The sequence below is a fragment of the Olea europaea genome, chromosome 3 (assembly GCF_002742605.1).
Source record: "Olea europaea var. sylvestris chromosome 3, O_europaea_v1, whole genome shotgun sequence".
Classification (NCBI taxonomy): domain Eukaryota; kingdom Viridiplantae; phylum Streptophyta; class Magnoliopsida; order Lamiales; family Oleaceae; genus Olea; species Olea europaea.
The window spans coordinates 9,418,096-9,490,184 of record NC_036239.1 but is presented as its reverse complement, the minus strand read 5'-3'; the positions used below and the strand labels follow the sequence as shown (position 1 = coordinate 9,490,184).

Here is a 72,089-nt window from a genome sequence, read left to right as displayed (position 1 = left end):
AATTTTTGATCCCAAGACTTGACATGATCACCAACCAAAACAATGCAGCAAATCACCTAAGGAACGGTTCACAACCTCCGTTTGACCATCTGTCTGGGGATGATATGCACTGCTGAAATCCAACCGTGTATTGACCAAATGCCATAAGCTGCACCAAAAGTGACTAAGGAAGTGAGTATCCCGATCAGACACAATAGAAACAGGAAGACCATGTAGACGATAGACCTCACGAAAATACAGTAGTGCCACATTGACAGCATCCGTAGTCTTCTTGCAGGGAATGAAATGGACCATCTTGGAAAAACGATCAACCACTACAAAAATAGAATCACATCCATGCTGAGTCCTGGGAAGTCCCAAGACGAAATTCATACTGATGTCTATCCAAGGTTGGGTCGGAATAGGTAGGGCATATACAAACCAGCATTCGTCACTTTCCTTTTAGTAAGATGACATGTTCGACAACGCTCTACGAACTTACCAACATCTTTGCGCAATGAAGGCCAAAAATAAGAAGCCATAACAAGCTGTAATGTTCGATCACGACCCACGTGGCCCTCATTATGCAACTCTTGAATTATCTTAAGCCGCAAACTGCCATCAAGAACACGTAATTGATTTCCCCGAAAAAGAAACCCGTCGACCCACACAAAGTCCGACTGCACAACCTCCTGCAACTTTCGAATAATCTGTGAAAAGTAGGGATCAGTATCATATAAATCGCAAATAGAGTCAAAACCTGGGACTTCCACTCGCAATTCTGTCAAAATAGTTTGTCACCTACTCAATGCATCTGCCACCTTGTTAATGGCACCTGCTTTGTGCTTCATTACAAAAGTAAATTGTTGCAAATAGGCAACCCAAGAAGCATGTCGGGCAGACACTTTACCTTGAGTACCAAGGGGTTTAAGGGCATCATGGTCAGTATACAGAATGAACTCCTTCTGGAGCAAATAATGACGCTAATGTCGAACTGCCTGAACTATCGCATAAAACTCCACATCATAAGTACTATATTGAGACTTAGGACCAGAGAGTTTCTCACTGAAATACGCAACAGGACAATTGCTCTGGCTCAGCACACCACCAATTCCCACCTTCGAAGCATCACAATGTAGCTCAAATGGCTGAATAAAATTAGGCAACACCAAAATTGGGGAAGTTGTCAATTTCTGCTTAATCAACTGAAGGGATGCCTCTGCCTCAGGAGTCCACTGAGACTTACCATTTTTCATACAATCTGTAATCGGCGCCATGATACTATTGAAATGTGGTATGAACCTACGATAAAAGGAAACAAGGCCATGAAAACTTCGCACTTCTGTAATGGTCTTATGTTGTGGCTACTGATTGTTTACCTCTACTTTGGATGTATCAACTGCCAACCCCTCCTTCGACACCACATAACCCAGGAATACAACACGGTCAGTTAGAAAAGTACACTTCTTCACTGTAGCATAAAACTCATCCCTGCGAAGGACTGAAAGAACTTCTTGAAGGTCCTGGACGTGATCATCATTGTTAGCACTATAAATCAGAATATCATCAAAGTAAACTAAACAAATTTTTCGATAAATGGATGAAGAGCTTGATTCATAACCCGCGTAAAAGTACTAGGTGCATTGGAAAGACTGAATAGCATGACTAACCACTCGTACAACCCTTCTCTTGTCTTAAAGGCCATTTTCCACTCATCCTCAGGTCTGATACGAATCTGATGGTACCTACTCTTCAAATTGAGCTTACTGAACACACAAGCACCGGTAAACTGATCTAGCAAATCATCCAAGCGAATAGGAAAACGGTAACGGATCATAATCTTATTAATCGCCCTACTTTCCACGCACATACGCCACGTGCCATCCTTTTTTGGCGTAAGGAGAGCACGAACAGCACAAGGACTAAGACTTTCTCTAATGTGCCCCTTTGCTAAAAGCTCCTCCACTTCTCTGCGCAACTCCTCAGGTTCAGTAGGACTCATCCTGTAATGCGCCCGGTTAGGTAGAGTAGCATCAGGTACTAAATCAATCTGATGCTAAATATCCCGCAGTGGTGGCAGTTCCTCTGGAAGCTCTTCTGGGAAAACCTCCTGAAACTCTTCTAACAGTGGACGAATTCTGTGGGGAACCTCCTGTTCAGTATCGACTGACCTGCCTACTAACACATATACTACACCAGATTCTGTCATCTTCGTCTCAAATTTTTCTCTGGTTAACAAGTTGGTACTGTCCCCAACTGCTCTTACTGGGCACTTGTCGGGTAGAAACACAATTTTATTTTCCCCAAATAGAAAACTGTACGTGTTGGTATACCCGTTATGCAGCGAGTGTCAGTCAAATTGCTAAGGCCTCCCTAGTAACAAATGGCATGCATCCATCTCCACCACATCACATAAAACTTGATCTTTGTAGGTAGGCCCAATGGAAAAACTGACTAGAGCACGCTGGGATACCTCAACATCACTACCCCTCTTCAACCAAGCCAACTTATACAATTTGGGATGTTTCTAAGTTTGCAGACCCAGCTTCTTAACGACCTCCTCAGCAACCACATTCTCGCAACTCCCAGAGTAAATAACAAACTTACAGATTCGTCCCCCAACAGTACACGTGGATTGGGAAATGTTATTACGCAACCAGTCGCTCTTGTTGTCTAGGGGAGTTAAAAAACTCCGCCTCACCACCAATGCTTGCCCCACATCACCAACAACTAACTCCTCCTCTTCTACTGCTTCCTCATCATCTCCATTATCAAATACAGGCGCCCCCTCATAATCTCCATACCCATCATCAACAAAGAGCCCTCTACGCGAATTTTTTGGACACTCAGATTGCCTATGACCCACACCTCCGCAAGCGAAGCAACGGATACCTCCCCCAGGACGCGCTGACGGCTGCACAGGATTTGCCTTAAGAGAACTAGCCTAGCTAGGATTATCAGGACGTGTTGCCTGCTGCTGTGAGTTACTGGAAGAACCCCTGTAGTGAAAGTCCCTGTATTCCGTATGGACTACTGTTTCCTTATTTGTATCACCCTTTGATGTGCCTCAAAAACTGTCATATGATCAAACATGTTCAGTGTGTCCTGTATTTGGGGACGAAGACCACCTACATATCGCGACACAAATTGTCCCTTTGTTTCCATCACTTCATTCCTAGTAATCAACATGTAAAATTCCGTCGTATAGTCATCAACCGCCTTTATGCCTTGACACAAATTCTACAATCTCTAATACATGGTCTGAACATAGTTATAGGGCAGAAACTGCTTTTTCATGTGCTTCTTTAGTTTATCCCAAGATGCAATCTTAACATTCCCTAATTGGGATCTTGTCACTTTTGTTTGCTGCCACCACGCCACTGCTCGTCCACAAAATCTCATCGCAATGAGAGGCACTCGTTTTCCAACAGAAACCTCCTTAAATTCCAGAACCTCTTCCACTGCAGTCACCAAATCCAGGAATTCTTTTGGACTTAATCCACCATGGAACTCAGGAATATCAACCTTGAATCCTGATTCCTAGTGCTTGTTCTCCTCCGAGCCACCTTCTCTCTGTCGGACTGGCAGATCTATTGGATGATCAAGAGGCGCAAACGAATTTTGATTCTCGAAATCCTCAAGTGGTTGGGCCTTAGGCACATGTTGCTGTGGTGCGAGTGCAGCGATTTGCTGGGTCAACAACTCCACTTGTTGACGCAGTTGTGCGATTTCATCACGTCTATTCATCTCCTCTACTGGGGCTTCACGGGCTGCTGGATGCCTCCTTGACGGCATGGTGAAGGAACGAACCTGGCTCTGATACCAACTGACGTAGCAGAAGTTATAAGGAAGATGAACAAATCTCACAAAGAAGAAAACTCGCGAAAAGTTTTATTTTATTCAAATCAATCCACGGCCTCAAGAGGCTTACAACGTATTTATAGTAAAAACCTAGAAAATTCGAAAATTAAATAATAATAAAAAAAGATTTTTTTTTCCAAAAATGGAAAAAATCAAGATAATGACGGAAATTAATAGTTCTAATCTTCGGGATTACTCTCCAAGAAACAGAATGTAAATCCGAATTTATTTAATTGAGTTATACTCAAAATAAGAATTACCAAAAAAGGAAAAAAAGGCTTAAACGAGGGCCTAAATAAAGGAATTTGCCCGAAATTGGTCCTACGTCAAACGTGAAGCCTTTGAGTTTAACTTTTCAACCTGTTTCCAACCGAATTAGATTACAAATTCGTAAAAAACGGACAACTCCAAATTTCCTTCAAATTATTTTTTCTTGCGCCCGTCCCACTTTACCATGAAATCCAATTCCTTTTGCACTACATCACTACCCATACCCCATCACACGGACCCACCCTATCCTACCCCACCTGCAGCAGGTGGATTTTTTCAAAAATTAAACACTTTTCTTGGGATTACACCCCACCTCGAGAACCACACCCCATGCACCCTACCCTACTCCACCCCACCTCAACTTGTAAAAAATTTTCTATTGTCAACTTTCAATTTCTATAGTCAAACAAGTCATTTAAAGCTCATTTTTTCGTTCATCAATAAACAATGTGAGCACATAAACTATGATGCTTATCTTATTTTGTCCAACGAACGTTCAAGTATATTGCAAGTCGAGAAAAATAACAAATTCAATGTTTTGAATCATTTATCATAATGAGATAATTCTTACTTGTGAAATAAGCAATTTTGGGAGTTGATAAAAAAATTAAAATAAGGTGTATGATTGAAGATGGTATTGCTTATGGTTTTGAAGCATTTCGTCATTTCCGTTTGTTATACATATTTCACACGCATGGCATATACTTTTGTTCCGTAGCATAAAATCAGATCGAGTCCACGTTGTATCGGTTAAGCCAACAACGTGTGGACTTTAATTAAATGGGCAAAATGTTTCTGGCCATGTTCTTGGATTTTGATTTAGAATCTCAATTAAATCTGCCATTAAATGAATTTATGTAAAATTTTAAGAAACAAAAGTGTTCAGAATAATTAACAATTATTTTATTTCATGAATTAAAAAACACAAAATTAAAAAAAGAAAAAAGAAAAAAAAAGAAATACAGTCTATATTTATTTTCTAAAGCATAAAAGAAATGGAGCATACCAAACCTGAACCAGTCGATAGTTTTTTATTCAAGTTTATCAATGTCCATAGAACGGTTGCTTCAGTTAGTAAAATCTCCATTAATATATTTGACAAATTAAAAAGTACCTACCCCTAATAATTTCTGATTTCGTGAAGAAATAAATATTGTGCAGAGAATGACCTGAAAATTGACAATCGCCATGAATTTTTAACATAAAAGATTTTTTTTTTTAATTCTTAGAGTCCGTTATCCTAATTCGTTTAGTTTCTTGGCAGAGTAAAACTCTCCTCACCAACAAACTTATAAGAAAGGATCCTAACTAACACACAAAAAAATTGATAATCACATTTCATCACATCAAAGGAAAGCAAACCAAATCAAGAATGGCTTCACAAACTTCAAATCCAAGCCCCATCAAGACAATAGTTGTATTAGTTCAAGAAAATCGTTCCTTTGATCACATGTTAGGTTGGATGAAAACTCTAAACCCCGAAATCAATGGTGTAACTGGAGCTGAATCCAATCCTCTATCCACTTCGGACCCGACCGCAAACCGGGTTTTCTTCGGTGACCGGTCTCTCTACGTGGACCTTGACCCTGGCCATTCCATTCAAGCCATCTATGAACAAATATTTGGTGTTCCATGGAGCCAAGACTTGGCTTCCAAGAAACTCCAGCCTACCATGGAAGGATTTGCACAGAATGCTGAAGGACTTCAAGAGGGCATGTCGGATACCGTCATGAACGGTTTCAAGCCTGAGGCCGTCTCCGTTTACAAGGAGCTCGTATCGGAATTCGCAGTGTGCGACCGGTGGTTCGCAGCCGTGCCGGCGTCCACACAGCCTAATAGGCTCTATGTGCATTCAGCCACTTCTCATGGTGCCACTAGTAACGACAGAAAGCTTTTAATTGAAGGGTATCCTCAGAAAACTATATTTGAATCCTTGGATGAGGCTGGATTTGACTTTGGAATATACTACCAATATCCTCCAGCAACACTGTTCTACAGGTAATCATGATTTTCACTTACATTTTCATTTTTTGAATTATATATAAATTGATTCATAATTTTTATGGGGTTCATAAAGATGTCACAAATTTTCACAATAACACGAGTTTGAAAGAGCATTTTCCTTAATTTTCCCCATTTCTACATAGCTAATTCCAAATTTCACAAGTCAGAAGATTATCCGATCTGTTACGTCGATGATATCACATGACCATGAAGTGGGCAGTTACGTTTCTTTCTTAACAGTTAAATCAATATGTCAACAAAATATTACGTAAATGTACCTCAAGACTCAATAAAAAAAATTCTATACCCTGACTTTATTTGCTTATATGTTAGATAACTATGTATCATTTGTCAAACTGTCGCTCTTAGTTTATAAATTGACTAAATCAAATGACAGTGATTGAATGTTAATTCGTTTTCAACGAGATGGTCAAAATTCGATTCTAACATTTCTTTTCAAACATTCTTAATATGTCCAAATTTTTAGACCTGAGTTACTGCTGATTGAAATATTATTATTCCAGGAATCTTAGAAAACTGAAGTACATAAAAAAGTTCCACCAATTTGATCTTAGTTTCAAAAGGCATTGTAAGGAGGGAAAGTTACCAAATTATGTGGTAGTTGAACAAAGATATTTCGACCTAAAAATACTTCCTGGAAATGATGATCATCCTTCCCATGATGTATTTGAAGGCCAAAAGTTTGTGAAAGAAGTTTATGAAGCATTGAGGTCAAGTCCACAGTGGAATGAAATGTTGTTCATAATTATATACGACGAACATGGTGGATTCTTCGACCACGTGCCAACTCCGATGAATGGAGTTCCGAGTCCCGATGGCATAGTTGGTCCGGAGCCTTACAACTTTCAATTTGACCGGTTAGGTGTTAGGGTTCCGGCCATCATGATATCTCCTTGGATTGAAAAAGGAACTGGTAAGCATTTTATTGAAAATATTGCAAACATTTTGTTGTCACTTCGATAGTTCTCTTAAAAAGATTCACTTTTGAGAAGTCTGGACTACTCGAAACAACCAAGCAATGTCATTTTTGTCGTTAAAAGCGATATTTCTTGAAGTGAATAATTAACAAATTAGTGATGATTATGCAGTGTTACATGGGCCATCAGGACCGTATCCTACTTCTGAATTTGAGCATTCCTCAATTCCTGCAACTGTTAAAAAAATATTCAATTTGAATGAGTTTCTAACAAAGCGCGATGCATGGGCGGGCACTTTTGAGGGCGTGATTAGCCGTGAGAGCCCAAGAACTGATTGTCCCGGTAATTCCATCTTGTACTATATCTTCAAAATAATGTTACTTGTACATAATAAAGTTACATAATAGTTTAAATACACATGATATATCAAATAGAGAGGAGAAATTTGTTTTTTATATTTGGTTGAAGAAATTCCGACCTAATTATATCTCACTGTATCATTTTAAGTGAACCTTTCTATACTTATAGCACAACCGATGTTTTCATTCTCAAAATGTTTATATTAGTCGTTAAATAATATTGACTGGATGTAACGTTGACTGCAGAAACTTTGTCGGAACCAGTGAAACTGCGAGAGGCAGAGGCAAAAGACGAGGCAAAATTGAGCGAGTTCCAAGAGGAGTTGGTGCAAATGGCTGCAGTGCTATGTGGAGACTATCGGAAGGAAATATTTCCATACAAATTGGTTGAAAACATGACTGTTGCAGGGGCAGTAGATTATGTCGATAATTCGTTCCAGAAATTCTTGGATGAATGTGAGAAAGCTAAGGAAAATGGGGCACATGAATCCACCATTTGTATACCAAATGAATCCACTGATAGTGCTACATCAAATGGGTCGAAATCATTTGTTTCCAAGTTATTCTCTTGTATAGTTTGTGATTGATGGGACCTTCAAATCCTTGTAATAATTGGTTATTGGAAAAATTATTGGTTCTAGTTTTCATTTCTTGCAAGAATGTGTTTCAGTTTATTAATTATTAATGGATTGAATCTTGAATAATTGATAGTTAGGTTTGGTGTTTCTAGGTCTTTATATTACAAAAGCACGTCATGACATCTGTATTTCTCTGTATCCACTCTGTCCATTTCATTGAAGTCAATTATTTATCATCATTCCATTGACTCAATCAATCAAGTCCTTTAAGTCCAATTTTTATTTTTTATTTATTTATTTTTAAATTCATTCTCAAGTTTTCAACAAAACATTCTCCTATTAAATATTTTTACACGTACATTAAAATTTTTTCATATATTTTAATCACACATTCTCCAAAAAAATCATTGTTTTGAAACATATTTTTCTCTAAAAATGGGGATCAAATATGGGCTCACAACATTTCTAAGAGACTTTCTATTTTTAAAGAACATCTTATACATTATGGGGGCATAATTAAATTTAGAAAGTCAAAATTTTTATGCACTCCAGTAATACTCTCTATTTGGCTCTTCATTTAGATTTTCTCAAGAAACATTTATTGATTTCTTCTCACATTTTATTTAACATAATTTTTTATATATCATGCCAATCAATTTAAATAGTTTAAGATAGCAAAGTATTGAAGTCTGTGATTTACTAAATGTGAATATTATTCATTAAGCCCTTGTTTGAGCTACATTATTTTTATAAAAATGCATTTTTGAATAGTGTAATGATGGAAAATGTGTGGTTAAAAAATAAGGAAAAGTTTGAATTTGAGAGTAATATTATTTTATTGAAGAATGTGATTGAAATTATATAAAACCACTGTTCAAAAATGTATTTTTTTCCAAATGATGTGGATCAAACAAAGCTCTTAATAGAGAGTAGTTGGGACTATATTTAAGCATCATAAAGAGCATTTTGTATTTATAGAGCCTCTTGAAGATTGTCTTAAAATTATTACATATTTCTTGAAATTAAATTTTAGGGAATATTGCAGGTATAGTTCTCAAACTTTGATTTCTGCGACAATGGAGTCTCAAACTTTGTAATTTTTCTCCAATGTAAAGAGGTGAATTTTACATTGTTTGACATGCAGCAAATCAAACACAACAATACTCTCTAATTTTTTCATACTACTCTCTAGTCATTTTATATTATCTTTTTCTATAAATTTTTGCAATTGATAAGTGTTTGTTCTTTCTCTCCCTGTGGTCATACACATAGAAGGAGAATCATCGGCAAGCTATAAAGGTTTTATTTTGGAGCCGCACAGTGTCTAAAGTACTCGCATGAATGAGAGACCACACGATTTTATGACAGCAATTATCGCGATTCTCTTAGGCCAACTTTTCTAAGTATATTATCATATTTATTTTATTTGACTCATACTTATAATTGATAGTTCATTGTACACATCAAGTTATTTTTACAATATGAATTTCACATTCTACATTGTACTGTCTATACATCACAAAACAAGTGCAATTATCATTATCCACAGAGATCCAGGGTCATAATACTCGAAATTTACAAAAAGATGAAGGATGCTAGGTGTACAACATTTTTTACACCTTCTTTAATAATCCTCTCACATGTAGAGGGTGGGCCCACTCATATGAGTGGGTTGTCAAAGTGTACAGCTGATGCTGTACACTTGGCCTATTTGTAAACAAATTGGGATTACCTGTGATGTCAACAATATAAATGGTTGAAGTCTTACTTGTACTGGAGCATAATAAAATCCTTTAAGATGATAGGAAATTTAAATCAACGCACGCCTTCGGTGGCGAACTCAGAAATGGAGAATGATTTTCCAAATTCTGCAAATTTTGTTGATACAATTTACTTTTGATGTTTAATTATGTTCAAAACTAAGCCAAGCTTATTTTTCAATCACTTATTTTGTCCGAATAAGTTGTTTATCTTTTTGTTACTAGCAAATGAATGCTCACCATTTGGCAATACGAAGTCTTTGAACATTAAAGCATCAAAGAGAATGCTCCATCTTAGTTATTCCACCCCATTTGCTCACTTACTCTCTACCAAGGATTATTCTCATTCGTATTTTGCTATGTATGCAAAGGTGCATGCGGGCCTTCAAGTTTTCCGTTATCTACCAAAAACATGTCAATATCTTTATTTAGGGGTTGTTTGATGAAGCTTTATTGAAAGTTTTATCAGATTTGATAAAAATTGATAAAATATGTGTTTGAAACGTGATTATTGACTTTAGTCTGACCTTTTAGCAACTTTATACTAAACAAGCACTTAGTAAGGAAGGAAAGAATCGTAATACCATTTATCTTTTCTATTGAAATCACAAACCCGTTGCATGAATTTTTCAAAATTGACTATGAATTTAGGTTGAAGTTCTCACCAAAAGCTTCTAATTAAGTATAGTTTGGAGGACATAATTGAATATCACAAATTTTGAATCAATTGCTCTTACCTAAGGTTTTTTCACGTCCTAATAAGCTTTTGTAGTCTGTCAAATGAGCTCTAACTCTTTGATAAGTGAAATGAACTCGCACAAAGGTACAAAATAAATCACTAAATTGAATACATTAGGGAATAATACATAACTCCTACATATAAGAATTACATTTCAAAATTAACAAACTAGTCAAATTATTTCAAAATTCAGATGTTAATTTCAATTAATACTATATAATTAATTAGAAATAATAATATCCTACCCATACCCACCCCACGGACCCACCCTATCTTATACCACCCACTCCATCTGTAAAAAAATTCAAAAATTAAAAACTTTTCTTGGGATTACACTCGACCTCGAGAACCACACCCCACGCACGCTACCCTACTCCACCCCACCTCAACTTGTAAAAAAATTTCTATTGTCAACTTTCAATTTCTATAGTCAAACAAGTTATTAATTTCTCATTTTTTCGTTCATCAATAAACAATGTGAGCACATAAACCACCATGTTTATCTTATTTTGTCCAATGAACGTTCAAGTACATCGCAAGTCGAGAAAAATAACAAATTCAATGCTTTGAAATCATTTACCATAATAAGATGATTCTTACTTGTGAAATAAGCAATTTTGGGAGTTGCTAAAAAAAATAAAAAATAAAATAAGGTGTATGATTGAAGATGGTATTGCTTGTGGTTTTGAAGCATTTAGTCATTTCCGTTTGTTATACATATTTCACACGAATGGCATATACTTTTGTTCCGTAGCATAAAATCAGATCGAGTCCATGTTGTATTGGTTAAGCCAACAACGTGTGGACTTTAATTAAATGGACAAAATGTTTCTGGTCATGTTTTTGGATATTGATTTAGTATCCCAATTAAATCTGCCATTAAATGAATTTATGAAAAAATTTTAAGAAACATAAGTGTTCAGAATTGTTGGACATTTTGGTAAGTGATGCCCAAATCCCCCAAACAAAGATGAAAAATCGTGGCCCGATTATTTTCATAGGCTATAAGCCCGAAATTGAAGAATATTAAATACACACCACAATTGATAGTAGCCCAATTATGTTAGGTATTTAGAGGTAATCAGCCCATTGGGCTAGGTGCTCAATACCCAATTTTGGAGGTAATTTGAAAATAACGTGAAAGATAGATAAGCATAATCCTTATCTTTGATAACATTTTCTCTCGTTTTGATTGAACTCTATCTTTCAATTTTGATTGAACTCAATCTTGCAATTTTGATTTTGCAAGAGTCTGGGAAACCCATTTCCTCTTGAAGCCTATAAAGTGGAGTCCATTTCCTTCATTTCATACACACCAAAAACCAAGAAAACTTTCTCTGCTTTGTGAAAAAGAAAGAACCTGCTTCTGCATTAGTGTGAATCTGTCTTTGTGACTCGGAAGGCCTTCAAATTGGAGATACCTTTGTGGTGTTGGATCGAGTTTCTGAGCTTAATCTAGAAGGGGAAAACATCGTTCTTTATTTATTTTTTTTTTATTTTTGATTTCCTTTCACTTGTTTAAATTCCATAAAATAATCGATTGATTTGTTCAATCCGTAGGTGAGATTTGCCAACAAGAATAACAGCTTGTTTAGGAGTGATTTTTCACCTTAAAAAATTGAATTTTTGACCGTTATTTCACTATTCCAACCGTCATATTTGACTTCTTCTCTTATAGGTAGATCCACTTTTCTCCTATCGGTCAAAAAATTAATTCCCAAAATCACTCCCAAATAGGCTCTAATTAAACCTTATTTTATTTCATGAATTAAAAAACACAAAAAAAAAAAAATACAGTTTATATTTATTTTCTAAAGCATAAAAGAAATGGAGCATGCCAAACCAGAACCAGTCTATGGTGCTTGATTCAAGTTTATCACTGTGCATAGAACGTTTGCTTCAGTTAGTAAAATCTCCATTAATATATAGTTGGATTTGACAAATTAAAAAGTACCTATCCCTAATAATTTCTAATCTAAGTTTCGTGATGAAATAAATATTGTGCAGAGAATGAGATGAAAATTGACAATTGCCATGAATTTTTACTATAAAAGAATTTCTTTTTAATTCTTAGAGTCCGCTATCCTAATTCTTTTAGTTTCTTGGCAGAGTAGAACTCTGCTCACCAACAAACTTATAAGAAAGGATTTTAACCAACACACAAAAAAAAATTGACAATCACATTTCATCACATCAAAGGAAAGGAAAGCAAACCAAATCAAGAATGGCTTCACAAACTTCAAATCCAAGCCCCATCAAGACAATAGTTGTATTAGTTCAAGAAAATCGTTCCTTTGATCACATGTTAGGTTGGATGAAAACTCTAAACCCTGAAATCAATGGTGTAACAGGAGCTGAATCCAATCCTCTATCCACTTCGGACCCAAGCGCGAACCGGGTTTTCTTCGGTGACCGGTCTCTCTACGTGGATCTTGACCCTGGCCATTCCATTCAAGCCATTTATGAACAAATATTTGGTGTTCCATGGAGCCAAGACTTGGCTTCCAAGAAACTCCAGCCTACCATGGAAGGATTTGCACAGAATGCTGAAGGAATTCAAGAGGGCATGTCGGATACCGTCATGAACGGTTTCAAGCCGGAGGCCGTCCCCGTTTACAAGGAGCTCGTGTCGGAATTCGCAGTGTGCAACCGGTGGTTCGCAGCCATGCCAGCGTCCACGCAGCCTAATAGGCTCTTTGTGCATTCAGCGACTTCTCATGGTGCCACTAGTAATGACACAAAGCATTTAATTGCAGGGTATCCTCAGAAAACTATATTTGAATCCTTGGATGAGGCTGGATTTGACTTTGGAATATACTACCAATACCCTCCAGCAACACTGTTCTACAGGTAATCAAAATTTTCACTTACATTATCATTTTTTTGAATTATATATAAATTGATTCATAATTTTTATGGGGTTCATAAAAGATGTCAAAATTTCACAAATTTTAAAAACAAGAGTATTTTCCTTAATTTTCCCTACTTTTGCATAGCTAATTCCAAATTTCCCAAGTCAGAAAATTATTTGATCTGTTACGTTGATACCTAGTGGCGAATCCAGGACTTCGACTCAGCTAACGCGGTCATTGATCGTTGGCCATTGTCTGTCAATAGTTAACGGTCATATGGCGAGATCGTTTATTAATATTAAATTAAATAATATTAAAAATTCTTCGATCTATATATAAATATACTAAAACGTAAAAATCGTATATTTATATCATATTATATTTCCATACAATTCGAAATAATATAAATTACATGATACATAAGACTTCTTTGTGTTATCAATGCTGAACAAATCGTTTGCTTGACTAAAAGTAGTTGAGAGATTAGATACACCATTACAAGAATTAGATTAAAATTCCGTTGAAAAAATCATTCTATGATTAGTATGAGAATTGAACGTTAATCAAAGATTAAACGTAATTAAAATTCATTTTAAAATATAATTAAAGTTTCAATTTTCAATTCTCAACACCAATTCATCACAAATTATAAATTCTCCTATTTCTCATTTTTCAATTTTCATGAATCACATATTCACATTTCACGATACTCAAATTAATTTTTTATATAACAATTCACAGTAGACAAATTCTCAAATAACACATAAATTAAAACTCAATACTCATAAGTCATATCTTATAAATTATTAACGCATAAGATATTTAAAAAGAAAAAAAAAAACCTTTTGTAAAGTCTTAACATGTATTATTCTGTTAAATTTAGGTTCAAAATTCAACCATTACCATAATGGTTAAGCTTCCAAACATCCTAACTCTAGAAGTTATAGGTTTGAATCCTTTCCTTAGGGAATTAATTTTGGTAAATATTGCAGAAATAAAAATTTTACACAATGAAATGGAGGGGAAGGAATCGAACCCAAGACTCACAATATATAAAAGGAAGCACTAACCAACTAAGCAGAGGAGAGGTACTACCAATTATATAACCTAAAATTTTTATCTATTACCAACAAAAGAAAGTTCTCCCCGACGAATCTAGCTATGGCGGCCACCCTAGCTGGCCACCTATTAAATCCGCCACTATTGATGCCATGAAGTGGGCGATTACATTGCTTTCTTAACAATTAAATCAATGTGTCAACAAAATATTACATAAATGTACCTCGAGACTCACGAAATACTAGGGAAAAAATGAGACTTCTGTTGGAAAAATGAGTAAATGGCTTAATTTTGGCACAATTTTCAATGGGACCCATTGGTCCAATTTGGAAGATCAAAGTTGATCCGTGATCTCCTCCATGAGAGTATCAAAACCATATATTAACTTGTAAAAAATGAAGTTAGAGTGAATGAGAAATTGGAGCTCAAAGTTGACCATTGGAAGATGATTTATGTGGGAAAATAGGATTTGTCCGGCATACGAAAATGAAGAAAGCACAAACCACTTTATATATGTCTATACTTTGGAAGGATGTAATCATGTATAGCATAGAGGCTCTTTCCACGTTCGCGCGCGCAGGAGCTGCAAATCACATACCGAAATAGCTTCCGGACCTTGAACTTGTGTGGGGGCGCGACTTGCGTACACGAATGTCGGATTGAACGGAGTCCACGTTTTGCAATTTTTTTGCTTTGTCCAACTAACTTTTGAGTGTCTAAAACTGCTAAAACTTCAGTAGAAATTGAAGTGACTCCATTTTTTATTGTCATAAAATTAATGACAGATTTATCTTATATTAAGTCTCAATTTTCAGCAATTTCACACGCACTAGAAAATACACGAAAATATACAGCCTGCATATTATTGTTCTCTGCGTCCGTATGCATACATAATCTCGAGTTCTTTCAGCGTTGTCTTGGTGGTGATATTGTTCAAGTACTAATCATTTCGTCGGAGTAGTATCTGCGGTGCTTAGATCCTACTGGTTTTACCGTTGTATCTTGGGAAATAGTTATATTCTTTTTGTACTTCATATATTATAAAGTTTATTTTATGTTTATATTAAAAATAAAAATATCTAAAAGTTTTACTAACATTCGGTTAGGTAAATGCATATACGATGTTCTGCAATTTCGATATTTGTAAGTGAAAAAAATCGGTATATGAAAATACAGTATCTAAATGGGTAAAAACAATATGTGCAAATACGGTCAAATGCACGGTAAGGTGCAACTACGGTAAGCTTCCTGTAAATACGATAATGTGCAAATATGGTAAGCTGCTTACAAATATGGTAGGTTGCAAATACGGTAAACTGTATATACAGTAAGTTGTTTGCAAATACGATAAGTTACAAATACAGTATGCTTAAAATCGATATCTAAATTATATAAACGGTATGTGTTAATCCGATTTCATCCACTAGTAACACTAATTTCCAATAAACTTAAAACAGATTCAAAGGAAAATTTTGGTTTCTTATACTCTTAATTTTTATAAACTAATTTTTTTAATTTGACTTTCAGAAATGGCAATCGAATCGACTAACATGGATGTGACCCAAACTGTGCCTACTGAAAATCAGACTGTGGGCTCTACAGTAGCTAAAGGGCCAAACTCTATTGTGGTTCAGACTATGGCAAAATTGCCAAGTCAGGTCATGAGTCAAAATGTGGCTCCAACAAATGGCCATACCATTAATGTTTCGGTTAATCATGGAAAAATATCGAAGAAATTCAATGACTTGAATTTCAAAAGGTGGTAATAGAAAATGCTATTTTACCTGACCACTTTGAATTTTACGAGATTTTTGACTGAGATTGATTCAAAACTCAATGAAGGAGAGTGAGATGTTCAAGCAGTCAGTGCACTTGATGCTTGGAAGCATTCATATTTTTTGAACAGTTTAACAGACATGCTATACAATGTGTATAGTAGTATGAAAACTGCTAAAGAGTTGTGGGAGTCTTTGAACCGAAAATATAAAACTGAGGATGTCGGGGCTAAAAAGTTTATTGTCGCAGACTCTTAGACTATAAAATGGAGGACTCCAAAATAGTTATCAGTCAAGTGCAAGGGCTTCAAGTAATTCTTCACGAAATTTATGCCGAATGGATGATTTTGAGTGAAATTTTTCAAGTGTCTGTAAGTATTGAAAAATTGCCCATCGCGTGGAAAGATTTCAAGAATTATTTAAAGCACAAATGAAAGGAAATGAACTTTGAAGAACTAATTGTTAGACTTTGAATTGAAGTAGACAACAAGAATTCTAAAAAGAAGTGGTTCAATCCTGGTGTGGCTAAAGCCAATGTTGTGGAGCTTGGTCAAAGTAGTAAGACCCAGAAAAACAAGTCTGAGTCATCCGGTGGCAAAAAGACTAAGCAAGGATTGAAAGGTGAAATTTTCTAAGAAGAGATTTCAATAAAAAAGCTTCAATAGTGACAAAGTAGGCCATAAGTCTTTGGAGTGCAAATTGCCAAAGAAGAAGAAAGAAGCAAATGTGGTTGACTAAATGGCACAAGATGTGTCGGAGCTAAATCTTTTAGCCGTCATTTCTAAAGTAAACATGGTGGGTTCAAACCCTAAAGAGTAGTGGATTGACATCAGTGCTACGAGTCATGTGTGCTCTAATAAGGAGCTGTTTGCTGCAATCGAAGCAATTGAAAATGTAGAGAAGTTATTTATGAAAAATTCAGCAACTTCTAAAATCAAAGGTCAAGGAAAGGTGGTTTTGAAGATGACTTCAAGAAAGGAGCTAACTCTCAACAACGTGCTATCTGTGTCGAAAATTCGCAAGAACCTAGTGTCCGGATCACTTTTGAATAAGCTTGATTTTCACATTGTATTTAAGTCAGACAAATTTATTTTGTCGAAAAGTAAAATATTTGTCGAAAAAGGTTATGTTTTCGATGATATGTTTAAGCTGAATGTAATAGTTATTAAACTGAAAATGAGTAAAGCAAACTTTCTGTTTCTTTGTTTGAGTCTTGTTCGCGAAATTATTTGTTCCAATTTAAAATCCATCGCAAGTGTACTGTTCGTTAACAAGTAGTAAAATGGACTATGAGTCCAAGTATCGATCCCACAAGGATTAAATTAATTCAATTTAAGCTATTATGACCTTAACCGAAACACGAAAATCAAATTGACGTTTTGCACTTTAACTGAAAAGATGTAAACTTTGATGCAAGTATGAATGAAAAATTATACTAAATGCAAAATAACTTGGTTGCAATTTAACTCGAGTTTATGGAATTAATGAATATACTAACGCACTAGAATCACGAATTCCCAAGCAATACCCGTTCAATTTTCAATTATGCACATTTGACATACGGTTCCACAAAATATGAATCAATATTCCTATTTTAATTTAGCAATCTCTCTCGAGCAATGCCAAACATATCCCAATATATGATTTGTCTATATTTCTATGACGAATACTAATATACCGAAGTGCATTGTAAAGTCATGAATATCCAATGATTCATACAAGGCATAGAGGTATATTTCTATCCCCTATCGGACCCTATGATGATTTATACTATGTCAAACCTATTTTTCTTCTTTCGAATGCATAAAATAGGCCACCACAATCATATAATTACATGCACAATAATCATATGAAAATAAAAGCGTAATAAATCAATCAAATCTGAAAATTGCGTTTAAATACGTCAAAAATCCAAATCAACAATCAAACGTAGTATTACAAGATTCATCGATCTCCTAGCAATAATAAATCTAGTCTAACATGCTAAAAAGAAGAAAACATAAAAATATTTGAAGAAACGTCATCACTCGAATCAATCTTCAATTGAATCTTCACTTGGCACGATGTTATCTTCTAGTTCTCTCCTTGTTTCTCCTTCAAAATCTCCCAAAAACTTGTAAAAACGGCGTTCCTTACTTTTTGCTCGAGATTTTGTTTATATAGGACCCTAAAAATATTGTTTCCATAAGAGTTTCGGCGAAAAAAGGAAACTGTATTTTTGCCCTAATAACTTTATGCGGTCGCATAGAGTAAATTTTTTTTGCCTTTTTGTCTTCAGCATGCCTTTATGCGACTGCATAGTGCTACCAACTGCATTTTGGTCCTCCCACTTGACTCCTTCACTTTTTGGCATCTTCTCTTCATTCTTTTCATTCCATCATCCCAAAATATCGTCAATTGGTAATTGGCTTAATCAATTTCTTGATTTATTCATCGGGTCAACTTTTGGTTAATTGCACATTGGTCTCTGAACTTTCACTTTGCGTCATTTTAGTCCTTTTTCGCGTTTTTCTCTTGAATTTCACCATGTTCATCATTGTTCCCTACAATTCACAAATGTAATGAGATTAAGTCACAATTCAATCATTTTGCTCGTTATTCAGTCATATTTGTGACCTAAATAAGTGTGCAAAAATACACTTATCAAGTCTTCCGATTTGTGGCATGGTAGACTAGGATATGTTAACTATAATACTTTATGAAGACTAGTCAACTTGAATTGCATACCTGAGTTCCATATTAATTCCAAACATAGGTGTGAAACTTGTGTTGAGATAAAATTGACATGATCATCATTTAAATCAATTGAATGGAACACAAAACCACTCGATTTAATTCACAGTGACGTATGTGACTTAAAACTTGTACAAATAAGAGATGACAACAAGTATTTTATTACTTTTGTCGACGATAGCACCAAATGTTGTTATGTGTATTTGCTAAAAAGTAAAGATTAAGCCATAGATAAATTTATTCTCTATAAGAATAATGTTGAAACTCAACTTAATAAAAAAATTAAGGTGTTAAGAAGCGATCGAGGTGGTGAGAATGAAGCACCATTTGTTAAATTCTTTGCAAAAAATGAAATCATATATGAAACCACCGTATCTTATTCACCGCAACAAAACGGTGATATTGAACGGAAAAATCGTACCTTAAAGAAAATGATGAATGCAATGCTAGTAAGTTTCGGGTTACCTTAAAACATGTGGGGGAAGCTGTGTTATCAACAAATTACCTTTTTAAATAAGGTGCCTCGAAAAAAAATGGAAAAGACCCTTTATGAGTTATGAAAATGAAGAAAGTCTTCCTATAAATACTTACGAATGTGGGGGTATCTTGTTAAAGTGGCCATTCCAACACCAAAGAAGGTAAGGAGATGGCCAAAAACAGTAGATTGCATCTTCATTGACTATGAATACAATAGTAGTGCTTATCGAATTCTAGTGTATGATTATAAAATCCTAGATATACACAAAAAAATGATATTGGAATCAAGAAATACTTCATTCTTTGAATATGTATTTCCATACAAGTTCAAAGAGAAAGCAAGCTCCTCCGAACGAACATATGAGACTATAACTGAAAATAATCATGACGAAGAACTAGAAGAGGAGACTGAGGTTAGATGTAGCAAATGAGAAATGACAGAAAAATCGTATGGTCCTTCTTTTCTGATTTATATGCTAAAAAGTAAACCTTAAAGTTATCAAGAAGTTGAATTTGTCAGAATGACCTCAATGGAAGGATGCTATTAAAAGTGAAACAAATCTCATACTAAATCATACATAGGAGCTAGTGGATCTTCCTCTAGAAAGCAAACCACTAGGTTACAAATGGATTTTCAAAAGGAAAATAAAAGTAGATGGAACTATCAAAAAGTACAAGACCAGATTAGTAATAAAAGGTTACAAACAAAGGAAAGACATTGATTACTTTGATATGTATTCTCCAGTGACGAGAATAACATCTATTAGGGTGATACTTGCGACTGCCGCTCTGCGAAATCTTGAAGGATATCAAATGGATGTTAAAACTGTCTTTTTAAATGGAGATTTAGGAGAAGAAATCTATATGGAACAACCCGAAGGGTTTTTGTCATAGGGTAGGAAAAGAAAGTTTGTAAATTGGTAAAGTCACTATATGGATTGAAACAAGCACCCAAACAATAGCATGAAAAATTTGATAATGTCATGATGAAGAGTGGATGTAAAATCAATGAATATGACAAATGTGTTTATGTCAAAGACACTAAAGATGGTTATATTATTTTGTGTATTTACGTTGATGACATGCTTATTATTGGTAATGACAATAAGATGGTTGAATCCACTAAAAATATGTTAAATTCAAGGTTTGACATGAAAGTTACGAGTTTAGCTGATGTTATACTTGGGGTCAAAATCTCAAGAACATCAGATGGACTTGTTTTAAGTCAGTCACATTATGCAGACAAAATTTTAGAAAAGTTCAATAATGATGATACTGGCTTGGCTAGAACACTGATAGATACAAGTTAACATCTATCTAAAAACAAAGGTGAAAGTATCTTTTAAGTAGAATACTCAAGAGTTATTAGAAGACTAATGTACTTGATAAGTTGTACAAGACCAGATATAGTCTACATAGTCAATAAACTGAGTAGATACACGAGTAATCCATGAGCTAATCACTAAAAAAGAATAGTAAGAGTACTAAGTTACTTAAGATATACTCTTAACTATGGACTACATTATGCCAAATATCCAACGGTCATTAAAAGATACAGTAATGCTAATTGAATATCTGATATAAAAGACTCAAAATCCACCAGTGGATTTGTGTTCACATTAGGAGGTGCTGCCCTATCGTGGAAATCTTCTAAGCAAACAGTTATAGCCAGATCTACGATGGAATATGAGTTTATAGCTCTAGATAAATATGGTGAAGAAGCGAAATGGTTGCGCAACTTCTTAGAGGATATTCCAAGATGGTCAAAACTTGTGCCAGCAATTTGCATATATTGTGTTAGTCAATCAGCAATAGGAAGGGCACAGAGTAACATGTACAATGGTGAGTCTAGACATATACGTCGTAGACACGATACCATAAGACAACTACTCTCAACTAGAGTTATCACTATTGACTATGTAAGATCAAAAGATAACATTGCAGATCCGCTAACTAAAGGATTAAATAGAGAGTTAGTTGGGAAATTATCGAAAGGAATGTGACTTAAGCCCTTGAATGGATGTCATTATAAAGGAAACCCAACCTAATTAACTGAAGATTCCAAGATCTAGGTTCAAAGGGACAACCTAATTGTAAAGATTTAATAAAATCACTGTGGGGATGTTACCTCTTGCCCATTCCTATGATGTAACAATGATGCTAGTAAGGATGGAGGATAAGCAATAGATTTTTAATGATTCTTATGCGTAAAAAATTGGACCAAGTAATGCAGATTACTTGTAATAAGAAATTACTTATGTGAGAGAGAAGTGAGGCCGATTCTAAGAGAATTGTGTGGGGCTCAATTCTTAAGAACTTTTATTGAACCAGGCATATGTTCATGGCTAAAACGAACATAACAATGAGAACTGATTGTGTTAGGAAAAATCCTTAGTGGAGTATATCATTGTTTACATAAACGGTGGAACAGTTCAAGGACAACACCTCTACTAGTCAACTAGTAAAGTAAATATGCTTTCACAAGGAAATGTTCAAAGGGTAATACCTATGTTGTTGATTTTATCCCGCAAGTGGACAGATCGTAACAAGTAGTAAAGTGGACATTTTGAGTCCGAATTATCATTCCCACGAGAACTATTTTCTAGCACTTAATTCAATTTTTTCTTTAACTATTATTTGATGGAAACAGATTAAAAGTTGTATGATTTGAATGATTTGAGTTTTAATCTAAATTCTAGAAAATAAATGAATGCTCACACAATTTTTTTGTAAAATCAAATAATTAAAGGACGTTATGGCAGAATAATTTCACCCATTGATCACCTTTACATCTCAAATTAAGACTCAATTCTAATATAATGTTTGGTCAAATTCTCCTATTGTATTCAATTTATCCCTCTCGAGTTCTCATTGAGCCTATTCAACTAATGAAATTCCATATCTCTATGCAAATTTAACTTAGCTAAATGATTTCTTTGTCCTAGGAATTCAATTATGACTGCAATAAATGGCATAGGTATCTCTACTCGTTATACCAATATAATGGCTTTTACTACATGGTCTAAATCCTAAACTCATATATCTATTCGTAAAGAATTTACAAAAGTCATCAAATTATTGATCAGATAATTTAATTCAATCAATTCATAGCAAAAATCAACAAATGGAATAATTAAAAACCAAGAATCTTAATAAGAAAATATAAAATATCTCAAATGGGTTACATTATTCACCCTAACAATGGATTTAGCTATGTATAATAAAAGAAGAGCAATAACAAATTATCTTTGAATACATCACCAAATTTTGAATAAGAGTATGTAGAAGGAAAAGCGGATCTTGCACCAAGAGTTCCTCCTTCCAATTTATGCTTCATACGATGAATTTGGCATTGTCTTCTCCCTTTGAATCTCTCCCTCTTTATCTCGAAAAGCGTTTTTGCCTCTAGAATATGTGGAATCCCTTAAAGTGTGAGAATTTTAGTATTTATAGGTCCCTTGCAGTGTGTGAAGAATAGAGTTTTCATATGGACTCCAAAATGAGCCGAAATTGCCCTTAGGTTACGGATTGGGGACGCCGCGGTGCCTGGAATGCGGCACCACAGCACCACATAAAAAAAAGGTGGTGGCACTACAGCGTCATAGGATGGCGCTGCGGCGCCACCTCTCTGAATCTCCCGGCGCCGTGGCGCCACTTTTCGAACAAATAGCACACACCTGTTCTAGTATTTTTAGTATAACTTTCTCTCTCAATGTCCAATTGAGGAAATTCAAGATGAGTTGGAAAGATAACTCAAAAGAATACAACATTGATTCAGAAATTATTCTCCAATTCGATTGTTTCCCATGTCAAAAACGGTTCTCAATATGAGATTAAATTCAGAGCATAACTTTTCGGTTGGAAATTGATTTTTGATCATGTTTTGCCTAAATTTGATCTCTTTGACCTCTTTCTTCATCCAATTGACTCCGAGCACTCTTAAATCTTCATCATGAGGTCCAACACAACTTTGGATTATTTGCACTTTAGTCCCTGAACTTTGGATCTTTTATAACTTAGCTCTTTTCTCCAATTTTGTCCACTTTTGCTTCTTCCTTCAATTCCTTGTACCGTCATTGAATTTTACATATTCAACACAAAATATAATAATGTAGATCATAATTCATTTGAGAAGCAACTAAATATCATTATTTTAACGCTTTGAATAAGTGCATAAATTATACTTAACAAATACCCCCAAATTCAAATATTTGTTTGTCCTCAAACAAAATCATCATCTAAATAACTACCAATTCACAATCATGCATGGGATAATTAGTTAGACAATCAAGCTTTTAACCTTAGGATTCGAGATTTTGATATTTATTCTACAACATGCTTCAGAGTCATAATACCAGATCGATATCTACTTTTTCAATGCAAAATCGACATGTGTGTGTGTGAGAAATTAAGAAATCAACCATGACTGCACAAGTTGTTTCAATTCTCGACCCTTAATGGTCACATATGTCCTTTCATCACTCGTATGATTCACACACCCCAAACTTGTTCTTTTTTCACTCATTCTCAGTGTGTAATCTAAGGTTGAATATTTCATTACTATCCCTACCCACTCGAGTTTAAATGGACGTTATTAGTTGCAAGTCAACACTTCAGTGAACAGAAATTCTCCAATTATTTAATTGCTTTGACCGCCATAACTCAACTAGCTAATTATCTTGTATCAAAAGTTAAATTCTCTCAAATAAGTGTTAGGGTTTAATCAAGGTATTTAGTGCTTTTACTCTTTTCATGCACTTGCTTTTTCTGTTTTTTACTTTTTTTTTTTGGATTCTCTCCATTAAGCTTTCTAGATGACCCCTGTAACAGGCTTTAGGTCGATGACTCCCAAATCAGATGATTTTAGGGCACCAGGTTTTAAACACACTCACAAACTTACTAACTCGAGTAAAAAAGGCTTCGAAGAGAACCAAGTTTTGTTTCAAGTGCAGCTTCATCTTTTATTGCCTTCTAAATGACTCTTGTAGCGAACTTTAAACCAATGACTCCCAAGTCAGACGACTTTAGGGCACTAGGTTTTATGATACCCTTGCAGGCTTAATTACTTGAGTCATGAAGACTTCAAAGGGAAGTTTTAGATTTCAAATGTATATGCCTTGATTAGTGTAATGCCCATTTTACACACTTATTCAAACAAACTGACCTCCAACTTAAGACTATCACCTCATTTTATCATGTTAGTCTAAGACAATCCACACGTAAATTTTCACACATAGAATCCACATTCATATCCGCATCTTCCTACAACTGTAAAATCATCCACAAACTGTGCTAAATTTGTTCTAACGATAGATAATTTATTATCGTTTAGGTCAAGCATCTATGTCCAATTAAATCAACCTATCTAACAAATGAATCAACTCGTTTCATTACAGTATCATACTCAATTCTAGTGCATGTATAATATCAAGTTTTACAAGGTTAAGCTTCAATTAATCTAGCATGCATCCTATCTACAGTTTATAAATCAACACCAAATCTCAAAGTAAAATGTAATTGTAAGCCGAAATGTCTAACTCACTCAAAAAATTTTAGGCGGGCAATTAGGCAATTAATAATACACCCCCAAACTTAAACTAAACATTGTCCTCAATGTGAAATTTAAAGAAAAATGAGGAGGCTTCCTTGAAATGTTCGTATTGCCTATGATGTTGAGGTGCCTTGGTGTTGCATTTGATCGACTCTTCTTCCACATTCTCCCGCAAACTTGAGATTTATTCCATTTTCTCCATGTATATGTTGGTTTGAGTGTTTCACGACGTCATATTCCTGAAAAATTAAATTTGGAAAAATTAAACTCATTGAACAAGAGTTACTTAGCTCAAACATCTAATAACCAATTTAATTACTTAAAGACCTATGGGTAAAAGGGATATGGGTGATGATTCCTGAATAAGCTATAAAATTAAATTATTCTAGAACTTTGAAAACAAAATAAATAAAATAAAATAAAATAAAAGCTTGGGTTGCCTCCCAAGAACAGCTTCTTTTAAGTTATTAGCTTGACTTGTGCCGCTGATTTATCATGGTGGCTCAAACCAAGTTATTCCATCATTACACTTTGTGCAATTTTCATTTATGCAGCACTTTTTTGCTCTCCAAATTTTGATTTGTCCATTCTTATCTCTACCAAGAAGTTTCCCAAAATTTGGTTTTTTGTTCTAACAACTTCGTTGATCAGGCGGCTCTCTTCATCAATTCTACAGCAATCTGTTGTATTGGGAGGTTTCTTATATTGAGTGTAACTATTGAATATCTCATGCTTGTCCTCTACCCTCAAGATTAGTTTTCCTTTCTCCATGTCAATAAGAGTTCGTCCTGTTGCTAAGAATGGCCAACCTAATATAATTGGAATGTCTCGATCTTCTAGTATAGGAGTACATCCTCAACTTTGCCAGTAGTCTTGCGATTGTTCTATCAGTTAGTTGTAGCGTTATTGATGTTGAGTTGACTTCAACTAGTCCCAATTTCCTGTAAGTAGAATACGACATTAGATTGATACTAGCACCGGTATCACACAATGCATTAATTGAACAGGAATTTCCAATTGAAATTGATAAAGTAAAACTCTCTGGATCCTTCAATTTATGAGGCAATTTCCTCTAGACTCTTGCACTACTTTCCTCAGTTAGTCCCACAATTTCAAACGTTGGAAGCTTTTTTGCTTTGTCAACATCTCTTTCAAAAACTCATGTAGCTTGAAATTTGTAGTATCGCATCAATAAACGGAACATTGATTTGGAGCTTCTTGAGAACATCAAGGAATTTTTCATAATTTGCGTCTTGTTTGTTCTTCTTGAGCTTTTGAGAAAAAGGAATGGGAGGCATGTAAGCTTTGTCTAGACTTGTTGTTTTGGCGGCTAACGTTTCTGTACTTTTTCCATTTTTAGTTGGGCTTGGAGCAAAATTTTCTACCCTTGTAGCTTCATCAATCACTTCGTGGTCATCTTTTCTTTTGAGTCTCTCTGTAGTGATCTCTAACAATTCTACCTCGCTCTTTATATTTATGACATGAATATTTTTCCCCATCGACTTCTTTCGAAGTCTTTGGGGAAACAGAAGTAGAGGTACATACGCTTTAACTTTTACGGGGCCCTGAGTAGATCGTTCTCCACTATTTTAATTTCCACCACCTGTTCCTTAGGATTTATCATTGTATTGGCTGGCAAAGTCCCTTATGGACGTTCTGCAAGTTGTTGCACTATCTGACCAATTTGTGTCTCCTGTTTCTTGATGGATGCCTATTGATTTTGAAAGTTTGTGTCAATTTGCTGAACATCTTGTTCTCCTTCTGCACATATTGTTGAAACATCTCCCCCAAACTTAGTCTTCTTTCTCGCTGGAAATTGTTACCATATGAGTTGAAATTACGGGAGCTATTTTGAATAAAATTTACTTGTTCCTCTGAAGAAGTGAACATCATGCAGCTCTCTGAAGCGTGATTTCACCCACAATTCTCACATGTTGAACTCGCCATTATTGCATTTGCTACATATGTTTGCAATTTTATAAGTAACTTTACCTGTTTTGTTAAAGCTGCAATCTGTGCATTGGCAGATGTTGTGCTGTCTAATTCATACATTTCTACTGCCTTTGGTAGTACCACTCTTTCTGATGAGAACGTTAAATGTGTGGTGGCAATTAACTCAAATAGGTCCATGATTTGTTGCATTGATTTCCCTATGATTGATCCACCAACAGAGGCATCAACTTGAGATTTTGACAGTGGTGTTAGTCCGGTGTAGAAGTACTGCACTTGGTTTCCTAGAGAGATTCCATGGTTTGGACATTTTCTCATCAGCTCATTAAATCTATTCTATGCCTTGTGATAGCTTTCTCCTTCTTTCTGTTGAAAATTTTGAGTCTCCGATCTGATTTTAGCTACTCTCATCGGTGGGAAAAATTTATTGCAGAATTTCCTGGTTAGTTCTTCCCATGTAGTAATGCTAGTGTGAGGCTCTGCATCTAACCACTCCAATGTAGCATCTCTCAATATAAATGGAAATAGTTGTAGTTTAGCATCTTCATTGACCCCTGGAGCATGAAAGTTCTGAAAGTTTCTGAGAAATCTAGAGATATGCGTGTTTGGATTCTCATGAGGTAACACGTAGAATTGTAGGGTGTTGCTCATCAAGTTGATCCAATCTGGCTTGATCTGGAAATTATTCACTCCAAAATCTGGATACACAATACTGGAGCACGTGGGTGCTGCTATAGGCATTAAGAACATTGATACTAGCAAATCACCCTCATTTATTTCCCCTCACTCATGCTTCTATTCCGGTGGTGCCATTACTCTTGCGGCCATTTGTCCAATCGACTAAATAGGGATCGGGATCTGTTGATTGTTAGCCATTTGATGATGTTGGTTTTGTTTTTGTTCTTTACGTCTTCGTCTGAAGGTCCGTTCTATCTCCGAATCAAATGGTTCAAGATCTTCGCCTTGAGCAGGGAGCATACAGTGACCACAATTTTCTATAAATAAAAGAAATAAACAAATCAAATAACAGTTAAAAATAAAGTAAATTAAGATTAAAAGTAATAAGCCCTGATAACGGTGCAAAAAACTTGTTGTCGATTTTATCCCGCAAGTGGATGAATCATAATAAGTAATACAGTGGACCTTTTGAGTTCGAATTATCGTTCCCACGAGGACTATTTTCTAACACTTAATTCAATTTTTTTAACTACTATTTGATGGAAATAGATTAGAAGTTGTATGATTTGAATGATTTGAATTTTAATCTAAATTCTAGAAAATAAATGAAAGCTCACACAATTTTTTTGTAAAATCAAATAATTAAGGGACGTTAGGGCATAATAATTTCACCCATTGATCACCTTTACATCTCAAATTAAGACTCAATTCTAATATAATGTTCGGTCAAATTTCCCTATTGTATTCAATTTACCCCTCTCGATTTCTAATTAAGCCTATTCAACTAATTAAATTTCATATCTCTATTTAAATTTAACTTAGTTAAACGATTTCTTTGTCCTAGTAATTCAATTATGACCGCAATAAATGGCATTGGTATCTACTCGTTATACCAATGTAATGAATTTTACTACATGGTCTAAATTCTAAACTTATATCTCTATTCGTAAAGGATTCACAAAATTCATCAAATTACTGATCAGATAATTTAATGCAATCAATTCATAGCAAAAATCAACACATGGAATAATTAAAAACTAAGAATCTTAATAAGAAAATATAAAGGATCTCAAATGGGTTACATATTCACCTAACAATGGATTTAGCTACTCATAATAAAAGAAGAGCAATAACAAATTGTTTTAGAATATATCACCGAATTTTGAATAAGAGTATGTAGAAGAAAAAGTGGATCTTACACCAAGAGTTCCTCCTTCTTCCAATTTATGCTTTACACGATGAATTTGACGTTGTTTTCTCCCTTTGAATCTCTCATCCTTTCTCTCGAGAAATGTTTTTGCCTCTAGAATGTGTGGAACCCCTTAAAGTGTAAGAATTTTAGTATTTATAGGTCTCTTGCAGTTTGTGAAGAATAGGGTTTTCATATGGACTCTAAAATGGGTTGAAATTGTGCTTAGGTTATGGATTGGTGGCGCTGCGGCACCTGGAATGCAGCGCCGGGTAAAAAAAAGGTGGCGGTGCTGCTGTGCCATAGGATGGCGCCGCGGCGCCACTTTTCGATCAAATAGTCCAGTATTTTTAACATAACTTTCTCTCCTGATGTCCAATTGAGATGATTCAAGATGCGTTGAAAAGATAACTCAAAGAATTACAACTTTACTTTAGACATCATTCTTCAATTCGATTGTTTGCTATGTCAAAAATGGGTCTCAATATGAGACTGAATTTAGAGCATAACTTTTCGGTTGGAAATTGATTTTTGATCATGTTTTGCCTAAATTTGATCTCTTTGACATTTTTATTCGTCCAATTGACTTCGAACATTCTTAAATCTTCATCATGAGGTCCAACACAACTTTGGAGTATTTGCACTTTAGTCCCCGAACTTTGGATCTCTTATAACTTATTCCTTTTCTCCAATTTGGTCCACTTTTTCTTCTTCCTTCAATTCCTTGTACCATCATTGAATTTTACCTATTCAACACAAAATATAATAATTTAGACCATAATTCATTCGAGAAGCAACTAAATATAATCGTTTTAACACTTTGAATAAGTATATAAAATACACTTATCAACCTACCTATCCTATGCAGGCTTCAACCATTGAACTTTATGTCCATGTCTTGTGTCTTATGGTCTCGTGTCTCTTCCAATTTTCATTCATTTGGGAGTTGTTGGAAAAGTGAGTAAATGGCTCAAATTTGGCACAATTTTTGATGGGACCCGTTAGTCCAATTTGGAATATCAAAGTTGATCCGCATTCTCCTCCGTGAGAGCATTAAAACCATATATTTACTTCTAAAAAATGAAGCTCGGGTGAATGAGAAATTGGAGCTTAAAGTTGACCAGTGGAAGATGGTCTATGTGGAAAAATAGGATTTGTCCCACATAGGAAAATGAAGAAAGCATGAACCACTTTATGTGGCTATCCTTTGGAAGGGTGTAATCATGTGTAGTATAGATGCTCTCTCCACGTGTGCGCATAGGGGACAAATCATGGACAAAAATAGCTTTCGAACCTTGAACTTGTGTGTGTGCATGACCTGTGTACATGAATGTCGGACCGAACAGAGCAAAAATTGGCCCGTTTGGAGTGGCCACGTTTTGCAATTTTTTTGCTTTCTCCAACCGACTTTTGAGTGTCCGAAACTACTAAAACTCTAGCAGAAACTAAAGTGACTACAATGTTTATTACCATAGAATTAATGGAAAATTTATTATATTCAGTCTCAATTTCCATCAATTTCACACACACACCAAAAAATACACGAAAATATACAGCCTGCATATTATTGTTCTCTGCGTCTGTCTGCATACATAATCTCAAGTTCTGTCAACGTCGTCTTAATGGTGATATTGTTCAGATATTAATCAGCTCGTCGGAGTAGTATATGCGGTGCTCAGATCCTACTGATTTTACCGTTGTATCCTGAAAAACAGACACCCGAATTAAATTTCAAGCACTTACGGTTAGGGTTGAATCTGTTTTAAGGAAGTTGAAAAATTCATTTCTTATTTATTTATTTCCTGCATTTTTATCTTACTTGTTCAATTTGCAGATTCTTATGCAATTATATTCTTTTTGTACTTCATATATTTTAAAGTTTACTTTCTGTTTATATTAAAAATAAAAATCTAGAAAATTTTTACTAACATTCGGTTGGGCAATTGCATATACGATGTTCTGCAATTTCGGTATTTGAAAGTGAAAAAAATCGATATATGAAAATACAGTATCTAAATGAGTAAAGACAATATGTGCAAATACAGACAAATACATAAATGGTAGGCAGTATATATGGTAAGTTTCAAATAAGATAAGGTACAAATATGGTAAGTTGTCTGTAAATACGATAAGTTGCATTTACGATAAGCTGCCTGCAAATACTGTAAGCTGCATATATTGTATATTGCATATACATATGCTTAACACCGGTATCTAAATTACATATACGGTATGTGTTAATCCGATTTCATCCACTAACAACTTCTTGTTATATATTTATACCATATATATAAAATGTGAAAGAAATAATCAAATTAAATGAAGTGCCAAAGTGGTGGGAAATGTGATATTTGTGTGGGATGTCAGGGGTTCAAGTCACTCCCCACGCAAATATTAAAATGTGACATTTCATCCTATTTTATTATTATTATTATTTAATGGGTAAAACTAGCCTTTTCTGACCGTTTGTTTTTGTAACAACCCACTAATAGTCATTAAAACACCCACTACTCAATCATTAAATTCTGCATTACTCTCTGAACATGGTGGAGACTGTTACTTCCATCTTGTCTATATAAACCCATATCTCGTTTTGGGAAAAACACACACAAAAAAGAAAAATAGAAAAATCATCTTGCATCAATCCTCCTTTTTATATTCTGAATTTCTTATACTCGGGTTTTACATATATTCTGGAGTACAATTGAGAGTTCTGAAAAAATCATTCGTGATTGCTGAACAAGTGGTTTACGATCGTTGTATCCTGACAGTGATTGTCCACGGAGGTCACAGCAATTATCGACGAGCAATTTCACTTTAGGACATCGTGTTGTCACGAGACTCGATCGAATGATAAGTTTTATATTTCTGCATTTTATTGTTCTAAACATTATTGCACTAATTATTTTTCCAACAATCTAAAGTGAAATTATCTTTATAATTAGTTGTCATGTCTGCCGTAGATATATCTGTTCCTAAGTACTCTAAAAAGTCTGAGTTGTTTGATGGAAAGAATTTGAAGAGATGGCAAATGAAACTATGATTTTATTTGACAACACTTAAAGTCGTTGATGCTATTGGATCAGATAAACCCGTTTTTGCAATTGCTGATAATCCTACTGATAAGGAAACAGAGGATTTAGCTAATTGGGAATATAAGGATTATGTGCAGGAATTATATTCTGAATTGTTTGACTTTAGATCTATATGATGTTTACTTGTCGTGTAAATCCGCAAAAGAGTTATCGAATTCATTAGAAAAGAAATATGTTACAGAAGATGCTGGAACCAAGAAATTTGTTGTGGGAAAGTTTCTAGATTTTAAAATGAATGATGTTAGAACTATGGTCAGTCAAGTTGAAGAATTGCAGATTATAATTCATGAAATTATTGCTGAAGGATATAAAATCTGTGAGGGCTTTCAAGTGTCAGCTATAATTGAAAAATTGCCACCTTCTTGGAAAGAGTATAAAAATGGTTTGAAGCATAAGAGAAAAGAAATGTCCTTAGAGGATCTAATTATCAGGACAGAATTGAGGAGGACAATAGAATGGCAGAATGTAAAGAAAGGCCAAACTTTAATACCAAGGCTAATCTTATTGAAGGAAGTTCTGGCAGTAAGAAAACTGTTTGAAATTTTACAAGGGGTCAGAATTTTAAAGGCAGAAACAAGGGAAAACAATTTGTAGGAAAGAACAATCGGTCTAAGCCCCAGTTTAAAAATAAAATTGTTGGTGACTATTTTGTTTGTGATAAACTAGGTCACCTTGTAAAGGATTGCAGAAATAGGAAAGGAAAAGTTATGAAGCATCAGGCACATGTGGTAGAGGATGGAAATTTCTCTACTATGGTAACAGAAGTGAATCTAGTAAGCAACATGACAGACTGATGGGTAGATTCTGGAGCTACCAAGCATATTTGCTGCACGAGAGGTGTATTTTCTTCATTCACTCCCACTAGAGATGGAGAATGTTTGTTCATGGGGAATGCTTCCTCCTCCAAAATCGAGGGGAAAGGAACTATGACGCTTAGATTTACTTCTGAAAATATCCTTAATTTGAAGGATGTCCTTTTGTACCTGATATTAGGAAAAATCTAGTGTCTGAATCTATCTTAGTCAAAAAGGGTTTTAAGATTGTATTTGAAAGTTGTCAAGTTGTACTGTCTAAGGGTGGTTCCTTTGTTGGGAATGGATATGCAGATGAGAGTCTGTTTAAACTCAATGTCTCTGTGATTAATAATAAAGCATCTAGCTCTTCCGTTTACCTGTTGGATTCTTATGATTTGTGGCATGCTAGATTTGGACACGTTAATAAAACTTCCATTAAAAAATTAATGACTTTGGGAAACATTCCCAAAATCGATAATTGTCCAAATTCAAAATGTGAAACGTGTGTTGAATCTAAATATGCTAGAAAACCATTTCCTCGTGTTGATAGGACTACTTCGGTTTTAAGTATGACTTAAAAGGATATGTTACTCGTGGTGAAAATAAATATTTCTTAACTTTCATTGATGAATATTATCGATATTATTATATTTATCTACTTAAGAGTAAGGATGAAAGCTATTCAAAATTTATTTCATATAAAACTGAAGTAGAAAATCAATTAGACAAAACTATTAAAATTTTAAGATCTGATAGGGGAGGAGAATATATAGGAGATTTTGATAAATTTTGTGTTGAGAATGGCATTATTCAAGAGACTACTCCACCTTATTCTCCCCAATCTAATGGTGTAGCTGAAAGGAAAAATCGAACCCTTAAGGATATGGTCATATCGATGCTAAGCTCTTCTGGATTACCTTTTAACATGTGGGGGGGAAGTACTTCTTACTGCATATTATATTCTTAACAGAATTCCTAGTAAGAAAAATAATAAGTCTCCTTATGAAATGTGGAAGGACAGAATACCTTTATATAAATATCTTAAAGTGTAGGGGTGTTTAGCTAAAACTTCTATTCTAGCACCTAAGAAAACTAAACTTGGTCTGAAAACCATTGATTGTGTTTTTATAGGCTATGCTTTTCATAATAATGCCTACAAATTTTTAGTCATTGATTCTAAAAATAACTTGATCGAAAAGAACACAATATTTGAAACTAGAGATACTAAATTTTTTGAAAATAGATTTTCGTTTAAAGAAAAGTCTGAAGAACTAAGCAGTTCTTTTAGTATTCCTCCTAGTGTTAAAGATGAGTCATCTGAATTAGAAGTAGCTGAAATTAGGAGAAGCAAAAGACCTAGGACCACTACTTCTTTCGGTCCTGACTTTATAACCTACTTAGTAGAGGATGATCCTAGTACTTTTGGTGAAACTATGTTTTCACCAGATTCTATATTTTGGAAAGAAGCTGTAAATAGTGAATATGATTCAATTATGTCTAATAATACTTGGGAGTTAGTGGACTTACCTCAAGGATGTAAGACAATTGAGTGTAGATGGTTGTTTAAGAAAAAACTTAAACCTGATGGTTAAGTTGATAAGTATAAAGCAAGACTTGTAGCTAAAGACTATAGACAAAAAGAAGAAGTTGACTTCTTTGATACTTATTTACCCGTTACTAGGATTACCTCTATTAGGATGTTAATTGCAATTGCCTCACTGTATGAACTTATTATACATCAAATGGATGTCAAGACTGCATTTTTAAATGGAGACTTAGAAGAAGAGATTTATATGGATCAGCCTGAAGGATTTGTTGTAGAAGGCCTTGAGGATAAAGTATGTAGACTTAAAAAATCCCTTTATGGCCTTAAACAAGCTCCTAAGCAATGGCACAAAAAACTTAAAACAGTTTTGAGATCAAGTGGTTATGTGATAAATGAAACAGATAAATGCATATATAGGAAATTTGAAAACAATTGTGGTGTGATAATTTGCTTATATGTTGATGATATGCTGATTATGGGAACTAGTTTAGATGTGGTTTCTGAACAAGCACTTTGAAATGAAAATTTTGAGTGTTGCTGATGTTATTCTAGGAATCAAAATAGTAAAACATTCTGAAGGAATTATTTTGATCCAATCACATTATGTAGAAAAGGTGGTTAAGAAGTTTAATCAATACAACTGTATTCCTGCTAAAACACATTATGATGCAAGCTGTCATTTGAGAAAACATTCAGGTCCTAGTGTTTCCACTTTAGAGTATGCTAAAGTAATCGGTAGTCTCATGTATCGCATGAACTATACAAGACCTGATATAGCATATGCTGTTGGTAGACTTAGCAGGTATACTAATTATCCTAACAGTGAACATTGGGATGCTCTCATTCGAGTCTTGAGATATTTGAGATACACTCTAGGCTGGGGAATACATTATACCAAATTTCCTGCTATACTTGAGGGATATTATGATGCTAATTGGATTTTCGATACCAATGAAAGTAAATCTACAAGTGGATATGTATTTACATTGGCAGGCGGTGCTGTCTCCTGGAAATCCACTAAGCAAACCTGCATTGTTAGATCTACTATGGAATCTGAGTTCATAACTTTAGATAAGGCAGGTGAGGAGGCTGAATGGTTAAGGAATTTTCTTATGGATGTTCCTTTGTGGTCTAAACCATTTCCAACTATTTCGATACATTGTGACAGTCAAGCAGCTATTTCAAGAGCCCAAAATTCATCCTACAATAGAAAGTCTAGACATATTCGTAGGAGGCACAATACTGTGCGTTAGCTGCTTAAGGATGAGATTATAGCTATTGACTATGTGAAGTCAAGTGATAATATTGCTGACCCATTAACCAAAGGATTGGCTAGAGAGCTAATTCAACAAACATCGAGGGGAATGGGCTAAAGCTTATTATTTATTAGGTCACCTATAACGGAAACCCAACCTTGCAATTGGAGATCCGATGGCCAAGGTTCAATGGGACAACAAAGTTATTGGAGTGGTGTATGGAGGTACTACATTGGATTTATTCCAAACCCCTCCCTATGATGCGTAGTACCAACTGTATTGATTAGAGAATGAGCTAATGCTCTTAATGCTTACTATAACTGATATTCAGTGGGGTGTTTAGATATAGTGCACCCTTGATAGAAGCACCTATTTGAGTGTGGAAGTGGGGCCGCTTCCTATGAGAATTGAGGTGAATTCTCTAGAGCACTCAAAGAAACTAGGAAAGTCCACGGTCGAAATGAACACAACCACGAAAACTCAATGACTATTCTATAAATCATGTGTGTGTTCTATTGTCTCAGTTTGCAACTATAATTATAGATTTCAAGACATAGTTCACTCTACAGTTGGTAAGCTAGATAGAATATACAAAGCCAATGTTTAAGCCGATAGACACCTAAACTTGCATGATTTCTACCATACTCCAGAGTAATATTTTCATTTATCTTATTTTTTTCATGTGAGGGATTGTTATATATTTATACCATAAATATAAAATGTGAAAGAAATAATCAAATTAGATGTAAACTTGTCAATGTTGCCCGATTCAATAAATGAGTATGATGTCGGATGCTATGGGAGAATTGTAGGAGAAGGGAAAAGAGGAGAGGAGAGGAGAAGAGAAAGCGGGTGGAGGGAGGAAGAGGGGAAGATGAAGATAGAAATTGAGAGAGAAAAATCAATGTATTTCATTCATTCAAAGTTGCTTTATTACAATGCAAAATAGCCTTTAGGGTTTGAAATATTCTATCTCAATAAGGAAATATCTAATGAAAGCAACTAAATTAAACCTAATTATATTTCCTAAAATACAACTTAAAATTGGAAGCTAAACATAACAATATTACTTCTAATATTGCATCAGAGTATTTCTATAATCTTACGAATAATGCAATTTGTATTTTGTACTTTATGATTTACAAATTGATTTATAGAGTGATGATGTTGATTATATTGATTGATTTTTTTTCTTTTTTTCCACATCTTCATTCTGTACATCAATCTATAAACCATGATGTAAAAATAACATTACTCTAATTTTACTATCTTCTAAATAAAGAAGTGAATAAATGAAACGAAAGAAATAGACTCGCAAGGGAAAACACAAAGTATGCTTCACTTTCTTTGTTATTTTTCAAAATTTCCATTTAATGCTATAGAGGTAATTGTCATGTTAAGAAGATGTTTCAAGTCCCATTTCATCGAATTTGACAGTCAATAAAAAAAATTCTATAGCCTGACTTTATTTGCATATATGTTAGGTATCATTTGTCAAAATGTCGCTCTTAGTTCATAAATTGACTAACTCAAATGATAGCGATTGATTGTCGCAAAATAATTAGCTTACTCTCATATTGAATGTTAATTCATTTTCAATGAGATGGTCAAAATCCTATTCTACCATTTCTTTTTAAACATGCTTAATATGTCCAAATTTTTAGACCTGAGTTACTGCTGATTGAAATATTATTATTCCAGGAATCTTAGAAAACTGAAGTACATAAAAAACTTCCACCAGTTTGATCTTAGTTTCAAAAGGCATTGTAAGGAGGGAAAGTTACCAAATTATGTGGTAATTGAACAAAGATATTTCGACCTTAAAATACTTCCTGGAAATGATGATCATCCTTCCCATGATGTATTTGAAGGCCAAAAGTTTGTGAAAGAAGTTTATGAAGCATTGAGATCAAGTCCACAGTGGAATGAAATGTTGTTCATAATTATATATGATGAACATGGTGGATTCTTCGACCACGTGCCAACTCCGATGAATGGAGTTCCGAGTCCCGATGGCATAGTCGGTCCGGAGCCTTACAACTTTCAATTTGACCGGTTAGGCGTTAGGGTTCCGACCATCATGATATCTCCTTGGATTGAAAAAGGAACTGGTAAGCCTTTTATTGAAAATATTGCAACCATTTTGTTGTCACTTCGATAGTTCACTTAAAAAGATTCACTTTTGAGAAGTCTGAACTACTCGAAACAACCAAAGCAATTACTTTTTTTGTCGCTAAAAGTGATATTTCTTGAAGTGAATAATTAACAAATTAGCGATGATTATGCAGTGTTACAAGGGCCTTCAGGACCATATCCTACTTCTGAATTTGAGCATTCCTCAATTCCTGCAACTGTTAAAAAAATATTCAATTTGAATGAGTTTCTAACAAAGCGCGATGCATGGGCGGGCACTTTTGAGGGCGTGATTAGCCGAGAGAGCCCAAGAACTGATTGTCCCGGTAATTGTATATCATTTTATATCTTCAAAATAATGCTGCTTGTACATAATAAAGTTATATAATAATTTACATACAGATAATGTGTCAAAAAGAGAAGGGAGAAATTTGTTTTTTATATTTGGTTGAAGAAATTCTGACCCAATTTAAATGTAGCACTACCGATGCCTTCATTCTAAAAAATGTTGATATTAGTCTTTAAATAATATTGACTGGATGTAACGTTGACTGCAGAAACTTTGCCTCAACTGGTGAAACTGCGAGAGGCAGAGGTGGAAGACGAGTCAAAATTGAGTGAGTTCCAAGAGGAGTTGGTGCAAATGGCTGCAGTGTTATGTGGAGACTATCGGAAGGAAATATTTCCCCACAAATTGGTCGAAAACATGACTGTTGCAGGGGCAGTAGATTATGTCAATAATTCGTTCAAGAAATTCTTAGAAGAATGTGAGAAAGCTAAGGAAAATGGGGCAGATGAATCCACCATTTGTATACCAAATGAATCCACTGATCACTCTACATCAAATGAATCGAAATAATTTGTTTCCAAGTTATAGTTTGTGATTGATGGCACCTTCAAATCCATGTAATAATTGGTTATTGGAAAAATCATTGGTTTTAGTTTTCATTTCTGGCAAGAACGTGGTTTCAGTCTGTTAATTATTATCGTATTTGAATCTAGAATAATTGATAGTTAAGTTTGGTGTTTCTAGGTCTTTATTATATTAAAAAAACACGTCATGACATCTGTATTTCTATGTATCCACACTGCCCATTGCATTGAAGTCAATTATTTATCATCCTTCCATTGACTCAATCAATTAAGTCCCTGTTTAAATCCTATTTATTTATTTATTTTAAATTCATTCTCAAGTTTTCAACTAGACATTCTCCTATAAAATATTTTTATACATACATTAAAAAAAAAATTTCATATATTTTAACCACTTATTATCCAAAAAAATCACTGTTTTGAAACATATTTTTATTTCTTTCTAAAAATAGGGATCAAACATGGGCTTACAACATTTCTAAGAGACTATTTATAAAGAGCATCTTTAAATTTAAAGAGTCAAAATTTTTATGCACTCCAATAATACTCTCTATTTTGGCTCTTCATTTAGATTTTCTCATGAAACATGTATTGATTTATTCTCACATTTTATTTAACATATGGTGCGTGCTGTCATAGGCACTCTAAATTAAAATATATATTTCTTAAAATTAATGTAGTAGTGGAAGTAAGGGTTGATCCCACGAAGAGTGATTAATTTACTTTTTTATGCAATATTAATTAAAATTGGGGGTTTTGATTTTCTTGAAATAATACAAATCACCTAATTAAATATAAGCAATAAAACAAACATTGATCTAAGTCAACATCCACAATTGGAAATTAATAATTGGTCACTGATCCACAAATAATCATCAATTCATAATTGTAGTATTCATTGTGAAAAATAAATTTCTCATTCGAAACAATTTTCCTATTTCTCCTTAGTTTTAATTAAGTAGAAACAAGCAATCTAGATGAGTCTATCGCCCAGACTAAATTTCTTCCAAAAGTTGTATTTTAATCCCTAATTTCATTTTTTGTTCTTTTAAATCGTTCTTCTTGCAATTTCAACCCTTCAACTTCTAATTGTGTCTAATTGATCCCGCAACATCTTTAATTTTCACTCCATTGCTCGTCTCATCTAGAGATTATTTGCAACTTGGTCCCTGAACTTTCAATTTCTTCCATTTAAGTCCTTTTTCGCTCTTTTCTTCTATTTTATGTCATGATCATCCAAATGCAACATAAATCACAATATAAGGGTACTTAGCACATTTAGGTGTTAATTAATCATAAAAGTGCAAGAATTAATGAATGTAAATCATGACATTTCATGTCTTATCAACATAATTTTTTATATCATGCCAATCAATTTAAATACAATTTGAATAGTTTAAGAAGTAGACTATTGAAGTCTGTGATTTATTAAACGTGAATATTATTCATTAAGCCCTTGCTTGAGTCACGTTATTTTTATAAAAATGCATTTTTGAATAGTGTAATGATGGAAAATATGCGGTTAAAAAATAAGAAAAAGTTTTGGATTTGAATATAATATTATTTTATTGAAGAATGTGTAGTTGGAATGATATCAAATCACTGTTTAAAAATATATTTTTTCCGAATAATGTAGATCAAACAAGGCCTTTAATAGAGAGTACTTGGGACTATACTTAAGCATCATAAAGAGCATTTTATATTTATAGAACCTCTTTAAGATTGTCTTAAAATTATTACATATTTCTTGACATTAAATTTTAGGGAATATTGTAGGTGGAGTTCTCAAACTTTGACTTCTGCGACAATGGAGTTTGAAGCTTCTATTTGTGTAAATAGAGTTTTTAAACTATTAAAATTTTGCTAAGCGTATCATTAGCTCATAGAAAAATGAAAAGAAGGAGAATAAAACGAGCAAAATAAAAAACTGACCCATTCTTTCTTCCCCAATCAACCTCCATTACCTGTTCCTGACACGAAAATCTTTGAGAAATCTTGGATTCATAAAACAATCAAACGAACACCACATATACCAAGGTTGGACCCAAAACCAAACCTCCACTTTGGTTGTCCCAAGGATTCATCCTCACATGGTCGCCCTCTACTACCACAAAGGATCAATGGTGGTAATGTCTGCAGTATAACAAAAAGAAGAAAAATTAAGGAAGCAATGGTTGAATCTCACACCTCACCCTCCAAGTAGGCTTCCTTCAATTTCTAACCTCTATTGCAGTCATCCATCCACACAGAAACTTACGATTGGAAGGATAGTGATATATAGCATTATTTTAGGTCACCAATAATTGGGCCAAAAGATACTTCTCTCAAGTGGCCCAACAAACCAAAGGATGGATCACCAACTAAATGGACCAATACCACAACTGAAACCTAAACACCAACTTGTGATAACCTAAAGTATATTGGTTGTTTCCAGATCAAGCCAAGTTTATGGTGGCGATAAATTATCCATCAACTATTTTAAATCATTGTCTGAATTTATTAGCTATCAAAATCTAACAAATCTCTACTTTGATGCCCAATAAACCTGCAAACAATTCAAACATACAGTTAGTATTTTCATAATCAATGTAACTAATAAAATTGGTATCACAGACTTTACCTCGTGTTTCGGACCCGAAACACATATTATACATGCTCCATGTACTCACTAAGGCTAAGGTCAAATAACCCCCAAGTAAAAGCAATAATCACAGTGAACAATTAAGAGCAAATAATCATGCAATGAAGATATAATATAGGATAACACATGGATATTTTCAGAACACGTTCACACAGAACCGTATATTAACACCAAGTTAATTAACAAACGGCCAGCACATATGCTACAAATGCCTAAATGACCCACAAAAAGATCTCACCACACTTATCCTATCCCATAATCTCTTCTCATCATCCACATGCTCACTAGATTGATCACTCAACTCATGTCTAATTTGTAAATCACAATAGATCCTAAGTCCTCGGGGTAATCCTCTATCACCACATCACATCTCCCAATATACATGGATAATGGGTCTCTACATAATAGAAGTGATAAAAGTGTCTCTCTCACGCTCCACCTGATCAGGGTCTCTTTACAAATAAAGGATTCCAACATTTAATCACCATTCCACTCGTGATCCAAATGTCACACTCCACATCTCCGATACAAACCACTAATGTACCATAGGCATCTGTACTTCACCTTACCAAAAGATACTCAACATATTACTAATGCATTTCAACCCCACTATGCATGCAAACAACTACACCAAGTAGTATGATCACTTTAATTCATGCAGTTACACATAGGAACAAATTGGAAGTGTAACATATCAACACAATAGAACTAAGCAATCACACACATGCAGAAATGATTATACACAGATGCACATGTAATAACTAGATTTACTCTCGATAAACCTCACTAGGGTCATCAATCGACCCTAAAGCCACATTTGGCCACCACTCTCCTCATCTTTCATTTTATTATCATTTCTAGGACAATCCATTTTCAATTATGTCCAAATTTATTGCAGTTAAAATACATCTTACTTTTCACACTTGCTGTAAACCTACATATGCTATCAATCCTAAATAATGACTACAAGCAATGTACAGACATAATTTATACAGAATAGTCTAACAAACTTTCCTAAGGCCACGTGCAATTCTAGTAGTGTAGAAAATATTGGCAAACAATTAATAAGTAATTCCTAAGACTAGCAATTGACAATGGTTATCCCTTCACGATAACTTTAATCCTAATGTCACCTTCACATTATAACTTCAAATACGAAAAATAAATTATTACCCTACACAATAGTTTTAATTACAATAATAAAAAGCAAAAAAACACGATACTGAGCGGACCAGTATGAGTCCATAAATTACAAGATATGCAAATTTATTACTTTAAGACCAGCACTATTTGTTCTAAAGACTCCAACAATTACATGAATCAATTAATTGCGATAAAATCCCGAATACGCGAAGAACAAAATTGTCCAAATTTTGTTGTATAACCCAAAACATAAAATTAATAACACCAAAATGTTAGAAATAATGTTAGGAACACACTGTTTGAAGAGACCTCCGCTAGAAGATGTCGTATGTCATGTTAGTGGTCTCTGTTTCACCAAATGCTTTCTGGATTGGCTAAAAATCACAAAAACAATCTCATTTTTTAGACAGTTTTCTGGACAGCTTTTCAATCTATTTTCTGCTTTATTTCAGCTGATTTTCTAATTGATTTTTAGTTAATTTTTTGAGCCAAATACACCACCATGATGTTTTGATACCATTTGATGCGAAAATCTTCAAGAAATCTTTAGTTCTTGACTCAAAAAATAACCAAACGAACATCACATATACCAATGCTTGACTTAAAACCTTAGGCTGTCCCAAGTTTTCTCCCTCACACGGTTCCCTCTTCTATCCACAAAGGATCAATGGTGGTGATGCCTACAATATCAGAAAGAGGAGGGGAACTAAGGAAGCAATGGTTGAATATCATGCCTCTACCTTTAACGAGTGTGTTTAACTCACGAGTTTAAGCCAATTTTAACTTGATTATAAGCTAGATTTTGTGATTATTGAAAGGTTTTAATGTGTTTGTTAATGTTGTTTTGCAAGATTGTTGAGATGGTAAAAGACTCGAAAAAGTTTATCAAACAAAGCTATTGACATGGATCAAAAAGAAATTGTGGATAAAGGGGTAAAAGAGGTAAAGCAAAATTGTTGGATTAGTGGCCAAGGCGCCACAAAAAGAGGAAGAAAACAAAGCCTGGAGCCAAGAAGAAACAAAGAGGGGGCGTCCACGATGCTACCCATAAAATAAAGCGGCGCCTCCTGATGTAACTAGGATGCGTTTGGCCCGTTTTAAAGTCCAGAAGAAAACCCTACTTTCTACGTACAGGAGGCACTTATAAATACAATGTTCTCATACTTGTGAAGGGAGATATACATATTGAGAGATAAGAAATAGAATTTGAGATTAAGGAGAAGCAATTCAATGGAGGAAAATAACAAACAATTCAATTTTTTTACATCTTCAATCAAATCTGGGGATCTATTCAATGACTATCTATTGTTTTTCATCTTTCATATGAGTAGCTAAATTTCTTGTTAGGGCGAATAATGTAATCCAATTAGGATCATTTATGTCTTTTAATTAAGATTCTTATTTTTGATCTTTTTCCATGTGTTGATTTTACTATGAGTTTAATGCATTAAATTACTTAATTACTAATTTAATGATTTTGTGAATCTTTTACGAAACGAGAGTTGATTTTAGGATTTATACCATATATTAAAATTCAGTAAATTTGTATAACGTGTAGAGATACCTATACTAATTATTGCAGTCATAATTGAATTAGTTAAATATGCTCAATGAGAACTCGAGATGGGTAAATTGAATACAATAGGAGAATTCGGCAGAATACTATATTATATATAAATCTTGATTTAAGATGTAAAGGTGATCAATATGTGAAATTATTCTGCCCTAATATTTGTGTATCTACTCGTTTCTATGTATTTAGATTAAAAATCACAACATACAAATTTTCATTTGCTTTGATCGAATAGTAGTTAGAAAAAATTAGATTAAGTCCTAGAGTATAGTCCTCATGGAAATAACAATCCGAACTCATAGGTCCATTATATTACTTGTTCGATATCATACACTTGCAATAGTAAAAACGAACAAGTTTTTGGTGCCGTTGCCGAGACTATAACTTTTAGTCTTAATTTATTTTATTTTTAATTATTATTTGATTTGTTTATTTTCTTTTATTTACAAAAAAAGGTGTTCATTCTATGCTTCGTACCCCAGGCGATGATCTTGAACATTTGATTCGGAAGTAGATCGTACCTTCAGACGAAAACTCAAAGAACAAAACAAAAACAGTAATATCAAATGGCTGACAATCAAAACAACTATATTCCTATATAGCCAATTGGACAAATGACCTTTAAAGATCAGCAGCAAGAGCGAGGGAAAATAAATGAAGGAAATTTGCCAGTTTCAATGTCTTGATGCCTATAGCAGCACCCGCACGCTCTAGTATATTGTATCCAAATTTTAGGATAAATAATTTCAAGAAAAGAATAGATAGGATCAATTTGATGAGCAATACATTCCAGTTCTACAGGCTACCTCATGAAAATTTGAATACACATATCGAGATTTCTCAGAAATAGTCTGTTCCAGGGATTAATGAAGATACTATCAAGTTGCGATTATTTTCATATACGATGCGAGATCCCACATTAGCGTGGTTAGATGCCGAACCTTATAGAAGCATTACTATATGGGAAGAACTGACTAGAAAATTCTGCAACAAATTCTTTCCACCGGCTAAGGTAACAAAAATCAGATTGGAAATTTAAACCTTCTAACAGGAAGATAATGAGAGCTATCACAAGGCATGGAACGAGTTCAATGAGCTAATCAGGAAGTGTCCAAATCATGAGATTACTGTTGAAAATCAAGTGTAATATTTCTACATCGGACCTTCACATTGTTAAAATCTAAATTAGATTTCTCTGATGGCAGATCAATCATATGAAAATCAGTGCAGTAATGCATAGATTTGTTTGAATTAATTGCCACTACACATTCAAAGTTCTCATCAGAAAGAGTGGTACCATCGAAAACAACTTGAATGTATAAATTAGATAGCATGACTTCCACCAATGCACAAATTGCTGCTTTTACAAAGCTGGCGAAATTACTTTTAAAACTATAAAGATGTGTAGCAAATGCAGTGATAGCCATTTTAGCTTGTAAGAGTTGTGGAAGAAATCACACTACAGAAAATTACTTGATGCTAGCTTCTATGGAGGAAAAATTAAATTTTATTCAAAATGGTTTCGATAATTTCAACTTATATGGAAACAATTTCCAGCAAGAAAGAAGACCAAGTTTGGGAGAGATATTTCAGTAATATGTGTGAAAGACGGACAATGTGTTTCAACAAATTAACACAAACTTTCAAAATCAGTAGGGATCTATCAAGAAATTGAAAACACAAATTGATCAGATAGCTTAACAGCTTGCAGAGCGTCCACAAAGGACATTGCAAAGCAATACGATGACAAATCCTAAAGAACAAGTGATGACAATTAGAGTAGTGAAAAACGATCTACCCAGGGATCTATGAACGTTAAAGCACATGTACCCTCCATTTTCGTTTCCCTAAAAACTTCTAAAAAGTCGACGGAGCAAAATATTCGTGCTATATCTACAAAGTGTGAGGTACAATCAACAAAGATTACTACAAAGAGACCAAAAGGATAAGGTGACTACAAAATGATTGATGAAGCTACAATAGTGGAAAAATCTACACCAACCTCAACAAAATTTGAAGAAAATGCAGTAACATCTATAACCAAGGTACCAAGTCTTGTCAAGGCGTATGTGTCCCCCATTCATTTTCCTCAAAACCTCAAGAAAAACCAACTAAAAACAAACTACAAAAATTTTCTATATGCTCTTAAGAAGCTTTAGATCAATATTCCGTTCATTGTTATGATAATACAAATTCCAAGCTAAACAAAATTTTTGAAAGAGATGTTGACAAAGAGAAAAAAGTTTCCGAAATTTGAAACTATGGCATTAACTAAGAAAAGTAGTGCAAGAGTACAGAACAAATTGCCTCCCAAGTTTACGTCATCAATTTCAATTGAAGATTCTTGTTCTATTAATGCATTGTGTGAAACAGGTGCTAGTATACATCTAATGTCATATTCTGTTTACAAGAAATTGGGACTAGGTAAAGCTAAATCAGCATCGATAATGCTACAACTAACTAATAGAACAATCGCAGGGTCATGTGGCAAAGTTGAGGATGTACTCATAAAAGCAGGAAATTTCATATTTCCTGTGGACTTCATTATGTTGGACATACTAGAAGATCAAAACATTCTAGTTATATTGGGTCGACCAATCTTAGCAATGAGACAAACCCTAATTGACATGGAAAAAGGTGAGCTAATATTGAGGGTGGAGGACAAGCAAGAGATATTCAATATTTACAACTAATATGAGCCACCTCCTAACATCAAAAGTTGTTGTAGAGTTGATGAAGAAGAGCCACCTGATCAATGAAGTCGTCAAAAAAGAAAAACAAAGTTTGGTAGACTTCTTGGTAGAGATGAAAATAGAAATATCAAAATATGGAAAACAAAAAAATGGTGCACAAATGAGAATTGCACAAAGTGTAAGGATGATACAATTTGGTTCGAGCCACCATAATCAATCATGTCAATAAGTCAAACTAATGACTTTAAAGAAGCGCTTCTTAGGAGGCAACCCAAGCTCTATCATTTTCTTTATTATTACTACTTAGTTTTTAGTTTATGATTGTTTAATTTACTATCATAACATTCTCTTTGTGTTGTTCGTAGGAAGATTCTCGGGTATGTATCAACAATGTGGTTATCTAGCTAACCAGGACCCATCTCACCAAAGCGATGGCGATGATACCCACTGATTAAAGTCATACCCCTCATTTGGATCTCTTTTTACATTGGGGACAATGTATATTTTAAGTTTGAGGGGGTGAATTATTTGGATTAATTACTTTTGTCTTTTCTTTAGTAGTTATGTTTGTGTGATTATGTGATAATTAATTTCGTGTGAGTTTTAAAAAAAAATTGCATGCTTGTGTGAGTCAGATGGTTTTATCAGCGAGTATTAAGTTTAGCGCTGTACAAGAATATGAGGGTACATATGCATAGGCTAAATTGATAACTTAGGTGCTTGATCTCCTAAACCATTATTCACAACATTCTTTAACCATTTACTTAATAATTTGGGGAGTTCTAACTGGCGAAAGAAATAATTTAAGATTGTAGTGCTTCTGTGCATGTAAAAAGATTGTGTAGATTATTTTTAACTTTCTGATATAAACTTGGTAATGACCAAATGCTAGAGATCTAACCCCTGTAAATTTTGGTTCCATTTTATATAAAGGGAGCATTGTGCTTCTTCAACTATGCCTCATGCCTATAACTTTTTTTACTTGAGTTATTAAGTCTGTAGGGATCTCTTAAAACATGGTACCCTTTGGTATGCAAAATTGGGGAGTTATCGACCTAACACTCGCTATAAATGTCAAGAAGAGAAAAATGGTGAGGTAATAAATGAAAAAAAAAAAAAACTGATCTTTGAGGCTTAAATAACTGGTGGTTTGAATAACTTAGAATAAACTAGATTGTTGAAGCATTCATAATTAAGGAGAATCATCACATAAATGAATTATTAACGTCATCAGTTGAACAAAACCAAATTAGAGTGGTGTGAGAAATTGATAGATAAGATTAAACATTGGAATTACACCATGGTGAGAGAATAAAAGAAAACAAATTTGGGGATGTGTGAATCTCACAAGCAAAGGAAGGAAATAATTGACCACTAAGAGTTTGGAAGTGAACTAACTTTTGAATGGTACGGCGCTACACTTAACAAGGGATGTCAATGAGCCGAGCCGGCTAGTGAGTCGAAATTCTAGGCTTGGGCTCGGCTTAGGTAAAATATTCAAGCTTTTTTTGGGGGGCCCTAGCTGAGCTGAGCAAAAGTTCGGCAAAAAAAATTAGGCTCGACTCGAGCTTTTGGCTCGAGTTTTGTTTGTTTTTTTTTTTTTTAAATAAAAAGGCAGCAAGTTGCTGCCAAACAAGGATGCTGCCTATGTTTGATAGTAGTACGCTGCCTTAAAAGGCAGCGTGCTACTGCCTTTAATTTTTTTAATTTTATTTTTTAAAATATATGCTTGGTTCTCCCTAGCCGGCGAGTCACATAAGCCGGCTCGGGCTTTGCCCGACACCTAAAAATGGGGCTCTGCCCGAGCCTCGAGCCGGGCGGGTTCAAGCTTTTTTCGAACCGAGTCATGAGCGGCCTGAGCTAACGAGCCCGATTGCCATCCCTACACTCAAATCTTCACACAAAACACAACCGTTTTGCTTGGAAAAGATGGAAGGTTAGCTCTTACATTGCGATCTTGAAACCATTCAGGAATATGATATGATGTTCTCAATACTGAGCCAAAAGGCGAGCCATCTAACTGAATCATTGTTTTTGTCTGTAGTTATGTCTTTTTCTTGTGTTTGCTGGAAGACTAGCAAACTGTTGAGTTTTAGATATTTGACTAATTTTTTTACTCACGAGTTTAAGCCTATTTTAACGAGATTGTAAGCTAAATTTTGTGAGTATTGAACGTTTTTAATGTGTTTGTTAATATTGTTTTGTAGGATTGTTGAGATGTTGAAAGATACGAAAAAGTTCATCAAATAAAGTTATTGGCATGGATCGAAAAGATATTTTGGATAAAGAGGCAAAGCAAAATTGTTAGACTAGTGGCGCCAAGTAGCAACAAAAAGAGGAGGAAAATAGAGCCTTAGTGTCACAGCACTAGGCGTAAGGCACTACGACGAGAAGGAAAAATAGAGAGAGGGCGCCACGGTGCCACCAACAAATCAAGCACCGTCCCTTGATGCAACTAGGGCACGTTTGGCTCATTTTAAAGTCCAGAAGAAAACCCTACTTTCTACACATGGGGAAGCACTTATAAATACAATGTTCTCACACTTTTAAAGGGAGATCCACACATTGAGAGGCAAAAGGCACACTTTGAGATTACAAATGAGGAAAACAATAAGCAATTCAACCTTTGGATCATTGATTGAAAGAGGAAGAAGATCTTGTTGCAAGATTGATATTTTTTCTTCTACATCTGCACTACAAATTCGGTGATGTACTCAATAACTATCTATTGTTTTTCTCTTTCATTACGAATAGCTAAATCTCTTATTAGGGTGAATAGTTTTACCCAATTGAGATCCTTCATGTCTTTTAATTAAGATCATTATTCTTTATTTTTTCCATATGTTGATTTTACAATAAGTTTAATGCATTGAATTACTTGATCACTAATTTAATGATTTTGTGAATCCTCTACGAATCAAAAGGTGAGTTTAGGATTTAGACCATATAATAAAATTCGGTAGATTGGTAAAACGTGTAAAGATACTTATACTAATTATTGCAGTCATAATTAAATTCCTAGAACAAAGATCTCATTTAACTAAGCTTAATTCGCATAGTGATATCAAATTGAATTAGTTAAATAAGCTTAATGAGAACTCGAAATGGGTAAATTAAATATAATAGGAGCATTCGATCGAACACTACATTAGATATGAATCTTGATTTAAGATGTAAAGGTGATCAATATGTGATATTATTTAGCCCTAATACTTGTTAATTAATTAATCTATAAACTAATATGGTGTACGTCTACTTATTTCTACGTATTTAGATTAAAAATCATAACATAAAAATTTTCATTTGTTTTCATCAAACAGAAGTTAGAAAAAATTAGATTAAAGGCTAGAGTATAGTCCTTGTGGGAACGATAATCCGGACTCATAAGTCTATTATATTACTATTTCGATATTGTACACTTGCGATATTAAAAATGCAACACCCTTCAAGTCGACTGCCTTCAATTTCTAACCTCTATTGCAGTTATCCACCCACAAGGAAACTTACGACTGGGAAGATAATGGTATATAACATTGTTTTAGGTTACCAATAATTGGGCCAAAGACACTTCACTCAAGTACCCCAACTAACCACAAAATGGACCACAAACTAAATAGTTTAATACCAAAAACCTAAACCTAACTTAGGCTAACCTAAAGTGTATTGGTTGTTTCCGGATTGAGCCAAGTTTATGATATCGATAAATTATCCGTGAATTGTTTCAAATCATCACCCAGATTGTTGGGTATCAAAACCCAACAGCCTTCTTATTTGCTATTGGTGCCACAACCACCTATGCAACTATAAAGTATAGGTTGCTTAACTTGAGCCAAAATTAATGCATCAAAGCCCAGAACAATAGTTATAGGCTGGTAATTGTGGAGGTAACTTTGTGTCCTATTATGTTGTCACCTAGAATGAGTTGAAGTTACTATTTGGTTTCACACTCGAATCATTTATACCCCTTGAATTTGCTTATAAAGGCTTCGATGAGATAACGAGTTAAATGTTTCAAAACTCATTGAACTCATACATTGGTCACGAACTATTCGCTAAACTTCAAGTTGCTTCAACTTACTCATTGAACTTATCTCGTTTGTATTCCATCCATTACTGATTAAAAGCTGTTAGAGTGTGTTTGATTGCTAATATTTTTCATGAAAAATGTGTTTTTCACTCAAATTTTTACTTTTGTGCTGTTTAATTGACATTTTATTCATGAAAAATATTTTTCTAATTTTGGTCTCGTGACCATGTTTTCCTCAAAATCAAAGAAAATATTTTTTTAGGAGGAGTATGATTTTATTTTTCAAGGATTCCACTCTCTATTTCTCTTTCTTATCAATCCATTCTCTCTCATCTACCTACTAATAAAAAATTAACAAATATAAATTTTCCAGATTGAAAACTAAATCAATCAAACACATTTAATTAATAATTTTCATACAAATAAGTTCTAGGCAATTAATTGCCTTGAACTTATTTTCTTTCAATGCAAATTTCATGCTCACAATCAAATACACCCTTAAATCTTTTGTTGATGTGGAGATCGATAATCTTGTATGGCCACTAAATGCGTGCCACATAAATCAAAATACCCAACTCACATTTTAAATTATTTTAAAACAAAAATAAAAAATAAAAAAAATGAAATGAAATTCAAAAGCTTTAATTGAGTTACTAAGTACGATTTTGTCATTAATGGAACACTTTAATATATATATATATATATTGAACTCATATATTCTTGACGAGTTAATTGTTCCAATGGTCACTGAACTTAGGTTTATGTTTTTTATTGGTTATTGAAATTTAAAATGTCGAGCTTTGGCCACTGAACTTATGTCCATGCCTTCAATTGCTCACCAAAGTTTAAAATGTTGAGTTTTGGCCATTGAACTCTAAAAAAATGTTGTACATTACACATTGCAAATTTGACATTTTTCAAATTTCAACATTTATGCTAATGATTAACATACATCATTTTCCAAAGTTCAGTGGTTAAACCTCGACATTTTAAACTTCAGTGAACAATCAAAGACATGAACCTAAGTTTAATGACCAAAATTTGACATTTTAAACTTCATTGACCGATCAAAGATATGGACCTAAACTTAGTGACCATTGGACCAATTAATTCTATTCTCGACCTAACATTAGATCCCCAAAAATTCCAAATTTCCCTAAATCGCTCAAGAACCCTAGTCCCAAATCATCATATTCTCTATAAACCCTACCCAAATCTTCATCTTTTTCTAAACCCATCCGCCGTAGTCCATAAATCAGGAGCTCATAATCAATGTGTCGATCCCCGAAGAAGGTAATCGCTTACCATGTAAGGGACAGAGTTTGCAGTGACAATGTCTGAATCATCTTGACGGAGAGGCATACAAAGCTTGTGCTAATGTGGTCAATTGGGATGTCCAAGGACTTCATGGACGAAAATGAATCCTCAGCTGGAGGTTTATTGGATGTCAAACTGATATCTAATGACTTGTGGTTAGTCGTTCAGTGATTACAATTCTTGACAGCCAACCATAACTTGTAAGTTTCAAAATTCATCATCTTCTGTAAACAAGTAAGTTTAATTCAATTTTCATAAACAAGACCTTCAATACAAAAGAAAATACGTTGCCTGGAAAATTAGTTCAATTTCCAAAATACGCTGCCCAAGAATGACTTTCAATTTTATTTCCATTCAAGTCAAAAGAGAGAGCACTGCCCAGAATGACATACATATAGTTGCCTAGACTAACAATATTAAAAAACTAGTACATTTCCATAAACATTCAGTTTCAGCCCTTGAATCCAATCGATAAAAAATTGTTTAATCCATTACTATCATTTTACATTTCAAGCTACCTTCAATGACACAAAAGTAGTAGCTTTCTACAATTCAATTTCTGCGAGAAGTGGCTGCAGCTGTGGTTGCACATCTTCGTGAGTAAAATCTAGCGGCCTGTAGCTGTGAAGACTCATTGACGTCTAAAAGAGTTTATTATGCACTCTCTCTCTATCTCTCAACAATGGAGTGCACTTTTCTACTGATTTTAGGGCAAATTTGACCTCCATAACGACTCATTTTTTCTCGCCTCATCTGAATTCGCTTCATGAATGTCATCTAAATGGATGTAAGTATGTTCAAAATCATTTTTCCCAATTAAAGTCTTGTTGAAAACCTCACAGACATTGTTCAGAAAGATGTCACATTTTGAATACATCTCGAAATGTGAGTTGCTCCATTCATGGAAGGAGGTCCTTCTACCCACCAAAGAAAAAATCCTCGCTTACACTCCATATTTGTTGCATCCAGTGTTTGCAGTCTACAATGGTAGTAGACTTTGTGGCATGCCATAGATAATCTTTCAATGTTTTATCTTTGAGATTAGCATTGAAAAAATTAGAGTGCATGTGGTGCACACAGAACCTATGCTCAGCCGCCGGAACAATTCTTCGACGACATTTTGCAATCCTTTCTATCAATCAGTCATCAAAGTCAGCCACTCCCATTGCAAATATGAACATCACTTTCGAAATGAGTCATGAACCACTTTCATGCTAAAGTGTTCTCTTTCTAAACTATGGCGTATGCGATAGGATATATACAATCATTTGTATTGTGACCAACGACGGTCAACATTATTCCACTGAAACATCCCTCTAACTGGCATCCACCTACTCGGATAACCTTTTTACAACTTTGATAAAACCTATCTTGCATGCTTCAAAACATATGTAGATACCCTGGGAAACTTGATTGTTGATCGCAATGTATATGGTTAAACATAGGTTAGTCCCATAAACTTTCGCAGCATAGGACCACAACTTACCAAATTGCTCCTCAATTGTTCCAAGCAACAATTCCTTTGTATACCATCTCATCTTCCATGCCACATTTCAATAATATCAATCTTCAAGTCTTCCTTCATTGCCACAAGTATACTATTTGTCTTCCAGTTTAAGTCCACCTTGAAATGCTCAATGTAACGATTAGTCATGAAAACATAATTGCAATATTTGTTGTACTGGTCTCAACTATATGTGTACTCCCAGGTATAAGTCTTAACTTGGAGATTGCATGTTATTCCCACACTAGATGCCATCCAACTGCAACCTAGTTTCCATATTCCATGCACTCGTTTTTCATTATTAGTTTTAAATCTGATATTATACCCATTCAAAGCTCCATATGTTCTTACTGCCTTTCAAAATTTTACAACACTCCTAAATAGCTAACTAACAACGAATTGTGGATTACTCATATTAGCAACCGCCAAAAACTATGGAAATCGATACCCAACCTCGTCATTGGATGGACAATTGGACACAAGCTCTTCAGAGGACAAGTACTCCAAATCAGCAATATGCATCAACTTCAACATCATGCTTATTCATACCATCTAGTTCACCCACATTCGAACCTACCTCAATCCCATCTATAACGTTATGTTCATACAAATTATCATCTCCTTTGGAGTCTAACTCATCTCCAGGATCATTGAAATTTGGGTCCTCTCCTAAGCAATATTTAGTCTCCTCAATGTTGTTTCTATCTACATTAAAGAATTGAAAACATCGAAAAATAGCCAAAGAAATCATCATATAAATTCAACATTGAAATCAGACAATACATTTCAAAAAACTTGTAGCCCATAAATTAAATAACTATAACCATGAAGCCAACAAAAAGCCTATAAACTTTAGTAATCATAACCATAAAGTTCAATAAAATTCAAAAATCAGACTTTGATGCGGCCAAAAAATAATGAAATAATATCATACTTGTAGACCACAACCATAAAGTCGACAATTGTCAAACAAATCCAACAGAAAATGATACTTACACGACTGACACCACGCTAGAAAATAGCCAAAAAAATAGAAAAAAGTGATTGTGGTTACCTTCTTGTGGTTCCTCCGTGTGCCTATTCGTCAATTATTGAGCATGTGGGGTTGATTGTGGGGGACAGAAATCCAAGTTTGAGGTTAGGGAATAAATTTGGGACTAGGGGTTGTGATTTGGAAGAGATTTGGAGGGTGTATTCAATTGAAACTTTTAGAGACTTTTAAAAAGTCTTTACAAGTCACAGGGTATTCAATTGAAACTTTTTATGAGTCTCTACAAGTTTCGAGGTATTTAATTGAGAACGACTTTTAGGAAATTTCTAATTTATTGGACTTTGAGACGCTTTTTGTTAGAAAATATAAATAGCAATCTCAAAAGAAAATCTCATCTCCATCAAGAGATTTCTTGCCCAAGCCGTATTCTTTTTTCCTCTATAGGGTTTTCTCCTTCAATCTCTTCCAATCAGGTAATAATTTTCTTTGAGCTCTGTGTTTTTCTTCATTAACAGGTACATCTCTATCTCTCATTTTCTGTTTGATTTATGGATACACCCATCTCCAAAATTGCTATAACTTTTCTTTTAGGTTTCGTTGGTAAAATATCTGGTTATTTAGCAATGGAAGCAAAGGATTTGAGGCTTCTAAAAAAATTGAAAGATTTGAGGTATTTAATTGAGAACGACTTTTAGGAAATTTCTAATTTATTGGACTTTGAGACGCTTTTTGTTAGAAAATATAAATAGCAATCTCAAAAGAAAATCTCATCTCCATCAAGAGATTTCTTGCCCAAGCCGTATTCTTTTTTCCTCTCTAGGGTTTTCTCCTTCAATCTCTTCCAATCAGGTAATAATGTTCTTTGAGCTCTGTGTTTTTCTTCATTAACAGGTACATCTCTATCTCTCATTTTCTGTTTGATTTATGGATACACCCATCTCCAAAATTGCTATAACTTTTCTTTTAGGTTTCGTTGGCAAAATATCTGGTTATTTAGCAATGGAAGCAAAGGATTTGAGGCTTCTAAAAAAATCGAAAGAGTTTCGAGGTATTTAATTGAGAACGACTTTTAGGAAATTTCTAATTTATTGGACTTTGAGACGCTTTTTGTTAGAAAATATAAATAGCAATCTCAAAAGAAAATCTCATCTCCATCAAGAGATTTCTTGCCCAAGCCGTATTCTTTTTTCCTCTATAGGGTTTTCTCCTTCAATCTCTTCCAATCAGGTAATAATTTTCTTTGAGCTCTGTGTTTTTCTTCATTAACAGGTACATCTCTATCTCTCATTTTCTGTTTGATTTATGGATACACCCATCTCCAAAATTGCTATAACTTTTCTTTTAGGTTTCGTTGGCAAAATATCTGGTTATTTAGCAATGGAAGCAAAGGATTTGAGGCTTCTAAAAAAATCGAAAGAGTTTCGAGGTATTTAATTGAGAACGACTTTTAGGAAATTTCTAATTTATTGGACTTTGAGACGCTTTTTGTTAGAAAATATAAATAGCAATCTCAAAAGAAAATCTCATCTCCATCAAGAGATTTCTTGCCCAAGCCGTATTCTTTTTTCCTCTATAGGGTTTTCTCCTTCAATCTCTTCCAATCAGGTAATAATTTTCTTTGAGCTCTGTGTTTTTCTTCATTAACAGGTAAATCTCTATCTCTCATTTTCTGTTTGATTTATGGATAAACCCATCTCCAAAATTGCTCTAAATTTTCTTTTAGGTTTCGTTGGTAAAATATCTGGTTATTTAGCAACGGGAGCAAAGGATTCGAGGCTTCCGAAAAAAATCGAAAGATTTGCACAAAGGGAATGCCTCTTGAGATTGATTGAGAGCCGTCCACAGAATCGTGTTAGCCACTGGGGCTATTTTTTGCATTTATAATTGAAGAGTGAGGAGAAGTGTGAACTGATACCCTAGCCTAAACCTATCTGTCGCCCACGAGTTTTCCTTTCTTTACGTATGGGTTTGGTTTTGATCTAGGATTTATATAATCTAGGAATTTGTTTTGGGGAGAAAAATGAACTAAATAAGTAAATTTCTTGAGTTATAATAGATGACACAGAAATATCAGTAAGGAATAAGGATTTGTGACTTTTTGATTGTTGGAAATTAGCTATTGTCCTAAGGAGCTGCATCCACAACCCGTTGTTGATTATTTCAGTTATAATTCTCTTTAGGATGTAGTTAGGTGTTAAGATCTTGAATTATAAGTCTATGGATGTCTATTTTGTTGTTTTCTGATTAACAAGTCTATGGCTATCTATAAGTCTCTTTAATTAGGATTCAGCAGGGAATAAGGATTAATATTGTCACTATTTTGCTGTACTCATTTCAAATACATTTTTTGAAAAGTCCAAGGAATAAACTATCTAGAAAGTATGATAACAGATTCACTTGCTTCCGAAACTCAAGTACAACTGTAGACACCACACTGGGTAATATGAAGCAAAATCTAACTATAGAATCAGAAAACTATAATGTAAATGCCTTGGTCCTTGGTCAAAAAATTACCCAGCTTAAAGACCAAGAGTCATCTCACTTTAAGAAGGAATAAGTTATTCTAATGAAGCATGTGTTCATACTGCTTTACAAGATATATTAGTTAAAAGCACAACTAAAAGACCTATTTCTAAATCTTGTGAAATAAGTACAAAAAAAGGAGGAAAAAAGAAAAACATATCCAATGTCTGTTATTTCCTAGACATGTAAAGCAATAATTTTGAAATACATATACCAATTTTGTCCATTATCCACTCCCACCCCACACGCCCATACACACAAAAGCAAGGGGAAAAGGACCCTTTGTATTGATTGCAGCAAATTCTATTGAATTTTGATGCAATTTTCTTTACTTTTTATATCAATAAAATCATGATGTATATCATTTTGTATTTGCCTAATTATTTGTTCTCTAATTATATGACACTAGTTTTAATGGAAGATTCAACACAAGGAAATGACAAGGTTCAAGGAAGATGTACCGAAAAATATGAGAAGTGGATGTGGGAAGAAAGAAATAAGCTTTTAAAACTTGTGGTTGATGATGCCACACGTGGTTGGCGGGACAGTAATGGTGTGTTGAGCAAGATAACTGTTGAAAAACATATACTTCCTCATCTTAACCAAAAACTTGGTGCTGAAAAGACCTATTCCCAATATAAAGGTCGTATAAAATGGTTTAAAAAACAGTACAACAAGTATTCTAAACATATGCATCATAACTATGGATTTGGATGGGATCATGTGACGAAGAAATTCACTGCTAGTAATGAAGTATGTGAAGATTACTTTATGGTGAGCTTCATATATTACTTAATTTAGAAAAATATGAAATTTGAGTTATTGGTTAGTGATGTGTATGTTTCATATATTAGCACTTATAATTATTTTTTCCTTTAATAGTCTCATCCCGAAGATAAAAGTTATCGCACAGACACTTTTCCAGACTATGAAGATTTGAGAATTGCAGTTGGAAGTGAGAAAGCTGTTGGGACACATTTAATTGCATTAGGGGATGATACTAATGCAAGAACATTTCACACTAAAGAAAAAAAAAGTTAGTGACGGTTTAATAGACGACTTCATGTATGATCCTGATACCGAGGCATTTATAGTAACCGATAAACAAGATCCTATAAGTTCAGAGGTTTCCCCATTAATTTGAAAATGAAGTAGAACAGAATTTGAAGCAAAATCTAGTTCATTTGAGCCCAAAACTACACAGCCAAACATGATAGACAAACTTGCTAGTACAATTGACAAGATCACCCAAGCAATTGAATCAATTGACACTAGAGAACATAATTTTTGGAACATTATCAAGAAGATCCCAAACTTGGATGATGATGATTGTTTCAAGGTCCTTGATTTGCTTAATACAAAAGCATAAAAGTCTGAGTTCTTGAGCATGACGCCAGAAGAATGTTCCAAAATGGATAACATTTAAATTAAATTGACGCTTTGTTTTTTGGATATGATTGGTAGTAATTTTTGAAGTTTTTGAATTGTTCTTAGATTTATTCATTGACTGTATTTTTGATATTTTATGAATTTGATAATTGATTCGTCTTTACATGACATTATCATTTTCTCTATCTATGTATTTAATTTTTGTTCACTCTATTTTTAGGTACTTCCGTATATATAATGTCTAATGTTAACATACATGAAGATCATGAAAAAGAGGTGGATGAGATTGAAGAAGATAACTATAAGGAAGCATTATATGAAAACATTCGGTATTTATGGATGGGAATTCAAGCAATTCTCTACATGATAAATGATTATACAAATAATATGTGTTGTGCACATACTACACATTCACTAACTAGGCAACCAAAAATTAGATATGGATATGACTATATACATAAAATATTAAAGGAGGATCCAGAAAACTTTCGACAAGTTTATAGAATGTATCCAAATGTATTTCTAAAATTAAGCAATATCATTAGAGAAAAAGGGCTCTTACAAGATACTAGGTATATTTGTATTGAAGAAATGCTTGCAACGTTCCTACTCATTGTTGGTCAAAATACTTGATATTGCTTGATTCGTCAAAAATTTGGCTGATCGCATTTCACTACCAGCCGAAGTTTCAACAAGATTTTACAGACGTTAAACAAATGTGCAGTAGATATGATGGTCAAATCGGGATCCGTTGTGCCAGAAAAAATAAGGGAAAGTACAAGATTTTACTCTTACTTTAAAGTAAGTGATGAAATAAGATTTATTATAATTTTTTTTATGTTATTAATAGTGTTCTCATGATTTCTTTCTACTATTTTATTATTTTTAGAATTGTATTGGAGTCATTGATGGTACCCATATTCCAACAACGATATCTGGACGTGATACAAGCAGTTATAAAAATTGTCATGGAACAATTTCTCAAAATATTTTGGCTGCTTGTAACTTTGATTTGGAATTTATATATGTAATTAGTGGGTAGGAGGGATCAGCACATGATTCTAAAGTGTTGAGTGATGCTTTGACAAAGAGAAATGAACTTAAAGTGCCACAAGGTACTACTTTGTCATTTCCTTTTTTTTTTTTTATCTTATTGTATCATAATTACTTGTTAATTTTACAAGTATTTTATGTGCAGGTAGATATTTTTTGGAAGACTGTGGATTTCCAAATCGACGTCAATTTTTAACTCCTTTTCGAGGTGTCCGTTATCATCTTTAAGATTTTGTTGGTCAAAGTCGTGACCCTGAAAATACAAAAGAGTTGTTTAATCTTCATCATGCTTCCTTGAGGAACGTAGTTGAGAGGATATTTGGTATATTTAAATCAAGATTCACAATTTTCAAAACAGCTCCTCCATTTCCATATCGTACGCAAGCGGAACTCGTATTAGCTTGCGTAGGATTACACAATTTTCTCCGTAAAGAATGTCGTTCCGATGAATTTTCAATTGAACCTGATAACGAAGATCCTTCATCTTTTTCGATTAATGAAGGAAAAAACTTTGGACCATTTTTTAAGAGTTAAGAACAAGAAAGAGGTAATGCTAATGCATGGAAAGCGTCTCTAGTAACTGACATGTGAAATGATGTTGGAAATGTTTGATATATACATTTTTTTTGTTGATCATTACTAAAATATTATTATTTTTTTAATATTTTGATTATTTGTTAATCTACTTGATATAACTTGAATTTATTTATTTTTTGGAAAAAAATTGACATGGAAAATACGATTTATTACTTTATATTTTCAATTATATGAGTTGTGGACTATTTGAATATATAAGAAGTTGTTTAACATATTACAATATATATGTTTAATATTTTTTTTTTTAAAATAAAGTCTTTAAAAGTCTCTAGTAAAAGTCTACACAAATCCATGAGAAACTTTTACTAATTCTTACCAAATACATAGAAATCACTTAAAAGTTCACAAAGTCCACAAAAGTCATCCACTTTAAAAAGTTTCCAAAAGTTTTTAAAAGACTCAATTGAATATGACATTAGGTTATGGATTTATGCGTTAGACGTTCTTTCTTTTCTTCCTTTTTTTTTTTTTTAAGTGAACGTGTTCCATTAATGACAAGATCGTGCCAAGAACTCAATTGAAACTTTTTGACTTTCATTTCATTTTTATATATATTTTTAAATAATTTGAAATGTGAGTTAGATATTTGGTTGAAGTGGCACGCTGTTAGTCGCCACACAAGATTACCGTCCTCCATGTCAGCAAAAGAGTTAAAAGATTTTAATGAGTAATGGTGGAGCGTAAATGGGATAAGTTCAGTAAGTAACTTGAAGCAATTTGAAGTTCGTGACCAATGTATAAGTTCAATGATTTTTGAAACATTTCACTCATGAGATAAGAGGTTGAAAATTATTCCCTCTATATATGGGGAAAAAAATTCTTAATCTCTCTCAACTTACGTGGTTCTTTTATCTTCTTCTTTCTCATTTTTTTTCTTGTAAAGAATAAAAGTTTCTGGTTGTGTTAGTGAACAATAACCTGATATTAGTAGGAGTGGTGAAAAAATAATGTTAGAAGAGGGAGAGATTTGACTGTGTGCTCTTAGTGAAAACTTGATTCTGAACCATTGCCTTGTTTTTGAGATTTTACTACTAGATTTGAGCGTAATCCAAAATGGATGCTTAAAATGGGATTAGATGTAGGAAGTGTAGAAAACAACAAACCAAAGATGAAGAATGGAGGAGAAAGAGAGAGAACCGATTGATAGCAGCCTCCAAACTTGGTTGCATAATGTAAGATTACAATGGTTTATATAGTACAAAACTAAGGAAACATAATAAAACTAAACTACCCTTAACCTAATTAACTTATTACATTAACATCCCCCCCCCCTCAAACTCACGATGCTACAACAAGGAGCAACGAGAGTTTGACCAACAAAAAGCGTAAATGATAAATCGAATTTGACTTCGTGACAAAGTCTACAAGCTGCAACGACGGAGAGCAACGAAAGGTAGGGAAATGATGCCGAACTACAGATAACCAACAAAACCACACAATCTCAGCTAAACCCACTGCAGATAACCAACGAAACCACACAATCTCAGCTAAGCCAAACGGATACAAATTTCAAATTCCAAATGAACTTGACATATCAATTCCAAGAACTGACTATGCAAAATTCCAAGCTCCAGATAGACTGGACAAACGAAATTTCTAATCCCATAAACTGGGCAAACAAACGAAATTTTCAAATCCCGTGAACCGGTCATCAAACAAAATTTGCATCCTGAACTAAGCACCAAACCAAATTTTCAATCCCACGAATTGGGCACAAATTTCAAATTCAAGCTCGACAAATGCCAAATTTAAGGCAACCACAGCTAACATCACATCCCCATCTTTCTCGTCACAATGAACTCATCAAAATTAGAATAGCAACAATATCCCAAAATTCCACAGCTAACATCAAATCCCCATCTTTCTCGTCACAATGAACTCATCAAAATCAGCATAGCAACAATATCCCAAAATTTAAACTTTAGCTCCTCTTCTCCATCCATCCATCCATTGAAAGCCCAAATAAAACTAAACCCATACCCAAACAATAACCAAGCCCAATAGTAAACTCAATTGACCAAAACCCAAGTTAAAACCCAACTCATAATCTATAGCCCAAATAATATTTCCACCCAATCAAACAAGCCCCATTTAACTCAAGCCCAACCTTCAGCCCAATTGCTCACAAATAGGTTAACCTAAAACATATACTACAGGCTACAGCCTATATGCCATATAACAAAGTACCCAATTAAATTACTGGCTCATTAGCTCAATAACCACCCCCAGCAGGCCCAACTAACCAATCCACTAAACCACAAACTCATAAATTTGAACCTAACAAACAAACAACCCATAACTAACCAGCCCAAGTATTATCAACTGGCCCAATCTACAACTTTGGCCCATTTCGGCAAACCCATCAACCCGGCTAGCCAACATAAACAAATCCATATTTTATTAACCAAAACCCACATATCATAGACCCAATTTCAGACTCCAGCAGTCCAGTACCTATCTACAGCCCATAACCCACGAAACCAAACCTGGCCCAATTTCCCCAACTTCATCTTCTCCAGCTCTACGGGTGCGACTGCCTCTCATTGACACCAACCCACATCCAACATCACCGACCACCATATGTGCCACTTCCTACAACCATAATACTCAACCCAACCATTGCTTCGACGCCTAACTCCAAATTCACAAACTATTGTAAACCCTTAACAAATGTCTCCCTCTTCATCTCGTACTCTGCACCCTCATTTCATTAACAATTTTTTTAGAAATTATCACTGTAATCCACCCTAGGTAACACCCTTGCCACAGCATTAGCCGCCCACCGGTCATAAACCAAACAAACCAACACCGGCCGACCACGCCATGACGATATGACCGAAACGGAGGACAAGGATTTGGTAACTTCAAAGGTCGAACCCCGCTCACCTGAAACCAAAGCCACCTGCTGCAACTACCAAATCACCTGTGGCTTCTCCATTTTATTATTTTTTTCTCCTCCCGCAACCACGAACATATCACAAAGTTTTGACCACCGGACGAGCGGCACAAGGCCGCTCGTCGGAGAACAACACCTTGCAAGTTTAAGCCAAAATCAAACCCGCTTTGATACCATGTAAAAAACAACAAACCAAAGATGAAGAATGGAGGAGAAAGAGAGAGAACCGATTGATAGCAGCCTCCAAACTTGGGTGCATAATGTAAGATTACAATGGTTTATATAGTACAAAACTAAGGAAAAATAATAAGACTAGAATACCCTTAACCTAATTAACTTATTACATTAATAGGAAGCGCTTACCAAAGGTCTAAAACTATGACCTAAAAATCTTTTGTTCTTCTATAATTTTCTTAATATTTTAATTTTGTCAGGTGCTAAGAGAGTGTCAATCTTCATAAGAGTAGATAGATTGAACAATTTATATGCTTTGGATATCTTACTTACTCTGAGAAAGACACACTTTTCACTTTTAGCGTCAAAATTCTTTTCCTCATCAGGGACATCTAAATAAGCAATGCAACCAAAAATTTTGAAATGATCTACAGTAGGTCTTCCCTCACTTCAAGCTTCTCCTAGTGTCATGTTTTGAACCGCAAAAGTAGGATTCATGTTCAAGACATGAATGCACCAATTCACTGCTTCCGTACAAAAAATCTTCGTATTCTCCCTCTTACGGCAACCTTTTCGCCATGTTTAGAATAGTTCTATTTTTCCTTCCTGATAAACCATTTCGTTACGGTATATAAATGACTTTGAGTCGTCTTCGAATATCAGGAGCATCACAAAAACCTTCAAATATGTAGGCTTTTAATGATTTTGCCCATTTTATTTTCAACATTTGCCTTGAATATTTTAAATGCACTAAAAGTTTCCTTTTCGATTATAATCGTCAATGAAGGTAATTAAATATGTGAAATAAAGAAAAAGGCCATCCAGTTGAGCCCTTTGAAATTTTTTCAGCCTCTTTTCTTGCCTACAGAATTGAATCCTTTTGTTATATGTGCTCTACGTGGAGGAAATATCACATGATGTCGTCCACTCAGATTACCTTCAATGGAACTCTTACAAGTTGTAACATTGTCATAGCTAGATAGATATAACTTTCTTTTGTTTTTTCACAATTGATTCTATCATGCTAATTACTTTTAAAAAGCTGTTATTATGATTAATAATGTAGACATGATTCCACTAATAAAAATTTATTTTCTTCTGCTACTTCATAGTAATAATATTTATGCTGTTTGTTGGTTAATTTTTTTACTAGTACGTGCTACAATCTTTTGTTATCTTACTTTCCTCACATTCTATTATTTCATATTTGTGAATTTTCAAGTCAAAAATTGTACTTATAACAACGAAATACATGCATTAATTATATGTTGTGCGAGCTATGTCCTCTAGAGGTTCATACCGTGAAGGTCTCTAAACTGGATCGTGAATGAAAAGACTAAAATAAATTTTGTCAAAACCATAATCTAAAATCTTATAATTAATTTTTTCTGAGTAATATAAAAATTTAAAATTATTGTGATAGCTTTTCATTATTAAGTATTTCTGTTCAAACAAATTAATCTACCTAACTTTCCTCTTAACAATATATTATGCTCCACTTACTAGTAAAATGACAGTAATCAGACAAATGGTTTTTGAATCAATTGCTTTCGGTAATTAAAATGGTTTATGCACTTTCTACTATAAGTTACCTCAATCATGGAGTTCGCGTTGTTGGCCTTGCAGCAAAATATCCTAATGAGCCAAGTTTGTGTGATGGATATTATAAGGGATTTGATTTATTTAGTCTCCAAATTTAAAATGTATCTTAGGATACATTATTATGATTTTATTTATTAGCTTTTATAATATTTTCATACCTAGAACAAGGTCCTTTGAAACCATATATAAAGGTGGCTATTCGATGTAATCAAGACAGCTTTTGATAATGAAATAAATTGATATTTTTCCCTCATCATCTTCTATTTATCCCTCATTTCTCTTCTTCTTCCTCCCTTCCCCCTTCTCCTACAATAATTCGATTACATCCAACATCAATTTGATATTAGAGCTCAAATCATTTCTTTTGACCAACAAATTCGAATTCCAAACTTCAACTAGCCGTTGCCAATCACGAAACCTTTTCCGACCACCATAAACCAATATAAAAATAAAACCATCAGCCCACCACTTTTAAAGACGCCATCATTTATCCAACTTCAATTTTGAACAACAGCTTTTGGTAGCTCAAAAGAAATTCATTTTGTACCGTTCTTGGGTACCATTCACGCATCAGTTTAAAAAATAATAATAATATCATTATAGTCTGCTGCCATAAGAAAGTACTGCTGCGTTTTTTATTCAAAAGTTGTTCCTATCACAATTTGCCAAAGCCTAATGACCAACAGACCCAAACCATTTTAAACACTAACCCAATATACCTACCTATTCCCCCAACTGGAAATTACATGGAACCCTTCTTTTAAATATTGCATTTCAAAAATCAGAATTGAAGTTTATATACACAAAAATCAGATGACAATACAATATTTTAATATTAAATTATAATATTATAAAATTCAATTATTTATATACACAAACCCTAATATTCATTTCATTTATCTTCCTCAATCAATTATCTCTCTACTCTACTCTACCTCTTCTTCTCTCGACCTTAGCGTCCCAGTTAAACACTTAGGTGCCGGAGCAGCATTGCACGAGGTCGTGCATCGTCACCGGGAAAGCTTTTCTATGTAGGGTTACGCGTAAAAGCCGCTCGTAGCGTCAACAGGGCTTTTTTGCTGCAACATTGCCTGTAGAGGTGATGATGCTGATGTGTAAAGAAGTCGCATGCTGACGTGCCTTAGTGAATAGTGGTAGCGGTGGTTTACATGTTTTGGCTATGGTTTTTGTTGATCAAGTGGTGTTGGTGGATTTGGCGGTGGATGTGGGTTTTGTTGGATCGATGATGGATCTAGTCGGTTGGATTTGATGGTGTTGTTAGATCTAGCTGTAACAGTGGCTTTGTAAGATATGGACATGGCGGTGGCGATGATTTTGTTGAACATGCGGCTGCAATGGTTTTTGTTAATGCTGGTGGCAGTGGTGGGTATTATTGACACATGCAATGGCGATGATGGGGCTGCTAACGACAGGTTGAGGATTTTATTTGGTTTGGTTATAGTCGTGGAGTGGTAGGCTAGTGGTGGTAAAGGCACACGGGTGGTGGTGTAACTGAATCAACAGGGGTGGGGTGGATGGGAATGGGGAGTATTCGTGATCAATTATTTGATTGATTGTAACCATAAATTAGTAAATATGTGGTTAATTTGTAATTAATAAAAAATATATGACCTAAAAAATGTGATTGTAACCCATAATATACTAAGTTGTGATCGAGAAATTACTTGTGACCAATTCATTTGAAAATTTGTGATCGTTAAATAAGTTGTAACTTATAAAAATTGTAATTTTGTAATTGATGAATAACTTGTGACCTATAAATTTTGTGACCAATAATAATTTGTGACCTATAAAATTCTTGATCTGTGACTTAGAAATGTTCTATAACCAAACAATTCAAGACCAAATTGTATATATTTGTGACATTAGTATATTTAATTAATAAAATATTTTTTAATTAATAATTTCATAAATAGATTTTAATAGTATCTGATTTTTGAAATTTTAAATCTTATTTCTTAATTTTGAATTAGGTCATAATTAAAATCTTAGACGTGAGTAAGGGGGTCGGGCCCCACACATTTATTGACATGGGGCCCCGACCCCATGTGAGTAGCAAGTAACTCGAAGTGTTAAACTTTGGGTTTTCATTCCTCTAATTCGCCAAGCCATAACCGCTTCCATATAGGAAAAATTGCAGTCGAGGTACCAAATCTTTCGTTTATTAGCAGACTTTGTCCAAACTTTTAGTTTGTGCCACCGGAGATACCAAACATTTAAAAAATGAGTAGGGCAAGTCCAAAATGACAGTTTTCATTTGTTTGACTGCCAAAACTTTAAGTTGACACCTCTAATGATATTTTCAAGAATTTTTCCCAAATAAGTGAAGGGCAATCTGGGCATTACACACATTTTTATCTTATTATATACTTCACTATTTATTTCCCTCCATTTCTTTACCACTATATTACTTCCTATCTTCTCTTTCACAGGTAGTCAAAAAAATCAACACGCATGTTCGCGTATTTATTTGTTTCAATTTTAAAACCCACCGCAAGTGTACGGTTCGTTGACAAGTAGTAAAATGGACTATGAGTCCAAGTATCGTTCCCACGAGGATTGAATTAGCTCTAATTAGACTAATGTGACCTTAACCGAATCTAATTGAATAAAAATTTGGTTTAAATGTGAAAAGCCCTAATTTTGGAAGAAACCCCCAATTAAAAACCCTAATTTTGAAGAAAACCCCTAATTTCGAAACTGAAAACCCTAATTTCGAAATTCCACTAATTAAATAACTCAACAACTCAACTAAAATGTAAATATGCAATATTGTAAATGAAATTGTAGAAATAAGTTGAAATAAAATCATTGGGATATCGAATCCCCATTTGATTTCTATAAACCCTAATTTCACAAATCCAATTAATCAATGGAAAATTGTCAATTCAATGTTCCTACGCCTATCTAATATATTCTCTCGATATATATTAGATCTATTTCTGCATATCATCAACCTATATTTCTATGGATGATGTAACATACAAAAACGCATGAAATTCTATGAACAATTACCGAATTGCATAAAGCATAGGGATATATTTCTATCCCCTATCGGACCCTATGTCAATTATATATATCGAGTCTATTCTACTTTTTTCGAATGTAAAGAATAAACCATCACAATCACATAATAAATGGCCAATAAATCATGGATTCAATCAAAGCAATATAAATCAAACAATTTATTCCAAAGATAATTTATATTAAACTCATGAAATATAAGAATTTATAAGAAAATCAAAGGTTCATCGACTCCCAATGAAATAAAAAATTATCCTATCATGTTTTAAAGAAAATTACAAAGATTCAATAAAGGAGAAGACATCACCCTATTATAATTTACGCTTGAAATCTTCAATCTTGATGAAATCCTCCTTCTTCTTGCATAAATTCTTGGATCTTGATGTTATTGTGTGCCTCTTTTCTCCCAAAATCGTCTACCCTAGTTCTGGACGTGTTTTAGGGTATATATAACGTGTCCAAATTAGGTAAAAAAAAAAAGAGTTGGAGTCAAAAAAGGAAACTACAGAAAACCCCTCGAAATTTCTTCTACGCGACCGCATAGAAGGAACCTATGCGATCGCATAGGTCAATTGAAATGCCCCATTATTTTCCCTGCATCCATCTATGCGACCGCATAGATGGTTACACTATGCGGTCGCATAGATATAACCAACTATGTGATTTTTACATTTTGGTCCCTGAACTTCCTTGTTGCTTCTCTTGACTTCTTTCCTCGATTTCTTCATCTTTTCAACAAATTTTGTCTTTCAATTGATGATTGACACCATCAAATCTCATGCCACTCATTCGGCACATCTTTTGAGTATTTGCGCTTTAGTCCTCCAACTTTCAATTGTCTTCATTTCAGTCCCTCTTCAATACTTTCTTCTTCCAATTGTTTTGCTTTGTCATTGAGCTCATACTTGGCATGTTTTTACTCTCGTTTTGCATTTAGCTCAACTTCTCAATATTTGCACCTTTGGTCCTCGAACTATCACTTTGTTGCGTTTTGGTCCTTCTTCGGCTCGTTTCTCCTGAATTCCACAATCTCCATTGAAATACCTACATTGCATGAATTTAATAGGATTAAGTCACAATTCAACCATTTTATCCATGTTTAAGTCATGTTTGTGAACCAAATAAGTGTGTAAAAACATACTTATCAACGCACATGGAGTTGAATGTATGCAGATGTGGTTCCTCGGTGCAGATAAAGACTTCATGGACGAACCTGAACCCGGGAAGAAGATTTCTCACTTGTCCTCGAAGCCAAGATGTGGATGGATGCACCTTCTTTATTTGGTGTGACCCTCCAATGTGTGAGAGATCGAAGGAACTGATTCCTGGTCTATTACGAGCTAGGAGGGAAATGGAAGCTGAAATCAACACCCTTCAAGCAAAAAGACCAAATGTGCGGAAGATCTGGCTCTTCAGATTTGTCTCTCGAGTGTTTGCAAAATGGGTTTGTTCCTAGGTATGTAGGGTCAGATTGTAGGATGTCAGTATTTAGTTCTAGAAATTTGAGTTTAGGGTTTCAGCATAGAGCCATGTGCTACATGGTGTGAAATGCATATGTAAAAGGGAAAAATTGAGCTGTACCTTTTTACTTGAAATGAAGTGCCCTCTTTTTCCTTGTACTTAATGCGACCTTAATAGGTGATAACGATCTTTTCGTGGCCTCTATGTAAAATGCGAAATTAAAAGAGTTGATGACACTCCAAACTTTTCTACAGAAGGTACAACATAGGTACCAAACCTTATAACGATTCGCAGAATCAGTACCAAACTTTTTCTAATGGTTTAAGATATAATACCAAACCTTTAAAAACATTTCAGTAAAGGTACCAAACGTTTGATAATACTTTCAGAGGAAGTATCAAACATTTTCATATATTTCCTAATCAGGCCTGCACATCAGATCTTATGAATACAATTTTAGAAACTAACGACAACCAGCAGAAACATAATGCAAGAAATTCGACATCAACATTATCATAACATTCAACAATTTCATCAAAAATTCCAATTACATCTACAAAATAAAAGCATTGGAAGCACATATTTTCAGTTCAGTTTACAAAAAACCACAACATTTTCCCAAAAAAGTAACTAACTATACAAGATAAACCATATGATGTTCAAGATTTTGATCCTCTATTGTTGGACTTCTTTGTCTGTGACCTGGAGGTTTCCATTGAATGTGTTTTTCTCTTCCCCTTCGCTGATCTGATCTGTGTATCTTCTTGGGACTCTGTTTGTGTGGTTGGTTGAGACTGTTGCTGTGAACTATCTTCACCAAGCAGTGGTCCCTTACAGCTTCTTTTGTTATGTCCAGACCCTCCACAGCGTTTACACGTCATCTTCATGCCAATCCTTCCTATCTTAACTCCTGCAGGTGGCTTTGCCCGTGACCTCTTCCTCATTTTTTTGGGTCTGTCAGCCTATTTTTTCTTCTGGGTTGATTGAGATGATGCTTTCCCAATTTTGGCCACAGTTCAAGCCCTGACATCGGGTGGATCACCGGGGAGTAACACTTGAGGCTTGTTTCCTTGTTATACCATGGGTTGATGTACTCATATATGCCAATATCCCTAGAAAGCATGCCTGATATTGCATGGGGACATGGTATTCCAGTAAGCTGCCATTTTTTGCATGCACATGAATGTTTTGTCAAGTCAACGCTCCACCTCAAACCGTCTCTGCTGCTTATCTCAAATTTATGGTTACCTGCATAGTCTGCCTTCAAATACCTTGCCTCAGACTTACCCTTCTCAATGATTTTCACAATTCTTGGTCCGAATGCATGATCCCACCTCTGTGCTGCTTCCCTTTTTGCATTCATCCTTATCATTTGCTAATGCCGAATTTTCTCTAGCATCGAGATGATGGGCTTGTCTCTAGCAACAACAATAGAAAAATTGAATGCCTCATACAAATTATTAAGAAGAATATCACATCTCGAATGCTCTTCGAAATGGGATCTGGTCTACTGGGAAGGAGGTTTTTCAAAGAACCAGTTGTAAGCCTTTTCACTTATGTCTTTTAACTCATTCATTGCACTCTTTCACTCTAGCACTGCCCTTGCTACAGTCCAAAATAGGTTCTTAAGGGCTAGACTTTTGTGTGCCAAGATGAAATTGCTATAAAGATGTCTAGCACAACACCTATGCTCCGCTCCTTCACAGTATTGACTTATGAAATCCACCAAACCCTTTTTGTTTGTTGGAAATGAATGCCCATGCTCGACGGTTGTGCATCCCTATGTCATGAACCAACAACTCTATGAACCATTGCCAGTTTGTTTTGTTCTCCGCATTCACAACTGCCCATGCTAACGAGAACATACAGTTCTCACCATCGATGCCAACAACTGCCCACCTTCTGCAGATTTTACAAAGCATCCATCCAATCCAACAACTGGCCTGCACCAAGCTCCTAAGTAGATGTACAATCTCTTAAAAGTATGACTTGAACATTCGATCTGCACTGTACTGCCTGGATTTGTTCTCTTCAATTTCTCACTGTAATCCCATAAAATTTTGTACTGCTCAGCTACAATCCCATTAATAACTTCTGCACATTTCAATCTTATCATGTAGAACTGATGCTTTGAAATCTCATACGTGCAATCTTCTTACGTGTTTACCTTATCTAATTCATGTTCTAGTTGGAAATCACAGTTAAAACATATTGTTGTACTATCCACTACAGAATCAGAATATATTGTTACCACTAAAGCTATTAAAGAAGCTCTATGGTTTAGAGGCCTACTTCATGAACTATGTGTCTTGAATGATTATGTGGTAGTGTGCTCTGATAGTCAGTCATCTATACATTTATACAAGAACCCCGTTTTTCACGAGCGCACTAAACACATTGATGTTAGACTCCACTTCATTAGAGATATAGTATCTCAAGAGGTGGTAAGACTTGAAAAGGTCCACACCCACTACAACCCCTATGATATGGGGACGAAGGTACTGCCACTTGCAAAGTTTAGAAGTTGCAAGGAACTTCTAAACATTGGTATAGGTAAATAATTTCCAATTTTTATCGATTTTCCATTAGAGGTGTCACTAATGGGAGACATTTTTCTTTTACAGGTCCTTTGACACCAAGGTGGAGGTTGTTAGGCAATTTGTTGTCAAACAACCTCCCGGGCTATGATGTAACCCCGGTTCTATTATCGATCGGCCTTGGCCATATGATTAATTAGTATATCGACACAATTATCGAGATAACCCAATCCACATTCCTATGGACCGTTCGAAGCAACCTATTCTTAATATTGTTGCTCACGGTTCGTCCCATTTCCTTGGAAGGCTATGTTATTAATTTGAAGCCCATTACTTTTGAGTCGAGCCTTGTTTGGTCCACTAAATAACCCTAACCTAACTTACCTTGTTTGGTTATTTGCTTGGCTTATATTCTTGGCCTTCCTCTCGGCCTCCATATGAAGTATGCCCAACCTCTCTCTGTGATACTCTCCT

General features: G+C 34.5%; 4 protein-coding genes and 1 pseudogene across 4 annotated transcripts; 4 read left to right on the top strand and 1 right to left on the bottom strand.

Moving 5' to 3' along the window:
• The first annotated feature begins 5,369 nt into the window (after positions 1 to 5,369).
• On the top strand, positions 5,370 to 8,125 carry LOC111385439 (non-specific phospholipase C4-like). The gene is made up of 4 exons (XM_023009829.1): positions 5,370 to 6,108; positions 6,639 to 7,048; positions 7,224 to 7,394; positions 7,658 to 8,125. The coding sequence occupies exons 1-4, from the start codon at positions 5,483 to 5,485 to the stop codon at positions 7,996 to 7,998; spliced, it is 1,548 nt and encodes a 515-aa protein (XP_022865597.1). The 5' UTR covers positions 5,370 to 5,482; the 3' UTR covers positions 7,999 to 8,125.
• Positions 8,126 to 12,615: 4,490 nt separating this feature from the next.
• Positions 12,616 to 38,658, top strand: LOC111385448 (non-specific phospholipase C4-like). The gene is made up of 4 exons (XM_023009839.1): positions 12,616 to 13,338; positions 37,145 to 37,554; positions 37,732 to 37,902; positions 38,134 to 38,658. The coding sequence occupies exons 1-4, from the start codon at positions 12,713 to 12,715 to the stop codon at positions 38,433 to 38,435; spliced, it is 1,509 nt and encodes a 502-aa protein (XP_022865607.1). The 5' UTR covers positions 12,616 to 12,712; the 3' UTR covers positions 38,436 to 38,658.
• Positions 38,659 to 54,610: 15,952 nt separating this feature from the next.
• On the top strand, positions 54,611 to 59,045 carry LOC111378185. Its single transcript, XM_023001355.1, has 7 exons — positions 54,611 to 54,632; positions 54,930 to 55,008; positions 55,159 to 55,187; positions 55,306 to 55,386; positions 55,608 to 55,756; positions 55,844 to 55,943; positions 58,471 to 59,045. The coding sequence occupies exons 1-7, from the start codon at positions 54,611 to 54,613 to the stop codon at positions 58,881 to 58,883; spliced, it is 873 nt and encodes a 290-aa protein (XP_022857123.1). The 3' UTR covers positions 58,884 to 59,045.
• LOC111378177 lies at positions 58,980 to 59,898 on the top strand (annotated as a pseudogene).
• A 10,120-nt stretch (positions 59,899 to 70,018) lies between these two features.
• Positions 70,019 to 70,450, bottom strand: LOC111378167. Its single transcript, XM_023001335.1, has one exon. It carries the CDS (start codon positions 70,448 to 70,450, stop codon positions 70,019 to 70,021), a length of 432 nt encoding a protein of 143 aa, XP_022857103.1.
• Positions 70,451 to 72,089: the final 1,639 nt, after the last annotated feature.

What these genes read in the sequence shown, in the direction of transcription:
- LOC111385439 (XM_023009829.1), top strand. Translation starts at nt 5,483, where the DNA reads ATGGCTTCACAAACTTCAAATCCAAGCCCCATCAAGACAATAGTTGTA. An exon ending in TTGGATTGAAAAAGGAACTG is followed by an intron (nt 7,049 to 7,223) that starts GTAAGCATTTTA and finishes ATGATTATGCAG; the next exon opens with TGTTACATGGGCCATCAGGA. An exon ending in CCCAAGAACTGATTGTCCCG is followed by an intron (nt 7,395 to 7,657) that starts GTAATTCCATCT and finishes CGTTGACTGCAG; the next exon opens with AAACTTTGTCGGAACCAGTG.
- LOC111385448 (XM_023009839.1), top strand. Translation starts at nt 12,713, where the DNA reads ATGGCTTCACAAACTTCAAATCCAAGCCCCATCAAGACAATAGTTGTA. An exon ending in CCAGCAACACTGTTCTACAG is followed by an intron (nt 13,339 to 37,144) that starts GTAATCAAAATT and finishes TTATTATTCCAG; the next exon opens with GAATCTTAGAAAACTGAAGT. An exon ending in TTGGATTGAAAAAGGAACTG is followed by an intron (nt 37,555 to 37,731) that starts GTAAGCCTTTTA and finishes ATGATTATGCAG; the next exon opens with TGTTACAAGGGCCTTCAGGA.
- LOC111378185 (XM_023001355.1), top strand. Translation starts at nt 54,611, where the DNA reads ATGAGTCTCTACAAGTTTCGAG. An exon ending in AAAAAATTGAAAGATTTGAG is followed by an intron (nt 55,009 to 55,158) that starts GTATTTAATTGA and finishes TTTCCTCTCTAG; the next exon opens with GGTTTTCTCCTTCAATCTCT. An exon ending in AAAATCGAAAGAGTTTCGAG is followed by an intron (nt 55,387 to 55,607) that starts GTATTTAATTGA and finishes CTTCATTAACAG; the next exon opens with GTACATCTCTATCTCTCATT.
- LOC111378167 (XM_023001335.1), bottom strand. Translation starts at nt 70,450, where the DNA reads ATGATAAGGATGAATGCAAAAAGGGAAGCAGCACAGAGGTGGGATCAT.